We start from the raw sequence: 52,144 nt of genomic DNA on the forward strand, positions 1-52,144 counted from the left end.
AAACATGCTGTGCGCTTCATCAAAAGTAATGAGCAGATGGTGAGGGCAAATTCTATGGCCGGAAAGTTTCAGCAGAATCATTTGTATGAATTCTGGAAGGAAGTCAAGGTCATATATTTGCCGACTCAGCTGAAAACTGTCAGAAATCGAACCCAAAGTCTTATTATTATTATTATAAGCATTGTCCACGTTAAGCGTTTTAGAATGTCCCATTGGCAACACATGGCTCAAGAAGCCAACAAATAGCGTGAACGGAATTCCCTCTGCTTAGAATCACTCACTTTGACTTTTGTTGAACTTCAGTTGACATAAAGCCCTGCAAAAGTCAGCAAAAGTTCCTCACATCATAGAGTTTAGCAAATCAAGCAAAACAATGACTACATTGTTTTTTAGGGTAACCAGTTTCACAGCCTGATTATGAAACTCTCTGCTTCTGGGGGAATTTCTGAGTCTCAAAGTTCTGCCAAATTCTGTTTTGAGTGCGGCGTATTTGGAGTTTGAAAACAGTTTCCCATCTTTTTGGTTTGGCACAAAGGCAGCGTCAAACTTGATTGTGAAAATCAAAATTTGCGAGGGGCCCGCTGGCCATGAGTTTGACACGTGTTGTAGGGAGATGCAGGAAAACCCTGTGTCCCCCTTCTAGCCCCGCCCCTGCATTTAGGCAGTCCTTCCAGAAATTTTTTTTTTGTGATTGTTGTGGGCAAAAATCCTTCTTAATGCGGACGTTTTCCTAAAAAATGCGATGGAATATGCAAGATATTAATGCAATTTTATGTGATGAAATTGTGGGAACTTTGATGAAAAAGAGACGCAAACTTTTTCAATTTCCTGCTTAGATATATGTGACTTTTTTGCAACAAAAATGCGGGGATTATAGAGTCATGCAAGCCCCGCTTATCTTCCACGGAAATCTGCAGTGAAAGTGCCCCCCCCCCCCCCGCATAAAAATGCAGACTTTGGCTGTTTATGCATTGAATTATGTGATCGCATAATCACGTTTTTCTGGAGGGACTGATTAGCTCAGGATGTCATCAAGTGTGACTGCTCAAGGTGGATAGTTCCAGAAAATACAAGAAAGAGCAATATAGGAAATATTGCAGAACTTTTATTTTGTTTTTTCACTGTAAAAAAAAAAAAAAAGAACATGTCCTTTGGATGCGTCACTTAACATTTTGTTTAAAGAGTTGGATTTCAATTACTCAAATACTCAAATGGCATTCCCTTTATTCCATTCCTATTACATCATGGTGTACCTGTTTCAACAAGTGACATCAGGGTGAGTACTACAGAGCTGCTGAATGACAAAAGCGAAATGAAAAATATTCCAAAACATTGTCAATGCTTGGAATTGTAGAGTTACGGTTCTTTTTTTAATCATTAAAAAAACACACACCTTTGGTCTTTTATTGTACATGTAGTTGTTACACTCACAGCTTCTGATACATGTAAGTATGATACGTCTGAATAAGTGCGATATTGTCAGACACAGAGCTGATTTTGTTTGAGATTATTAAGTATTGGCACTTTTTTATCAGAACTCTTCTGATCATATATTATGTCGAATTGACAAAACAGACAAAAATGGTCCTTTAACATTTAAAAGATGAATACTGATCGAATTAGGCTCTCTTCATCGTCATAGTACTCGTTCCTTATTAAAATGTCCTTAAATTTGTAAGATTCTCTGCGAGATTATCTTACTATGAAATAGTCATAGTTCTTTTTGTCATGAGTAAATCAATAAAATATGAATGTTTGAAAACCAGCTCCTACAAAATCCTTCCTCAATAAAACCAACACTGTGTAAAAAACATTTTCTTTAAAGGGTAACTACTGTTTTTTTTAACCCTATTTTCCTATGTTTCCTAAGTGACTGATGGGAACAACAGTCTTGACATTGGTCCGGCATTAAGAGAGATGGCTGCAGAAAGGATTTCTAAGGAGGTCGACCTTTCTGTTAAAGAGTAAAATCCTTTTTTTTTTTAAATAAAAACCTGTGAAATCTGTGAAATTGCATTTGCTAAACCCACCAGACTCCATGTAAATAAACAGTAATTTAAGCGACTTAAAACACACTTGATTTAAAATCGACAGAAACCAAGTCTATTTCATCTCATTTATTTGGACAATGCACATTAATGAACATTCCTGTAAATGCGCCAGTGTTATACAATTGGTTATTTTTCAACTGTAGTCCTAGGATGCATGTCTTTATGGTGGGAAGAAACAGGAGCACCCAGAGGAAACCCACGCAAACACGGGGAGGACATACAAACTCCACACAGAGAGGCCCAGAACGACCTGGATTCGAACCAAGTACCTTCTTGCTGTGAGGAAGGGGTGCTAACCATTTAGCCACCATGCTGCCTATTATCTAGTCACAATAATTATCCAGTTCTGCTTGAAATAAACACATAGTTTGCTGTTTTACATGTAAAAATATGTTGGCTCTACACACGCTAAAATTACTGTTTTTTACATGGAGTCTGGTGCGTTTAGAACTAGCGACCTCAGAGCTGTTTCTGGTTGAACAGAAAGGTCTCGGAGAGGTTTTAAAGGTTTATCTCTGAAGGGATCCTTTTCATAATGTTATCAGACAATTAGAATATTAATCGGAGCCTGTTTGTGGCAAAATAAAGAACATTTAGTGGACCAAATTGACGATGAACATTTGCCCGGTCTGTGTCTGCTGGTTACGGCGTTCACACTTACTACTGGACCAATTTCAAAGATTGTTCCTATCAGTCACTTTCACACAAAAACATAGGAAAATAGGTTGAAAAAATAACTTTAACATGAGCTACATGACTAAATAGAGCGGTGTCTGACATAGAAATGTGGTTTGTCCCAGTGGCTAGGATCTCCTTAATACAGTATAAATATTAACACACAGTAAAATATTACATAGAAAACTCACTGCAACTACGCAGCATAAGCATGTATGTCTACTCTAACAAGGTAACAGCAAGACAGCAGATTTATCGAGTGTACATTATTATTTTTCCTATTGCATAACTGAACACATTTTATTCATTGTGAAAACTATCTCTAGCTGGCTATTTATAATAATATAGTGTCACGGCTACATAAATATAACGTGGGTTGTGTCGAGCTAAAATACAGTCACTGTGGATCAAACATAAAACAAGTAATCTCTTCAAAATATGTTTTCCATTTAACATAAACTAGACTACATTAAAAAAAAGTACTGGGATGGGATATAACTGCCAGTACAGTACTTCATCTGTACAGCATATGTCAGACAGGCAGACACCTTTCTTCATCACAGAGATCTACAGTAACATCTGTTATATGTAACTGTTACTTTCCATATAGCGTTTTTGCAATATGGTGTTAGGGCAATCACCACATTTATAAAAACAATAACATAATCAGATTTTATAGAGCACTTTTCAAACTCCATGTTAACCCTTGTGTTGACTTCCCGTCAAAATTGATAATCAACACTTTTGTTGTCAATGGGTTTTTTTTTAAATCTTTTTCTTAAATTCTTTTGTTATTCTTTTTTTTTCAACATCTTTGACACTTTTGTTCAATGTTAGTTGCTTTTTTGACGTTTTCAACACTGCATAACACGTACTTATTAACTTTAGTTTTACGGTTATTTTTGGAATTTATGGTCAATAAACCTCATTTATAGGAAATGGCATCTAATGATTGAGTTGGAAAAGCAGAAATTAGGAATTATTTAGACTAAAAATTAAAGGAAAGGATGTTGATGGATAATCACAGACTGGAATATGTCAACTTTGACTCAATACTATTTGGAAACAACTTCAATTTGTTTTTTCCAATGCTAAAAAAATTGAATAAATTACCCATCAAACTCATCCCAAAGATTACAAATTAGTTAAAAAGAACATTGAAATAGGAAAAAGGGCTCAATTTGACCCGAGGACAACATGAGGTTAAAAAGTGCTTCACAAAACATAAAAAACAAGCCAGTCATGTGTTAAAAAAAAGGGACTTAACAGAGGTCAGTAACAGCTGATCTAATATCCTTGGGGAAATGCTCTGTCCCCTTTAGTTTTCAGCCGGGACTCTGGAACAGACCAAAGACCTCTGCCCCAGGATCTCAAAGTATTACGTAAGTATACAGTACAAGGAGGTCTGAGATGTATGTAGGTGCGAGGCCATGAAGAACCGTAAAAGTGATCTGTAAAATCTATTCTAGCCAAGCAGCCAGTGTAGAGAGGCTAAAAACAGGAGTGATTTCATCAAGTCTCTTGGTTCTGGTTTACAGATTTTTGATTCATACATGTAAAAAAAAGTAAGAAAAGGACCCAGACCCCATTTAAACCCAGTATCAGGTTTACACTGTCACTGAGGGCTGTGTTAGGATACGGTCCTGCTGCATGTATACACCGATTCACAATAACCAGGTTACTACAGTGCCTATGAACGTGTCCTAAGATTTCCTGCTCCGAGTAACCTAGTTACTAAGTATCATATGATCCATAAAAAGCTTAAAAGTGAACCTTGAAATTAGAATGTTTTATCACAGATATTTTAAATACAATGCCATGTGTATGTTGATGGAGTTATGGGGTGTAGTTATTCTCCCTGTTCTGGCTGGGAACAGATCCTTCATTAAGTGACTCCAGTGCAAGAAGGCTACAGCTAATATGAGGCTTTAGCTACATAAGCTAGACAAATTAAATGGGCATCTTCCAAAGTTTAGTTTGAAATTCCCTCTTTGCGTTCCCCATGACATTTCCTTGAGCAGCTGCAGCAGAGGGAGCTTTCCTATTGGATTGTTGACAGGACAAAACCCTGGCAAGAAACCTACACACTAGGATAAACAGGGCCATTTTTTAGCACATTGTTTGTACTGGCAACTGTCAGATTGTCTGTATTTGCCTGATAACTGATAGAGTTAACGAATTGAAAAGTGTTCTACTTAGGCTCGTCCACAGCTCTGTGTCTGTCCCTCTGCTTCGGTTTCACTCACCACTGAGTCTGACCTAAAGGGTAACTACCGTGTTTTTCCAACCTGGACCCTGTTTTTGTGTCTAAGTGACTGATGGGTAACAACAATCTATGACATTGGTCCAGCACTAAGAGAGATCGCAGCGGATTAAACAAACTACAATATAAGTTAATAGGACAGCTTGTATCACAAAAGTGCTTGTTTGCCCCTGACAGGCTCAGATTACTATTATAAGTGTCTGATAACATTATAGAAAGGATCATTTTAGAGATAGACCTTTAAAACCTCTTTGAGACCAGTCAGAGAAGCAGAAACAGCACTACACCCACCAGACTCTATTTAAAAAAGCAATACTTTTAGCGTGTACAGAGCCATCATATCTTCACCTGTAAATCAGTAAACTATGTTTATTTCAACCAAAACTGGTGGTTGGAAAAGGTGAAAGACAACCCAAAACGGCTTTTCATAGTTTTGTTTTGTTTCCTTCGACTTTGAATGAAGTGTGTTTTACGGTAATCACAAGCTTCACAATTGCCCCATTAACTTCCATTGTAGCTTGTTTCTCGGCCGCCGACTGCAACGATCTGGCTTAATACTGGACCAACGTCAACGACTGTTATCCAGGTGGAAAAAAAAGGTAGTTACCCTTCAATGTCCCACCCACAACACTATCTGACTATCTGTTACGGTATGGCGTTATTTTAGTGCCAATCACTCGCTGCTTGTGAATTAATAGTATTTGCTCGTGAAGATATTTCACAGAGCTCTCAACATTTGACACCAAAATAATGCCTTATTACTGTTTATTGTGTTAAACGTTTCAGATTAATTAAATAATGACTTAAAGCATATAAACAAAACGTGTGTGTTGGAGATTAAATTCCAATATCTCAAGTTTGACTTAAAGATTTTCATTTCGGTTTTATTAACTTCTAATAATCGGTATCTAGTATTGGTCAATCCCTAATATCCACGGCTGCCAGGACAAAGACAACCAGTTGATTTGGCTAAGGCCAACATGAGGTCTGCATCAAAAAGCTTACCCCCCCCCCTTATTTATTTCAGTAAGGTGGGAATCACTAGAGGCCTGACGATACAATATCATCACGATACAATATCATCATGATAAGCTATATCACGATAGGATATCATCACGATACGATAGCATCACGATACGATATCATCATGATGAGTTATATCACGAAATGATATCATCACAATGCGATATCATCACGATACGAAATCATCACGATCCAATATCATCATTATAAGCTTTATCACGATCCAATATCACGGTACGGTGTCACGATGCAATATTATCACGATACGATATCATCTCGATGCAATATCATCACGATACGATATCATCACGATACAATATCATCACGATACGATATCATCATGATACGAATCATCACGATACAATGTCATAATACAATATTTTTGCGATTTTAAACCTATTGCAATATCTTGTAATTTGTTCCTTCTAATTTTCTCAATTTCAAATAATGTCCCCAAAAGGAAACTTTGTCAACATCTGTTTTATCTAAAAAGAAACATTTCTGTTTGTTACTCTCACTTCAATGTTATTCAATGGGACAAACTGACCAACACGTATATAATGAAAGATCCATACTTGGCGTCTGTGTATCAATACAGTATTGCCATGGAAAATGTTGCAATACTATGCTGTATCGACCCCCCCCCCCCACCCCCCCATTCCCTACTGCTAACCTCACAATCATTAAGAAGAAGGATCTAATGATTGTCACTTTGATAACACTTGGCACACAGTTTTATAAACCACTGTGCAGTGTTTTGGTGTCTGATAAGGCTTTACGCTGAGTTTCTTTCTTTCCTGGATTTGTTTTATCGTCTGACTGGTACCTGGTACCTGCTTGGTCTAGACCTACTCTATGTGTAAAATGTCCTGAGGTAACTTCTTTTATGATTTGACACTATAAATTGAATTGAAACAATATGCCCCCATAAACCCTGACCTTTTTAACGCAGTTCTGTTTTTATTCTGAATGTATCTCAATGCACAGACCTATTTTGTTTACCCGCAACTAGCAAACGCCCCATCAACGACTAGGTTTTTGTATTTTTTAAGATGCAAAAATGGCACAAATGGGGATGAAGCTGTGTTGGTTTTTTTCAAGATGCAATTATGGCACAAATAGGGTCACCGTACAATGGGGACGCCGTACAGTTTAATAATGGAAAAAGCGAAAGAGAGAAGTTCTCTCCTTGATGCATGAAGGGGTTTTGGTTTCAGAAAAGTGTCAGATGCTGTTCTATCAATGAAACATGCATGTTGTTTGAAGCCTCCAGGCTCCAAAAGCCAAATTTTAGCTTCAGCTGAACTTTGGAGTGTGTTTGTGTACAGAATGTAACGTGTGGATTCAGTCCTTTGTGTTTTACAGTAGAGTGGCATTAGGACGGGATCATGTCGGGACGGCAGGATCGATTACAGCGACCAATAGTTCTGTCAATGAACATCCGCATATCAGAGGGTAGTTTATAGATGATGTCTCCCTCACATACCATTTTTAAAGCCTCAACTTACTTGTAGGCTTTCTACCCTACACAAGTAATGTTTTCAATCACATACCAGCAGGCATTTATAGATTATTCAGATAAAATACACTAAAAATACGAGACTTAGAGTTAAAAAAAAGTCCTTCCTTCAGAAGGTCTGAGACTTTAGCTACGAGTCTTATATGTGGAGACAAACTATGTGTAGCTCCAAACTTTGGTCATTACCTTGTAGATAATAACATATGTGGACTGTTTCATTGGGTTGTCATTAAGTTCTCAAGTTTCTGCTCGAAAAAATCTCTTTTTCTCCATAAAACATAGATTGGTCGAGGATATAGCTGCAACATTTGTAGGACAAGGTTATAACCGTTATGTTTTATAAATTAGGGCCTAGATTTTTTTTTGCCTGGATCCGGGCAGTCCAGGCATCTTTCCATGGTGGCCTTCATGCTTTATGTTGCTATGGGGTAGAGACGGGGTTAGGGGTTTTTTAGGCTGGAGACTTGGCCGGGGACTTAGCTGATGATTTCGAGGGACTGCTCTGACATGGGGTGACCTTAAGATGGATGAAGAGGGAGGAGGGCGAGAGGCTGGAGCCATCCATCTTGAGCAGTCGGACATGACGATATCCTGCAGAGAGAGAGAGAGATAAAGGAAAGAAGGTCAAGAGAGCAAATTAGCATTTATTAGGGGTTGCAGAAAAAATCTTTAAAAAACATCAAAATCGTGAATTTTTGCGACGGTTTTAAAAATCCCTTATTTTCCTTAGAATCAATAGGTTTTATTAATTCATCCTTATCAATGATTCACCTAAATATGTTCTGTTTCTACAGTACGACTACATCACATCCGTTTCCAGCAAAACAGAGTGAAAGCAGAAAATGCAGAAAAAGTTTGGTTCCTCTTAACAAATGAAATACATGTCAGACTGACTAACTGACATGTGCATTCTTTTTTAGAAAACAATCACTTTTTTTGAAATGTCTCATGATATATTGTCTCTAGAAGTGCAATCTGCAACTTTTGTTTTTGTTAAAGAAGGAAATGAAAATCTACAAGCTACAGAGGGAGACATCACACTTCTATACTATCTTTGTTGGGAGCTGCAGATGCTCAGTAGCTAGGTAAGATCTCATCAGCTAGATAACTCGTTCTCCAACTTTGGTCAGTCCAAGGCAGGATCAGCTGGGAGACTAGGGAGGATTATCTGGGAGACCGAGGATAGTGGCGAGAAATATCGACTCAAGTTCGGGTTCGGGCTCGAGCAGAGAATCTAAAATCTACCACACGCACCTGTTCGAAGACTTGTAAAAGGCAGGGTGTATTGTCCTAGGAAGTCATTGCTTGAGGTATAGTCGTGGTCCTCCACTAGGAAGCGAACCAGAGCCAGGTCAGGAACATGGACGGTAAAGTTAAAGCTACAGTCCCATTGTGGGTTAAAGCCTGAAACAAGGAAAGAACACACTCACAGACAGGAAAGAACACACTTACAGACTTATTCCCACCAATTGATGCAGTTTTACTTGATGGACTTGTAGTCGTATGTAGTAGTATGTAGTGTCCCAACTTTACCCCCAACTTTACCCCCACAGCTCTGTCAGATAAACTCAAGTACCCATTTATGAACACTAGGGATGGACTGATTGTGGTTATTCAAGGTCGATACCGATTATTAGTTATTAATCAAAACCGATAATGGATTTTTGGAACCAATTTACCTATACAAAACGTTGTTGAAATGCTTTGAGCAATCATTTAATAAATTGGAAACTATCAACATAATACCCATTAACAGATTATCTTCAAACTGCCAAAGAAAAACTCAATTATCGGCCGGGTCAAAAATCGGTTTATCTCTAATCCACACCACCTGTCATATTTCAAATGTGTTCATTTCAATTGATTTTAAACCGGACGGTATTTAATACTTTACGTCATTTAAAAGTGGATATTGTAACAATGGTTTTTAAATAAAACAACTGTCACTAGCTATGTTTCCATCCACACGTTTTTATCCAAATTAAGTTATATTGAATTAAAAATGCCTTATGGAAACAGTACATTTTGATGGAAATTCATGAATATCAGCTCACAGGAAATACATTCGGTCTCATCGGATTTTACCTTGATCGATCCGCCCAGGACTTCCTCTCTGTCTTTTACACATGGCGAGTGTCAACAAAGACAGATGGAAGTGGACGGACGAGGAGACGAGAGACTTTCTGAATTTAATTGATCAGGAACTCGCAAAGGAAATGGCCGACAAAGGTTAGGACAAGCCGTGGGACGTCCTGCGGAGTCAATGGAAGGCGCTCAAACAGCGAGACATGTCTAAAAAAAAGGGTCTCTCAGCGGTGCTGGAGGGACAATAAAAGGCAAGTTGCATCTCCATCGTCGTAGCGATGTGTTGAGAGCATCGTTGTTTTCTTATTATTGCTTGAATGTTGTGCGATTCAGTGTGAAAATGGATGGAAACACTTTAGAATGTCTCAAATCAATTCCATGTACCAATTTGATATACGTGTGACGTCATTACCACAGGTTTTTATTGGCTTTAAAGCCGTTGGATGGAAACACTTTCACCAGCTTTAGTCACATGAGTTTTTTTACCGTACTTCAGATAATTTGATACATGGATGGAAACTTAGCTACTGTTTAGGTCAGTCTGCATTTCTACGCCTACCACTTGGACTTGCAGAAGCCATTGGACTTTTTTAACCAGGGTCCATCTATAAGGGTTTTTTGGAGCTTCTAACCACATGTCATGGTGCTAATTAGCTACAATATGATCTGTCCAACTATCAAAAGCTGTGGAGACATTTCTACCGAAGCCATTTCATTCGACACAGGGGCTTTGGTCGATAGGGTGGGCATTTACCATTGTTGTCGACATGATGAGTTTTCTTCTTGTAGTTGTCTATGGGGACACCATGTATCTCCACCCACACATGAGGGTCCACAATCGAGCTGGGTTTGTCCCATTCTGGTTTAGGAAGCTGCTGAGCTGAAATAACCTGGAATAAAAATCAAATCAAAGCTTAACCCTGGTGTTGTCTTCCCGTCAAAATTGAAAATCAACACTTTTGTTGAGGCTTTTAATCAGCGTTTTTAATTTTTTATCATGTTTTGTCCCTTTTTTCAACAATTTTGATGCTTTTTTTCTAGTTTGCCACTCTTTTGACGTTTTCAACACTACGTAACACTAACTTATTAACTTTAGTTTGACAGTTATTGTAGGAAATGTATGGTCAATAAACCTCATTTATAGGAAATTATACCTAATGTTTGAGTTAGAAAAGCAGAAATTAGGAATTATTTAGACTAAAATTAAAGGAATGGATGTTGATGAATAATCACAGACTGGAATATGTCAACTTTGACTCAATACTATTTCAAAACCACTTCAATGTTTTTGCCCAAATACTATAAAATTGAATAAGACACCCCAAAATTAATGAAAGTAGAGATTTGTACCTATGGAAAACGGGTCAATTGACCCAAGGACAACATGAGGAGCGAGAAGAGCTTATCTAGCAACAGTTCAGCCACTCTTGTCTTCTCTCTTAGGATAGATTTCCTCAATGGGTCGGTGGACTTTGGGGGTGAAGTTGCATCATTGTTGCATTTTTCATTTCATAACACTTAGTTAAACGCACAAAACACTGTAACACGATCGAGACGGTCACTTGTTAATTGGACAGAATATCCAAAACTCGACGACACTACTGGTCTCAGAAATAACGCTAATGGAGCAACAGCAAATCTGTAACGTCTTGGGGGGCGTGCACAGACATTTGAAGGGGCCATTGCTCTAAACTGGAAAAAGATAGTAGGGCTGTCTCTCTCTTTCATGTGCAGTAAGAAACAGATTAAATGATATGATTTAATGTAATTTAACATTAATCGTGATGGGTTTATGTTACTGATGCAGCCAGCGCAGAAAAAAGAAGTTTATTTAGGCTCTTTCTCTAGAGAGGCGGCTAAGCCAATCAGGGCAAACGGGCTGTTTCCCGGGCAACGATAGCCCAAACCTGCGCGCGTCCCTTGGGTTTTCTGGTTCTGCTTTAATATTTCTAATATTTTAGAAGAAGGCAAACAATGTGAGCAGCTGATAGACAGTGAATGGAGAGAGAGAGAGAGAGAGATGATGATGTCACACAGACTGTTGATGTCATACAGACAACCAGCGATAGGTGCTCACAGTTTATGGATCCAATCCAATCCACGTTATTTATATAGTACGATTTTAACAAACAAGGTTTCCAAAGTGCTGCACAAAAAGATAATATAGAATGAATAGATAACACAATTAAAGCACAATAAAAAATATAGAGTACAATAAAATAAATACAATGAAATGGACTGCCAGCATACAGTAAACGTATACACATAAGATCAACACTCTACCTGGTGTTAAAAGCCAATGAAATGGATCTGAAAGTTATCATCCTTTAAATCATGTAGAAGTCCGTAAATTGTGTGCAAGGTTGAAATCGCAGGCTAGTTAATGCTATGTATATTTGGTTCACTTCCTGTGTTTGGGACGGATCAAAGCAAAACCGGGACCCCCGAGTTCAGATGCGCTTCCACACCAGCCCAAACCAACTGGACTATCCAACAAACCGCTCCAGGGTTCGTTTTAAAGGGACCATGTGAGGTAGATGCAACCTAAGAATCTTTCCACTGCATATTGACAGTGGTAAAAATATTTTTTGTTAAGGTATTTTTGGGGGGGCATTTTAGACCTTTATTTATATAGGACTGAAGACACCCTGGAACCTGCAGTTTCACCTATTTTGCTACTTGCTTCTCATTTAGGGCAAGTTTGGCAACATCTTACCCGAACAGTGAGCAGGACAGGTCTGTGGCCAGGACCTCCACCAACGTTTTCCGGGTTGAAGGTGGTGTCAGGCTGGCACATGAAGGGAGGCTTCAACGTGTACCCACAGTGACCATTCTGCAGAAACCTGCCTTCGTTTAGGTCCATCTGTTCACCAGGTGTCTGAAAATTCAAAGCAACTGAAGAAAACACAACTGTGTTAGCAACCTAGGCCTACCACAGTGTTCTTTGGATACAACCACTGGGGGGATGTTGGGGGATGTTGGGGGATGGGTAGAACACAATCAGAGCCCAAACTGGAAGATAAGGACTAGAAATATACTAGATACTAGATAGAAAGTCTGGTGCCTGGGTAAAACTCCTGTTTACTCTGTCTGCTTGGATTGTGATTAGAATAAACTAAAAATAAGCTCTCACCAATTTGACAGCCTCCGTTCCACATCTCCTGAGGGTTGTAGTTGGACGACTGGAGGCGCTGGCCTGAGGGGTAAATCCTGCTGAGCTGGTGGGTGTTATGACGAACAAAATACGTCCCTGGAGGGACAGGACAAGTCCAATTAGTCCAATGATCAACAGAAGAAAGACTCATTTTGCTTTTGTCCTTGTGTTACCTGAACAAGGTAGAATCAACAGGTAACTGTATAAAACCACATCTTACTCATATGTGGGAGGCATGCAAACTATTTACCTCTACCTTTAGAAAGTAAGTTAAGTCTATAGACTGTAAAAATAATGGACGTGAAATCTGTGTACGATCAGCAAACTTTCCCTGCTAACGCTAGCAAGCTAGCTTGGTTGTTATTCAATCTAATTTTATTTAGAGTATCAAATCATAACAAGAGTTATCTCGAGATACTTTACAGATTGAGTAGGGTTTAGACCACACTCTATAATTTACAAAGTCTCAACAATTCTAGTAATTCCCCCAAGAGCAAGCAACTGGTGCGTGCGACAGCGGCGAGGACGAACTCCCTTTTAGGGAGAAACCTGGGATGGTGCCTTGCTCAAGAGCACCTGGCAGTGCCCAGGAGGTGAACTGGCATCTCTCCAGCTACTTGTCCACACTCCGTACTTTGGTCCGCATGGGGTCTTAGACCAGCAACCCTCCGCTTCCCAACCCAACTCCCTACGGGCTGAGCTACAGCCACCCCAAATTTAATACTATAAGTAAAATTGAGTTGAAATCAAGTGAGAAGTAGGGTCATTTCCCCATGGACTTCTATTGAAACAGACTTCTTTCTGCAACTATTGGAGTCACCCCCTGCTGGAAATTAAATAGAATGCAGCTTTAAGGAACTTCTACATTGGCTTTACTTTTCGTACCTGGAAACTTTGTCCATTATTATTACAGTCTACGGTTAAGTCACATGCACACATTGAACAGTACCTGAGTCCTTCACGAGTCTTAGTGCTTCACTTTCAGAGAAAGAGGACATGTAAGTTGCGGGGGCTTTGGCTGCTTGTTCAAAGCTTTTAAAGGGAACACTGCGGGTGTAGACGACCAGCGCTGACAGCTCTGGACTCAGCTTAGACACACCTGGCTGAGAAGACACACACACACCAGGAGCCCATCACATTACACCATGAGTTGGTGAGAGCCGCTGCTGTGGGGACAAAGGCGAGCTGACCCACCTTCTGGTCCTCTTTCTTACTGCCGGGTCTGGCTTCGGCGCTGCTGACCTCCTCGTCTGAGCAGCTGAGGTCTGAAGAGCTGGACGAGGACTCCGCCACCACGTGCTCTTTCTTCCCCTTCACCAGGATTTTACCCTTAAGATCCTGCACACACAACAAACACATTCCACACACACATTAACAAGTTGTTGGAAAATTATACTAAACTTTAAATTATTTCGGAATGATTAAAAAGACCAAAAAAGCTACAGCCACTGACTGCTATGATCTCCACTTTTACGACACTAATTTAACTACTACCACTAGTACTGCTTACATTGTTAAATGTCCCATATTGAATGAAACTGAGTATTATAAAGCAGGTCGAGGTTAAGTATCAAAACCCTCAATCCACAGAGAAGTGCACATATTTCAAAAACTGTGCCTTTAAACGAGTCGTCAGGACTTCTGTACTTCTTTAACTATACTATACAGTACGTAGGTAGAAAGTGCAGCTACAGTGTCGTTACAGTCATTCCCCGGTTACAGTGACGGTGCAGAGAACGCAGATGAGGAGGACCCGGGAACACTGACCAATCAGAGCAGAGCGGGCTTCTTCAGGAGGGGGGCTTAAAGAGATAAGCGCTATAAGGGGTGTTTCAGATAAAAGGTGAATACAGGTATATTCCGACAGACAGTATGCTAAAAAAATAACGTGTTTTGTTAACATTGAAGCACGGATGTTCAAGTAGAAACCCAGAATACAAGTATGAACCTGAAAAAAGGTAGAATGTGGGACCTTTAAGACCACTATCAAGGACATTTACTGAAGTACTGGACCTGGACCATAGCACACCCCTTAGCACTGCACTGCTAACACTAACCCACAAGTACTAGGCTTCAATGGTATTTACCTTAACCTCCTAACCCTTTACCAAGCTCCATGCTTATGTAGTAGTAACCCAAGCCTTCACCCCCCCCCGTGCTTCATTTAAGACACTCGCACCTGCTTGCCCTTTCCATCACTATCCCCGCCCACATACTCACACTTTGCCAGATTGTCATTGTTGAGTGACGCTTGTCTTATGGTTTTGGTTTTTATCCTGTTTCTTTGTTCTGTTTTCTGTTATTTCTCCGTGTTTCCTCCCTGTTCTCTGGTGGTGTTGTTCCGGTCTTGTGTTCCCTTGTGAGTGTCTGTATGTTCAGTTTCCTGTTTTATTTTGAAGTCTGGGTCTCGGTCTCATCTTGTCTTTAGTTTTACTTCCTGTGTATGCTTGCTCTTGTGATTACCTGATGTTTTCCACCTGTTTCCCAGCCCTATTTTCACCTGCCTCTCGTTATCTCGTTACCCTGTGTATTCAGCGTCTGTGCTCCCCCTCGTCTATTGTCAGATCGTTTTGTGCATTGCTGTGTGTGTTCCTGACTGAGTTTTACACGTTTGTTCCTGTGGCCAGTTTTTCCCTGCCTATGTACTCTGTTTTTGTCTTGCCTTTTGCCCTGGACCTGTTTTAGATTTTTGACTTTGTTTTTGCCATTTGGATTTTTTCTTTGTTAATAAATCTTCAACCAAACCCTCTCCTGTCTGCCTCCTCTCTGCGTTTAGGTCCTCATTTCATTGTACTGTAACAGCTTGCTGTTTGTTTGGACTGCCATCCTGTTGCCAACCTGTATCAACCCTTCCTGTAAGCCTTTGAATCTTCACATCATCAATTCATCTCTAAAGTGGCTCCTGCATTTGGGTCGCCTCGCACTCACACTTGTGACACTTTTATCATGACTGCTTGTAATATGGTAATGTATGACAATGGATGGATACAATAAAACAGTAGCCTACTGTATGGGAGTGTAAAATCCTCAAAGTAAATAATAGAACATCATCAGTGTAATTGCAGTCACCGGTTGAGGTGCCTCGAGGGAGTGTGATTACTGCAGAGATGGGAAGTAATGTGATACAAATTTGTTCGTTCATGTTTATTGTCCCCACGGGGAAATGATGTTGATACTTTGTTACTGTACTCAAGTAGAGTTTTCAGATATTTTTACTTTTACCCCTTACATTTTAACACAAATATCCGTACTTTCTACTCCTTACATTTTACATAATTGGCTCGTTACTTTAGATTTGTACAAGAGGAGTGTACTATCAGGAGTGATTGGGAGTGCGTGTTGGAGAATAGCGCGGACACGCGCCTCGCATCGCGAGCGGGCGTGCACGCCGCACGGAGAAACAAGTGGGAGAAAAGAAAAAGACAAGCTGTCTGGAGGATAATCAGCTGAGATTGTGTGTGTGTGTGTGTGTGTGTGTGTGTGTGTGTGTGTGTGCGTGCACACGTCTTTGGGAACTGTAAGTCTTATAACTGATGTCAGTTCATTTAAGTCATACGGGTCTATAGTTCTGGCAAATGTAAAGTAAGTTAGCTAGTGATGTTGTTGCTTGTGTTCTTCACCTGTTACCTAGGTTACACCTGGCTGTTGACTCATAATGGTGATTGTTGAACGCCCTCGCTCCCGTTTGAATTTTAGGTGCATTATGTACATGCTACAGAAAACTGCATTAAGAGAATGTAATTAATAGTGGGTTTATTGTTATTATTTACTAGCATATATATCATTCCTATGCATTGTGTATGTAGCCTTTACAATGTTATTTATTTCTTTTATTACCACACACACAGCCATAGCAGAGCTACCCACACCCCCCCCCCCCCATGTTTATACTGATGCTTGAATGTAATAAAGCATTAACAGAGAGAAGTTGTCTCCGTCCGTGTTTTGACAGACACGCCTGGGGCCAAGTTGGAAACCAGAGTCGGCTTTAAATCCAGTCCTAATCTAATTTCAAATCATTTGACTGGAGTTCCCGTTATTTGAGCGTCAATACCAAATTTAATCTAATTGGATGGTAATATACAGATTTATCTCAGAATCACAATTGAATTCATATCTTGCTGCTCAGTCAGACTCTTATTAACCTGGAGTCCCTGTCTCTGTGTTGGCAGACATCCATTTAAAATATAGCCAATGGCATATAAAGAGCCTTTTTTCATGTCCACTGAGTGCACGCACAGACCCTGATTATGTGGAAATGTCGAATAATTGGGACACAGAAGATCAGAGAACCCAGAACCCATCCTTGCATAGGAGTCTGACTGAGAGCCAGTCGTTGGCTATTTTCTAACGTCATCCAAATTCAACTGAAAAGTAGCAACTACACACCAAATATCTATCTGCATATCTTTTCAGGCAACTGCAAAACTGTGTGGCTCCAGTGCATGCAGGCTACTAATTCTACTTGATAGGTTGAATATTCCTTCTGAATGTATCCAAATGTCTTTTCATATTTTTATATCTTCTCTAAAGTATCGTAAATCATGCATGAGAGAGACCTGTCTTTTGGAAACTGAAGGTTACTGGTCAGGGGCCCTGTGGTTGAGAAATGGTCAAGATCCAGATGTGAAGCGGGTCAAATCATAACAGGATGGGGCCCTGAAAGAGTCACGTGTTCATCGTGTATGAGTCTCACCCTTCATCACTACTATGTCTCATTCAAAGACACTATTTGTTGCAATAATATAGTAGTTCCCATGGGGATAGAACTTTAATGCGTCTCCTAACCTCTGGTGAAGGCAGGCTGTTAGGATCCAGATCATTGAGGGGTTTGGTGAGGAGTTTGTCTCCCAGGATGGATCGCAGGTGTTGCGCCATCACTGTCTGCTGTTCCACGGAGCAGTGGTTCTCCAGGGACAGGATCAGAGGGAAAGGAGATGCCTTGGAGAGAGGGACAATGGTGCAAAGTTAGGGAGAAAAGGCTTTCATTTGTCCACACAAATGAAATTAGAAAGCATGTGTCTAAACTTTTAATACTCATCTGTACAGTAGAATTCTGAATTTGACCATTGGCCATACTCACTTTAAAAGCATATTCGTTGATCGTCTCAATGACTTCGACAAAGAGCACTTTGGAGGTGAGTGTGTGACCGTGATAGATGACTGGCTCTCCTTTATCTCCGTCCCAACAGTCCAGCTCCACACAGCGGCAGCCATGATTCAGCGCTCTAAGAGAAAAGTCATCATTAGGAATCTCTGAAACAGAGATGACATAGTGAGTTTGTGACTAGCTTTCTGTTGGCGGCTAGCAAAGATTACAACAACATCCAGAGACCAGCTGTCAAAATGCACCAAGGTCTAATTGGCATGTTTTACATATTTAATGAAGGATTTTGTATTTTTGTCTCATGTCACTTCCTTTGTGAGCCCCTTTCAACTCTCCTGTGCCCCCCCATGGGGCGGCGCACCTCACAGTTGGAAAACCTTTGTTATAAAGGGAGGCTTCCATTTCAGATCAGTCCACAACAGCTGACTTCTTGCACAGCAAAAGGGCAGCAGTTCTAGTCCAAGCTCCTTCCAGATGTCTAAGACCAGCCACCCTTCAAAGGAAACTCATTTTCTATCCATGAGTCCAGTACAATGCCTGCATCGATCCACCTGTCCAGTTCCACCCCCAACTCGGGGTGATGTGCTGATCCTCATCACCGCCACTTCACACTCAGCTGCAAACTGTCCCAGTGACAGACGCAGACACCGGAGGTCATGGGTCGATGAGGCCAGCAGAACCACATCATCTGCAAAGAGCAGAGATGCAATCCTAAAGCCACCAAACCTAATCCGCATTGCTCTTCCACTGGTTCAACCTCGCATGAGCTTTCCTAGGCAAGCTGACACCCCTAGACTTAGACGTCTCTTTATTACTCCTTTTGGGATGACTCCTGCAAGGAAATTGAAATTTCCAGCAGCAGTTTTCAGCAAGAAGAACACAGTATTTTGAGAAAAAGGCATTATAAAGATAACAATAATAACAGTAATAATAATAATAACAATAAAAACCTTTGGCTATAAAAAAGACATTTACCATAAATTATCAATCAGGTGTCAGTGTCAAGTCAAGTGTTCAAGTGTCCAAGTATTTATGTGAGTCCAGGTGTGTGTGTGTGTGTGTGTGTGTATATGTACTGTCCTCTTTACCATATTTGTAACTAACGCAAATCCACTGATCTCCTTATTTCAAATGGTACCCACCACTGTCTGTCTGCTAGAACACACTGTTCCCAAGCTCCACAAGCTCCCCCTCCCACCCCCCCAGTGCATATGTACAGGTATGTGTATGAAATGCAATTGATAGAGTTTTCATAAAAAAAATTGTCAAAATAACTTAAGCTGAATTGAGGATTACATTGTTACTTTGCATATCATCGCTGTTGGGCAGAATCCCTGTATCTCCATATTTCGTCTTTTTTTTATATATATATCATTGCCATTGGTCACTTTTTATGTCTGTTGTTTTCAAAATATTTAATCAGAGAGGGAATTTCATCTGACTTTGTCAAAGGTTTTGGACTTACTGTACATGGTTTTCACCCTACAGCGACAATATTTCAATACGCATGTTCAAATTGAGTGGCAAAATTGCAAATTGGATTGACATTAGAATAAAGAGACCAAAAAAACGTCCATATACAGTATGCGGGTGTCCTACCGGATGTATGGCTCTGTGCTGCTGGCCCCAGTCAGCTGGTCCTTAGTGAGGTAGGTGTTGTGGGAGGAGGAGATGAAGTAGTGTGCCAGTGGGTACTTCATGTCTTGGTAAACCCTAGCATGTTCCGGGTTCAACACACAGTTCTCCTTAGACAGCATGTACATGGTGAAACCATTGGGGGTCATGAACTGGTTCTTCTGGGCTGTACTGGGCAAAATGCACAAACACAAATCATTAAAGTAGGGGAATTATCATATAGCGAGCAAAGTGGCATTCAGTGTGCAGCTTGTTGTAAATTCCATGAGATATTTAACAATTTTAATGCTATCATTTGTCTTTTGGTCATACATAAAGCTGATGGATTTTGAATTTTTCCAAGAATTTTTTTGAGACAAGCATCTAGATGGAGTTTAGAGAGTAGTATGTAAGGGGAAAATTCCTTGTAGGGAAGTTGTTGTGGATGGGTCAAACACAGGACTTTCACCCAGGAGAGTGGGGTCTGTGTCCTCTGTGTATCCTTAAACGTCCTGTTATTGCCGCTTGTCAGGAAAGTCACTTTCTTCTTTAACAGTCCCGTTATTCCCGTAAACCCACCCAGGACCTCTCCGAAAACCCAACCGTCCCGTTCTTTTCCTTAACCTAACAGCCTCAAAACAGACGGCAATAGTCCTGACCAAGCGCATTTAGGTAAAGCGTGTTCTATGACGTTAAAGGAAACGACCTAGCGTGTTATATGACAATAAAGGAGACAACCAAGCGTGTTATATGACACTAAAGGAGACGACCAAGCGTGTTATATGATGCTAAAGGAGACGACCAAGCATGTTGTATGACGCTAAAGGAGACGACCAAGCATGTTATATGACGCTAAAGGAGACAACCAAGCGTGTTATATGACGCTAAAGGAGACGACCAAGCATGTTATATGACGCTAAAGGAGACGACCAAGAGTGTTATATGACGTTAAAGGAGACAACCAAGCGTGTTATATGACGCTAAATGAGACGACCAAGAGTGTTATATGACGTTAAAGGAGACAACCAAGCATGTTATATGACGCTAAAGGAGACGACCAAGCGTGTTATATGACGCTAAAGGAGACGACCAAGAGTGTTATATGACGTTAAAGGAGACAACCAAGCGTGTTGTATGACGCTAAAGGAGACGACCAAGCGCGTGTTATATGACGCTAAAGGAGACAACCAAGCGTGTTGTATGACGCTAAAGGAGACAACCAAGCGTGTTATATGACACCAAAGGAGACGACCAAGCGTGTTACATGTTGATGAAGGAGACGACCAAGCATGTTATTGACACTAAAGAAGACGACCAAGCATGTGTTATATGACGCTAAAGGAGACAACCAAGGGTGTTATATGATGCTAAAGGAGACAACCAAGGGTGTTAAATGATGCTAAAGGAGACAACCAAGGCTGTTATATGACGCTAAAGGAGACAACCAAGGGTGTTATATGATGCTAAAGGAGACAACCAAGGGTGTTATATGACGCTAAAGGAGACGACCAAGGGTGTTATATGATGCTAAAGGAGACGACCAAGCGTGTTATATGACACTAAAGGAGACAACCAAGCATGTTATATGACGCTAAAGGAGACAACCAAGCATGTTATATGACGCTAAAGGAGACGACCAAGAGTGTTATATGACGTTAAAGGAGACAACCAAGCGTGTTATATGACGCTAAATGAGACGACCAAGAGTGTTATATGACGTTAAAGGAGACAACCAAGCATGTTATATGACGCTAAAGGAGACGACCAAGCGTGTTATTGACGCTAAAGGAGACGACCAAGCATGTTATATGACGCTAAAGGAGACGACCAAGCGTGTTATATGACGCTAAAGGAGACGACCAAGAGTGTTATATGACGTTAAAGGAGACAACCAAGCGTGTTGTATGACGCTAAAGGAGACGACCAAGCGTGTGTTATATGACGCTAAAGGAGACAACCAAGCGTGTTGTATGACGCTAAAGGAGACAACCAAGCGTGTTATATGCACCAAAGGAGACGACCAAGCGTGTTACATGTTGATGAAGGAGACGACCAAGCATGTTTATGACACTAAGAAGACGACACAAGCATGTTATATGACGCTAAAGGAGACAACCAAGGGTGTTATATGATGCTAAAGGAGACAACCAAGGGTGTTAATGATGCTAAAGGAGACAACCAAGGCTGTTATATGACGCTAAAGGAGACAACCAAGGGTGTTATGATGCTAAAGGAGACAACCAAGGGTGTTATATGACGCTAAAGGAGACAACCAAGCATGTTATATGACGCTAAAGGAGACAACCAAGCATGTTATATGACGCTAAAGGAGACGACCAGAGTGTTATATGACGTAAAGGAGACAACCAAGCGTGTTATATGACGCTAAATGAGACGACCAAGCGCGTGTTATATGACGCTAAAGGAGACAACCAAGCATGTTATATGACGCTAAAGGAGACAACCAAGCATGTTATATGACGCTAAAGGAGACGACCAAGAGTGTTATATGACATTAAAGGAGACAACCAAGCGTGTTATATGATGCTAAAGGAGACGACCAAGCGTGTTATATGACACTAAAGGAGACGACCAAGCGTGTTATATGACGTTAAAGGAGACGACCAAGAGTGTTATATGACATTAAAGGAGACAACCAAGCGTGTTATATGACGCTAAAGGAGACGACCAAGAGTGTTATATGACATTAAAGGAGACAACCAAGCGTGTTATATGACGCTAAAGGAGACGACCAAGCATGTTGTATGACGCTAAAGGAGACGACCAAGCGTGTTATATGACGCTAAAGGAGACAACCAAGCATGTTATATGACGCTAAAGGAGACAACCAAGCATGTTATATGACGCTAAAGGAGACGACCAAGAGTGTTATATGACGTTAAAGGAGACAACCAAGCGTGTTATATGACGCTAAATGAGACGACCAAGCGCGTGTTATATGACGCTAAAGGAGACGACCAAGGGTGTTATATGATTCTAAAGGAGACGACCAAGCGTGTTATATGATGCTAAAGGAGACGACCAAGAGTGTTATATGACGTTAAAGGAGACAACCAAGCGTGTTATATGACGCTAAAGGAGACGACCAAGAGTGTTATATGACGTTAAAGGAGACAACCAAGCATGTGACAACATTAAAAAAATATATATAAAGGAAAGAATTATGCACAGCAGTTCCTTAACTCAACTTTTGTGGTTCTCTAGGCTACATTAGACTCTTAAAGGCAAGACGTTTTTGATTCTGCTTCTGAACATTATAGCCAAACCATCTATCTTTTTTGGCAACCTGACTTGTTTAAATCCAATATTCACTGTACTTTTCTGGTCTATATTAACTCTTGAGAAAAGATGGCGAGCTGCCAGCCGCTCTGTGTTGAACATATAGTTGCTAACTGTGCTGGTCTCCCATTTGGTGCTGGGCGAGTCGCATCACCCTTTTTCTGAACACCAGATAAATGTTGGTACTTAGCACCGTACCCCACTCGTTAAGTTCATAGGTGAGGATCAGGCTTTGGGCGTGGGTGACTGAAGCGTCCTCCCCCTGGTCCTTCAAGAAATCCCTCAGGTCCACAGTGGAAAGTACACAGCCATTTGCAGAGTAGCGGATAAACACAGCATCCAGCTCTGGTCTCCGTAACAACTCCCTGCAGAACACTTCGATCTCTCCGTGGTCCAGACGACCGTCGGCTGACTGGTCACATTTCTATCACGGAGACAGAGTGAGATACACGTGATCAATCTTTGTTTCATCATTTAAGCTTGTCTCATTTCATCCAACAAGACAGTCATCGGAGGTCTGTCATTAGTCAAGTCGACTTTCAATTACTGATTACAAATCACAGAGGAGGAGGGGAGATTCCAGGATTTTTTAGGTGGGGTTGCACAGGGGGGGATCAATAATCATGGAGGGTTGGGGCATTTTTTATCAAAATACAGCGCAGAACATTTGTGTAGAAATATAGAAAATATTGGCAAGGATAAAACCCACAATACAATTCTGCTAAAAAAAACAAAAACAAAAACATTCATTATTAGTTTTCCTTGTTTTTAATTTAGACAAATTGTATATCCAAATACAATACACATTTTCAATAGGCTCAGTCTGCCACCTTTTTTTTAAAGTGCTGGTTCCATAGTATCAGAATTTTGGGTTGTGTCATGGAAACATTAATGGGTTATGTGACGAGGGCTGGTGGAAGACTGGCAGAACACGGAGCCAAGTGACAGTACTCTGATCCAATGGAAGTCACAATGGTCCGATTGACAGCACTCTAGCCCAATGGAATGGGGGGGGTGGTACCATCCCCTGAATGTGAGCTATTGGGCCAATGTTTTTAAGCGTGTATTTGTGTATCCTGTTACCTGGAAGAGGCTACGGGCGTACTGCTCATTCAGGTCAATGTTGATCATCCGCAGCAGTGTCTGGACTTCGTCATAACTCATCTTATCATCGTGGTTCTGGTCGGCCCGACTCAGGTAAGCATGAATCCAGGTGACACACAAACATAGTCAAGGAAGCAGCGAGAGAAGACAACGGATAGTGTATGGTGGCGTTTCACCAATTTGGAGTTTTGTAACACAGCAGTAATAGTAATACTTCATTATAATTACTCTACCTATGACACTTTCCTTCAATGAAAAAAGTGAAAGATGGCAGAAGTAGCAACATATATTTTCTGTACATACTTGTTACACTGTTGGCATTTTGGTTTGGGACTCTTAAAGGTCTTTGAAGGGGGTTTATGGGGCCTCCAAATGTAATTATTTAAAAATGATTACAAATGTATTAGAATTACAAGTATATAACGGTATATGATGTATGACTATTCTTGTGATAATGCCAAGAATACATCTCTGCATACACAGTGCAGACAGTTCCAACTCAATGTAACTTAATTAATGTAACTATTTCTCCGCTCTTGGCTCATGGATGACATAGCGCTGCATTACAATTAGTCAGCAGCTAGCAGACATTTAGCTAGCAGCTTTATCCCAACAAAACACCACGGTGAAATTCAGCCTGCATGCACGTTAAAAAAACAACAACCAAATATTCCACTCCCAAAAGTGAAAATCAAATACCTACCCACGGAACGAATATTTGAATATTCGGATCCAGCCCTAGTATCCACACTGACAGACTCAAAAATTCAGTAAAATCAACTTCCTTTTCTGGAAGATTAAAATGAAATGCAAATATTAGGCCCTTTGCACCCTTAAAATAATCTAACAAAAATTCCAAATGTACAGAAATTAGGATATTGGTCAAGTTTCTCCTTCTGGGTCATGTTTTCCACCCGGCCCTGCAGGGTTCGGATGCCGCGGGCCCAATGCTGAGCCTCCTCCTGGCTCTGGCAGAGGAGATCCAGGCTCTTGCGGGGCCCTTTGAAGACCACCGTCAAACACCGTTGCTCGGGTACTGAGCCGACCATCTGCCGCAACGTCTCTGACTGGCACCCCTCCCGAACGCACTCCACTTCCATGACAGAGACTGAGGATGTGTGAGGGAAACAGACAGAAAGAGGAAGAAATACACAAGTATAAATAGGTGAAAGAATTATCTATCCTGTTATCAAGTGATATTCTTGACATTTTATTTACATTTTAATAAATACTATTTGAATACTATTTAACCCTCATGTTGTCCCCGGGTCAAATTGACCCGTTTTCCTATATCAATGTTCATTTTAACTACCCAAAATGACATGATTGATTCCACACAACACTCTTTGGCAAGTTCAAATCTCTACTTTCATTAATTTTGGGGTGTCTTATTCAATTTTAGCATTTGTAAATAAAATTGAAGTGGTTTTGAAATAGTATTGAGTAAAAGTTGACATATCCATCAAGATTATCCATCAACATACTGTACATTCCTTTAAATTCAGTCTAAATTATTCCTAATTTCTGCTTTTCTAACTTAAACATTAGGTATAATTTCCTATAAATTAGGTTAATTGACCATAAATTCCAAAAATAACTGTAAAACTAAAGTTAATAAGTTAGTGTTACGTAGTGTTGAAAACGTCAAAAACAGTGACAAACATTGAAAAAAAGCGTCAAACGTGTTGAAAAAAGGGACAAAACTCAAGAAAAAGTTAAAAACATCGATAAAAAGCATCAACAAAAATGTCGATTTTAAATTTTGACGGGAGGAAATAGTTTTATTCCCAACTTGTATACGTTCCAAATCGTACATTCTTTCCTTTGTATTTTTATCTTTTGAATATTTGTGCTTGACCTTCCTCCACAGCGCTGCAAAGGAGGGTCTGGCTAGTCCGCACAGCCTTCTGGGATGGGAGAAAAACGTGCTCTGATTTATTGGCATTTCTTTAAACCAATCACAATCGTCTTGGGCGGTGCTGAGCGCCGGACGGAGCCACGGTCCCGCTGCTAAATAGCCTTAGGAAGGAACTTGTTTTGGTGGAACGTGTGTACGTCCAAAAGTTGTTTGAGTTGTGCGAGAGAAGACTCAGATTGGACGGATAGTCTAGCTAGCTGTGTGGATTTACCCTGCAGAGATCTGAGGACCAGGTAACCATAGTCCTCAGATTGGACAGATAGTCTAGCTAGCTGTGTGGATTTACCCTGCAGAGATCTGAGGACCAGGTAACCATAGTCCTCAGATTGGACAGATAGTCTAGCTAGCTGTCTGGATTTACCCTGCAGAGATCTGAGGACCAGGTAACCATAGTCCTCAGATTGGACAGATAGTCTAGCTAGCTGTCTGGATTTACCCTGCAGAGATCTGAGGAACAGGTAACCATAGTCCTCAGACTGGACAGATAGTCTAGCTAGCTGTCTGGATTTACCCTGCAGAGATCTGAGGACCAGGTAACCATAGTCCTCAGATTGGACAGATAGTCTAGCTAGCTGTGTGGATTTACCCTGCAGAGATCTGAGGACCAGGTAACCATAGTCCTCAGATTGGACAGATAGTCTAGCTAGCTGTCTGGATTTACCCTGCAGAGATCTGAGGACCAGGTAACCATAGTCCTCAGATTGGACAGATAGTCTAGCTAGCTGTCTGGATTTACCCTACAGAGATAGTTATGTAAAGATTAAAAAAAGAGATCTAGAGAGAGAAGTTAAGCTAAGCTAGCTAAGATGCCTACCAGTGGCAACCTGAAATGGATGAGAATGTCAGATTGTCAATTTTGGAAAGTTACAAAAATTCTGTTGTTCTGACGGAATATACTGGCACCTTTATGCCACTTCACCTCCTGGGCACTGCCAGGTGCCCTTGAGCAAGGCACCGTACCCCCCCGACCGCTCAGGGCGCTGGTTCAGCTGGCAGCCCACTCACTCTGACATCTCTCCATGTATAGTGCATGTATAGGTCCTGAGCGTGTGTGTGTATTTCAGGCCTGTGTGTGAGTACTAACAAAAAGTGTGTACACAGAGTGCAGTACAGTAATTTCCCCATTGGGGACTAATAAACAAATTATCTTATCTTATCTTATGATCTTCATTTTATGCTTTTTCATACTTTCATACATCCACACCCACTCCATGCAGGGATTGGCCAGCTGTGTGCAGGAGAGAAAGAAAAGTGTGGCTGTTTAAAACAGCTTAAACACTTTACCCTTCTGACCTAAAATAGTTTTTATTGTAGCCGAACCCCAGCCTAACATCACTGGAGGAGAAATAGTGAGAGAAAGGAGAACCTTTGTCTCGCTCCAGTGCCTCTCCATGCTCAAATTACACAATCACAGCGGAGGCTTTTGATCTTTCTCTTTGTGACATTCCCTTACAAACTCACATTTTGTAACACACATTCACAGCCTACCCACAGTTCCCGTCTCTCATTCTCTGCATCATCAATAAACAGTACTTTAGTAGTACTAGTAAAGTACAATATGAGACAAATAGTAATGTTATTTATCAATTTTACTCATTTTGCACATGTACTCCCTTGACTCTTTCATGCCATTATTCTCTACCTAGGCCTCTGTGCAGTGTCTTTTTTAAGGTGGTCATTCATTCTGAGTCACTTAAATACACAAAGATTGAAATTTGAATGCACGTCGGCAAACACACACAAAACAATATGTTCATTTATTTATTTTTTATGTGGCTTATCGTGCCTATTGCTTGCTTATCGTGGCTTAATAGGTTGCAATCCCACAGTTTTTCTGGGTATCTACGTACGGCTAGTATTTGTCACACAACTTTTCTAAAGTATAATGTTTCTTGTAAAAAAACCTGAATGGAGGTGTTCCAATATTAATACCAATTAGAGTGCGGATCGGGCCGGATTTTTCTGTCCGAGCCCGGCCCGCGTCCGACAGAGCAGTAACCGAACCCGACCCGAGCCCGACAGGCATTAAGATATTTATGTCCGAGCCCGACCCGAGCCCGACACAGTTAAAATCGCATTTGTTTCTCATACTAACGACACATGTACGTTTGTTTGTGTGGAAAGCCCGCTTTTATTAAGCAATTGTAGGAAGGCATTCGGAAATGTCAACAGATGAGCGCATCAATGCACACGGGGCAACAAGCGCCATCACCTACCTAATAAGCTGTTTTAAATTCAAAATGTTCAACGCCTTATCGCGCTGATGTGACCGTGCCCGACCCGAACCCGAACATCCTTTCTAAAAATCTGTCCGAACCCGGCCCGGCCCGTCGGGTACCGTCGGGTCCCGTCGGGCTCGGGTCGGGTATCCATCCTCTAATACCAATATCGATACTGCCTCCGATACTGCCTAAAACGCTGGTATTGGTATTGGGAAGTATTGGAGTTTATGCACCGATCCCATATCATGTAATAAAGCCCTAAAGGTAAGATAATACTTTATTCATCCCACAATGGGTAAATTCCCTTGTTACAGCAGCATTTTTCTACAGTAAAGAACAACAACAACAACAACAGGCAAGTGTAAAGTGGCATTATATGAAAGATATTTTAAGTAAAGTTAGATGGCCATAGTACAAAAATTTTGCAATGTAAGTGAATAAGTGACTTGAAATGAAATTGAATAATATGTAATTATATAGCAAGTAAGTCCCCATAGTATTGATGTTATTGAGTTTAACCATAGTATACTGTACATAAGCACTCAGAATGGAAAAATTTAAATACAGATAATAAAAATATACCTAGAGCCGTGGTGAGTAGTAGTGGTGCAGGTGTTGTAGAGAAAGAAAGAAAAGAAAGAAAATCTACGTTAAAGTAGTTTATTTATGTTCTTTTTCCCTTTATAACTGACTGTCAAACTGGATGATAAAAGAAAGTTCTGTGGCGTTCAATGTCTGTTTGTTCAAGAGTTTTACCTGAGCCATTCGACAAAAAATCACATCCATACATGGATAGTAGAATACTATTGTTAAAACATAATAAAATATATGACACACTGGTATTGGATCAGTAGTCGGTATCGGCCGATACGCAAGTTTAGGTATTGGGAAGCAAAAAATGGTATCGTATCATCTCTACATTCAAGAATGTTGAAAAACCAGCTTGTACCGGATATTATGTGTGGCTATTACTGGATATTATATTATGTGAGACATGGGCAACACTCATGACAGTGCTGCACTGATTTTAATTCTTACTCAACTTGGACACAAACAACTTCAGGGGAGAGGTACGCTGTTTTTCCACACACACAAACCAAGGTTTCCCCACGTATTTATTCTCAAACCTTTTTTGTTTGTTCGCCCGGCACACCCTAATGCTCATTTCCATATGCTCGTGTTCATTTATGTAGCCTACTTTAACCTTCATGTTGTCCTTGGGTCAAATTTGACCCGTTTTCAGTTAATTGTTGTTTTTTTCACAAACAATTGGCCGTCGAAATTAGAGTTACATCAAAACTATCAAAAACTTAGGAAAAAATCCCACCAACATAAAAAAAGCACCCACAACATTGAAAAAGTGAGAAAAAATGTCGGAAAAAGGGATAATAATGTTGAAAAAAGTGAGCAAAAAAGATTTTTGTCTTATGGTTGGCGGGAAGAAAACACAAGGGATATCAGAAATGTGACAAAAGTGACAAATGTAAAAAAGATTAACAAAGAAAATACAGAAAAATGCATTTTTTTGACAAAGTGACAAAAAATGGTTGCCGAAAACAAAAAAAACATCAAAAAAAGGGACAAAAGAATTGGAATAAATTTACAAAAAAAATGTCGAGAAACGTGTGGAAAAAGAACAACAAAATGTTGAAATTTCAAACCAGAAGCACACAAAGATGCAGGTCGACGGGAAGACAACACAGGGGTTAACAATCACATCTCCCTCTGATGGATTTGAATAAACCAAATGAGACATAACTATTGACTTAACGTCTATTTGCCTGTGGTTTGGAACAGAAACTACACACAGCCTGAGAGCAAAGCCTTGTGCACTGTGTTTACCTGACACACACACACAGCAGAGGAAGAGAGAGAGAGAGAGAGAGAGAGAGAGAGAGAGGTAAATTCTGCACTGCTGTTCCTAAGGAACGTGTTCGGAGAGTATACAGCACATGCACCATGATCTCCACAACTCTAATAAAAGAGTCTTTGCTCCCCCGACATTTTTAACGGTTCAGTTCTAGATGTTCTAGATGTCCCTCAGGCTTCAAACATTTCCACAAGAATCCCATTAGAGGCAGAGATGGGAAGTAGCCTACAAATACTTTGTTACTGTACTTAAGTAGATTTTTTTGTGACAACTTTTTACTTTTACTCCTTACATTTTAACACGAAAATCTGTACTTTCTACTCCTTACATTTTACAAAAATTGGCAGACATCCATTTAAAATGTAGCTAATTGCATAGAAATATACAGTAGATGTCATACAATTGTTCCTCAGCGTGCTCTCTAGTAAGTAAGTAGTAATGTGTCTGGTCCAGGTAGCTTTGTCATTCGCAAGGCTACTTTTAATTTTTATACTTTAAGTAAATTTCAAAGCCTGTACTTTGTTACTTTTACTTGAGTAAAGAAGTTAAATCAGTACTTCTACTTTTACCACTCATAAGTGTACGTGGTACCAGAGCACCCTAGGCCGAAGGTCAATGATCGATTTTATAATTGTGTCACCTGATCTGAGGCCGTATGTTTTGGACACCCGGGTGAAGAGAGGGGCGGAGGGGTGGTGAGTTGGGTCAGGGGGGGGGGGGGTCCATGCACCGGGCACTTGGTTCAAAAGGGTTGTACCTATGTACTTTTGGTGTGTTCTGGCCATAACACATAAGCAGAATTTTGACATTTCGAGACATTTGCTGTGTTCCCCCAACCACTTGGGGAACACAACATGAGCACATATGGATTTTAAATTACATTGTAACGATTTATGTAACAATTTGCCTTTATGAACTCCAATCCCCCCCTCTCTGCAAACTCGACGTATGGCGTAGCATGAAATAAACCAGAGTGAATCAGAGTGTCATCACCCATTCCCTTTCAAAGCCAGGCGCGTTTGTACCTTGGTGCATTGCTATTGTGATGGCCGATCTGTACCGTAATATTTTTATATGTGATCTTTTGCACGTGTGTGTGCTGCTGCGCTGCCCTGTGTGTGTGTAACAAGCATTGTGTGCGTGCTGTGCATAAGCCTGGGCACTGTTGACTAATGCGCTGCTAAAATAACAACGAAATGCTGCGTTATTGACTTTAGACCAGGTTTTAGTTGGTCAATGGTGCGATCACTTTGCGCTGCCTCAAGATAGCGATACGCCCAGGATTCACTTGAACACACCTCCCTGTAAGACCACACACCATGGGCGCACAGATGGACGCAGGTGCATTTGCTATTTAAACGGGAAATTAACAACTGGGTTTGCCTTAAAATAGCAAAGACACTTAGGCCCGAAGTATCAAAAGTGGTCATTCTGCAGTAAAATGTCCCCTGCGACTGTTCTAAATGATATAATGAGTTAATCATACGGATGCATCAATGGTGGAGCTAGTTTTAAATACTTTAGTTTAGCCAATGGTCTCCATTAATGGGAGAGGAAAGAAGAAATAAAAATTCTGCTCCATCATTTTGTTCTAGTTATTTATTTTACTTTCCTCTAATCTTTCTATTTTTTTGTAAAGTATTGAATGGAACTGAAATATTAAATGAAAGAGGGGGGATTTGTTTTTGGTTAAACTGCTAAAAAGCTTTGATATGGCGCTCTAACTACTGGTTTAATCTTGAATAATGCAGCTAATCGTGGGATTTTTTTATGTTAAATTATAATCTGCAAAGTGACTTAAACTGTAAAATACATGTTGTAAATAAATGTGCTGTAAAATTTACCTCTGAAATGTGGACATAGTCATATAAAGTAGCATAAAATGGCAATAATTTATTGCAGCTGTAATGATTAGGAGAAATCATTATATATAGTTCTTTGAAACTGAATACCTGGGTTGTAGATAGTGCCTTTTAAGACTTGACATTTATTACTTATTGTCATTGTTTTCTACATTAGTGCCACGTTCATGTCATGTGAGTTATCATAAATATTAGTTTCTGACCTGCAAATACAGTTTAATTTAAGGCATAATTATGTCTTGGACTTGACTTATTGACAACTGCGAAACTACAATAATCTCTATTTTTCCTGTCAAATACTTGGTGCTTTAAGGCTAAATGTTGGCCAAATTAAGTGTCACTCCTGAACCTATCCCCTTGTCAAGACACTCTTGAGTTTTTAAAGGGATTAGAAACTAAAAAACTGTTTTTGTTAATACTCCGCCTCTCCAGAAAAACCCTAATCCTAACCCTATGTCACTGATTAAAGGCAGAAGAATCAGATAGAAGTTAGAGAAGAGACACATATCTGGAATGATCCAAGGTTTCATGAGATGCATGACACAGACACACAACACACACATGCATACACACACACACGCACGCACGCACGCAGGCAGGCAGGCAGACACACACACACACAGACACACACACACACACACACCACACACACACACACAAGGGTGTAACTCTGGTTTGAGAAGTGGGAGGAACACGCAACAGAGGGTCTGGGGGTCTTCCGCAAAAACATTTTTTCATTTGAATCCCATTCAGAAAACACGACACACACACACACACACACACACACACACACACACACACACACACACACCAACCATACACACACACACACACACACACACCCACACACACAACACAGGGCCACATCACATGCACATCTACTCTTGTGGTAATTAAAGACCTTGTAGTGTATTTAGGAGGCTAACGTAGTGCTTGAGTCGTATGGTAACTGTATAGCACCAAACCACAGGATCCAGGGCAGACTCCCACCATATAATGTCCTATAATCTTACTGTTTGAAGTATGGCAGGGTCGGCCGCCATTACAGGCCGAAAATAGTTGAGCTCTGTAATCAAGGCACCGTGTGTGACCCTCAGATAGTGGAAAAAGAAAGGGAGTAGCTTTGTGAGCAAGTCTATGTCTGTACAGAGTAGTAAGTAGCATTTACAGTGAACAAAAATAGACACTGTATATCCATGTTTCACCTTACACGCCCAGTCAGAGCACCGAGCTGCTTGTTACTAATCATCACTTGGAGATGTTTCTCAACCTCTGTTCGTTCGGTCACGTTGATCGTCCCCATGGGGAAATTATGTAGCAGCAGAAATCCCATCACATGGTATTCAAAATCTTTTTAAAATAAATAAATAAAACCAAAACCGAAGATACCTTATTAACGTACGGACCTTCATTTTTAAAGAGTTTGATAGCCTGTGGAACATAAGACAACTTGGATCTGTTTTTTGAAAACAGAGGACCCTCAGGTCATCGTCCTGAGGGTAGCAGGTCAAATGAGGAGGAAAGGGGGTGCTTCTGATTACCCACAATGCTGTTTGCCTTTCTTAGTATTCTGTTTTTCTATATACTTTCCATACTTGGAGATGGAATACCTGATGGTTTACACTTTCAACAAAAGCACAATCAAATGTTTGAAGTATACTGCTGCTGACATTAAAGGACAAGTTTCCTTAAGAAGAACATGCTTGTTGGGACTTGGTATTAAATCTGTCAGTCCAACTGTCCCATTTAAGTTTGTGGTCGAGCACCATGCCGAGGTACTTCTACTGGTAAGTATCTAAGGGAGCCCCTTTTATAAAAGTGGGTTTAGGTGACTGTGCTTTCCTAAAATCAATTGACATCTCCTTTGTTTTGGAGGTATTTAAGATAAGGTTGGACTTCTCACACCAGTCAAACAAGTCAAGAACTGGCCCATGCTCCTCTTCCGGGTCATATAGGAGACTAACGAGGGCGGTATCATCTGCATATACAATAAAGCGCCTGTTGGGAAAAGTGTTGATCCAAGAGTTTGTGTACAGGATGAACATCAGAGAAGATAAAACACATCCCTGTGGTCATTTCGTCAGAGAATGACGTACCAACTCTGACTCTATTCTGTATTCTACTGCTAAGAAACTCAACAATCCATGAGACCACGTCATCTTCAAGTAAACCTCCTTCTGTTCAAACATTTGCTAAAATACTGGGCTTAATAGTATTAAAAGCAGAAGAAAAATCTGCAAAAATGATTTTGACATGAGCCTTTGGCTTCTCTAAATCAACGTGCAGAAGATGCACTATAGTACTTTTATACTACCAGTATTTATTTATGCTGCAGGAGACTGAATAAGGCATAGACTATTTTAGTCTTACTTAATGTCCAGTAACTTTGTTTTTTTATTTTACTGTAAGAACAATACTTCTTTGTTTGACACTTGTTTACGCTACTTGTACACTTATCTATCTCTGCTCTTGTCTTTGCTGTTGCAAACCGCAATTTCCCCACTTACCTTATCTTATGCATTAGAGCTGCAACAGCATCTTCAACTTCTCTGGACGCTTAATACGCAAATTGCTTAGGATCTAGAAGATGCTGCATATGTCGATAATGTAGCTCTTAACTAGGCACTCAAAGCACTTCATTACCAGGGAAGTTAATGCAACAGGCCTGAAGTCATTAGGCTCTTTAGGCCTGGGGATGTTTGGCACTGGTACAATTGTGGATGTTTTCCAGAGAGTGGGGACTTTTTTCATGTTGAGAGAGGACTTCAAAATTCCTCCGCACAATATTTACGAACATCTCCTCCAATATAATCAGGGCCAGGGCTTTTTCTAATATTACAGCCTTTACATAATTGGAGTACTTCTGTCTCTTCTATGCTTATGCTAGAAGGAATAGGAGTCAAGGTGAAAGCCGCAGCACTCATGCTGCTCTCAAAACGGCAGTAGAAGGAATTAAGTTGGTTTGCCATTTCCTTTCCATCATTAGCATTCAGGGTAAAGGAGGGCTTTCCCCTACCCTTGTATGGAATGCAGGTCATGTTTGAATTCCTTTCCAGGGCTCTCTGGAGTTGCCAGAGACCAAAGAGGCTTCTAACTTCTGTTTATAAATGAGCTGTAGTTTCCATTTTATTTCTGTCTGTCTGTCCCTCCTTGCAGACTCACCCTGATTTTGATAAGCTTTTTTTCTTTTTAAATTGCCAGATACCCAAGGCTTATCGTTCCAATATACCTTGTATGTCTTTGTGGGTAGTCTACGCACAGACACAGCCATGACTTGTTCATTAATATCCTGAGCATCAAATACTTCCCATAGTGTGCACTCCAAACATCCTTGCAAGGCCAAAAATGCTGTCATTACTTCACTTTGCAGTCCTTACTTGAGGTTTTTCCCTCTCCTATAGTCTCTTATTGACAGGGCGGAGGTATATTACATTGTGGTCAGATGCTCCCAGTGGAGGAAGCAGGGAGGCAGTAGATGCGTCCTTAACAGTTCCATAGCACATATCCACAGTCTGGTTCTTCCTTGTGTGGCAGCCAACATACTGATAAAATGGATCACCTATTAAAATCATTAAAAGAATGAATTTGGGAGCATCTGGAGAGAGAGACTCAAGTTTCTGTGGTGGTATTAAATTTAATTTCAGTGGCTTTTTTTTAGGGTGTATATAGACCACAGTAAAAAAGATTTGAGGAAACTACCTTGGGAGATGGTAGGGTCGGAGAGAACATTTCTATGACTCCGCCCCCCCGGATTTTCGCTGTGATGTCCGGGTCTCTGTCGGTTCTAAACGCCAAGGAACCCGTGGGCTCCATTGCACTGGACTAAATATTCCGTCCAGCCAAGTCTCGGTGATTGCTAAGACACAGGCGCTCCTGTACTCGTGCAGGTATCGGGCGTTGGCTGACAGCTCGTCTGTCTTTGCTCTCAGGGGATTGTGCGTTGATTGCCGCCCTTGGATCCACGTTTTCCATTTTTTAATGCGGTCTTCTGCTAGAGTTCTTTTTAAGATAGTTTGATATTAACTCACCAACATCTGAAAAATTGTAAGTATGTGGTAAGTGATTACGCAGCAGCAGAGTTTCTCTGCTGTAGTGAAACTCAATGTGAGTGGGTGTGGGTGGGGTAGCTTAGACAGTCATGTGTATGTGTGTATGTGTATGTATCACTAGAATTCTCCTTTAATGATAAATTCCTAAAATGGCACCTCATAGATATACAAAGTCTTCGCAAATCTTTCCCTTCTATAAATTGTCTTCCACTGTTAATCTGTTGGTGTCATGACGTTGTCCACTTGTTATATGTAAAATGTCCTCCGTCTTGTACCCTGCACATAGTCCTTCTTTGGTCGTATGTTTTTCAATCACGGACATTGCAGAGCTCAACAGATAAAGGATTTTTAAGGCTGATACCGATACAAATATTTGGTTATTTAAAAATCCAATATGCCAGTATATTGGCCGGTATATATATTTTTAAAAGACATCCAGAAACGCGTTACAAAACATAAACACATTTCCCTAACATTAGTTATTTGTAGTTATTTATGAGTTCTCACTAAAATAATATGATAATAAAACAGAACAGAGGAAAATCCAAATATATTAACAATCTGATGATTAAAATGTATAAAAATACAAATTTAGGATATGAAACTTAAAGTCCTTTAAACAAAAACACATTAACAAAAAAATCAGTGTTGTCAACAGGGACGTTGTAGAGCGTCCTCTAGTGGACAGATTATGCAACACCATCACTAACAGGGACGTTGTAGAGCGTCCTCTGGTGGACAGACTATGCAACGCCATTACTAACAGGGACGTTGTAGACCGTCTTCTGGTGGACAGACTATACAACACCATCACTAACAGGGACGTTGTAGAGCGTCCTCTGGTGGACAGACTATACAACCCCATCACTAACAGGGAGTTGTAGAGCGTCCTCTGGTGGACAGATTATGCAACACCATCACTAACAGGGACGTTGTACAGCGTCCTCTGGTGGACAGACTATGCAACGCCATCACTAACAGGGACGTTGTAGAGCGTCCTCTGGTGGAAAGACTATGCAACGCCATCACTAACAGGGACGTTGTAGAGCGTCCTCTGGTGGACAGACTATGCAATGCCATCACTAACAGTGACGTTGTAGAGTGTCCTCTGGTGGACAGACTATACAACGCCATCACTAACAGGGACGTTGTAGAGCGTCCTCTGGTGGACAGACTATGCAACGCAAACACTCATGGTCGACAGTCCGTTTTTATTTTTTAAATATCAATTTATCAGAATCATTTAATTGTCATTATAAATTATTCTTATAAATAAATATTTAAAAAAAAAATTATAATTTAATTTAATTTTTTTATAAAATAAGCTGATTATATTGGCCCGCCGATATATCGGTCGAGGGATGTCAAATTCCTATGCATCATTAAATTTATACTGATTTATATAAAGAACGCGCACACACACACGCACGCACGCACACACACACTTACAGGATTGTTGCTCCTTGGCCCAGCTGGAGGTTTTGTGGGACTGACACCACACAGTGACGCCGTCTCCCATCAGCTTCAGAGTTCGTCTCTTCTGCCAGCGAGGCGACCGGACCTTTACATGTGAAATGAATCCATGAAATCTCATTGTTAGATGGGTAACAGGATACTGGAAGTTTCAACAGTGCACCTTATCAGACCTGTTCCATAGACAGAGAGTTAAGAAAGCAAATGCTATTCGCTCTGACTGTTCCCACCCCTTGATCTCTGAATTGCAGTTCTTGCCCTGGGGCACCCGTCTTAGATGTCCCCCTGTCAGGAGTAACAGGTACAAGTACTCCATTTCCCTCTTAACCCTCATGTTGTCCTCGGGTCAAATTGACCCGTTTTCCTATATCAATGTTCATTTTAACTACCCAAAATAACATGATTGATTCCACACAACGCTCTTTGGCAAATACAAATCTCTACTTTCATTAATTCTGGGGTGTCTTATTCAATTATATAGCATTTAAAAAACACTGAAGTGGTTTCCAAATAGTATTGAGTAAAAGTTGACATATTCCAGTCTGTGATTATCTATCAACATACTGTACATTCCTTTAATTTTAGTCTAAATGATTCCTAATTTCTGCTTTTCTAACTCAATCACTAGGTATGATTTCCAATAAATGAGGTTTATTTAGCATAAATTCCAAAAATAACTGTAAAACTAAAGTTAATAAGTTAGTGTTACGTAGTGTTGAAATGTCAAAAAAGTGGCAAACCTTAAATAAAAGCGTCCAAAATGTTCAAAAAAGAGACAAAAACGTAACAAAAAGTTAATTTTCAATTTTGACGGGAAGAAAACACAAAGGGTCAACTACGGGTCAGGGGAGGAGCCATACTTAAACTTGGTGGCTACTTTATTTATTTCTTTATTTCTTGATCATGTTCAGGCTTACTCTAGTTCCAATTTACACCCAATCACCCCTCTGGGACACTAAGTCTGGGACACTAAGGCTGAATCCCATTCCTTCCCCTTACCCCTACCCCTTACCCCTACCCCTAGCTTTTGCGCGTTCACGCGGGACCTAGTGCTGTCCCAATACCTATTAGGACCGAGGGGTAGGGGATAGACCAAGGGCTGTATAGCCCTTGAAACCTAGTGTGGACGCGACCCTGAACACTCAATCTGGGACCAAGACACTATTAAACTCGGCATAATGGTTGCCGTCTGTTTTGTGGTCTATGCAGTCCTGTACATGTATACTTGCAACCATGTTCCTAACTGAAACTTTTTAAAAATCGCTAGCTTGCAATGCTAACGCTAACGCTAATCGCTAACGCTAACGTTGAACAGTCCCACATATTTCTGCCTTGAATGGACTGTATACATCGCATAGATTGTATAGCTATATATATTTTAATATTAACGGTCTACGATACATCGCTACGTGCTTCACATATACCGCCCTGTATCACACAGGAGGACACAGCAGCTGGTCCAGTTTGGGGCTGAAAACGCAGACGTTTCCTAAATCCTGTGTTCATGTTGTACCCATTCATTATTGCATTGGTACTGTATTATTGTAATCATTTGTAATTAATTCCTGTTCATTGTTCATGCACTTGTATATTGTTGTTGGTTTTGATATGGGACACTGATAAAATATATGAGGGGGGGTTACTGGCCAACAGGCTTCAGACTGGTCTGGAATATCAGAACAGCTGTAGTTAATTTGTTTATTTGTGGTCTTGTTTGTATTTTTTAGTTTTACACATTTGAAGCCTTTTTATGTGTGCGACATGTTAGTTATGGTTCTGTAACATAATTTTATGTAACGTTTTTGCCTGTTATGTTCAATTTATCACCAATAAAGACAGATTTTTGTCAACAAAATGTTTTTGTGAACATCAATGACATTCAAAACGGTGATAACTGAAACAGATATACACACACCATGTATACATGGTGTATACTGTATGTATGTATACACCATGTATACAGGGTGTATATGTATGTATACATGATACATGTGTATACACATATGTATTGCAAACAGACCTAAGTACTACACAGATAAGAACATCTGCCTCTGCACCACCAAAGTGAACCTAAAATATATAAATATTTAAATCCATATGACACTGTTGTCCAAACCCACACAATCAACAGACAGAGACGGCATCTTGGAGGTTTGGGATCAATACTGCATGGTGATGTCACCAAGTGGTGTCCCATTTCATAGGGATATGTTTTCACCCCTACCACTTACCCCTTGGTTTCAAGGGCCAAGGGGTAGGGGTAAGGGCCAAGGGGTAGGGGTAAGATGGAGAAATGGGATTCAGCCTAAGTCCCAGACTTAATGTCCCTTAGTGAAGTTGAAGTCATTGACCGATCCCTATCAATGAACAACTACTAGTTTAGAATTAGTAATGCCTTTACCTTAACCATACTGGAGCCCTGCAACATCCGCTTCACATCCTCGTCCTCCTGCACTGCTAGAAAGCAAGCAGACAAAAAGATGGTTGAAGAAAGACAGATATGATGTCATAAAAATAAAAACATTACATGATTGTGTACGTGATGTCAAGGACCCCTAGTCACCACACTTTGCATTAACCAACATCCCTGACTATACATATGCCCATCCCAAATATGACATATTATTTGCATGTTTTTTTTCTTATGCAACAGTTGTTGTTTTTTATATATATTTGTCTCTGCATTTATTATTTCATGTAAAAATGTTGAATATCTTTGTTTAAGTTTGCATCATTCACCAAGGCAAATTCCACATATTTGTAACTTATTGTGGCAATAGTCGCTTTTTTGATTCAGATTCTGAGGATGGGAGTAAGTATGCACAGGACCACGATAGCTCAGTAGCACTGAAAGAAGGCAGGGTAAAGACAGAGAAGGGAGGATGAAAATAGAAGAGCATAGTCAGAATTAGACGTTATAAGTGTATACATCAGTTGGACCACAGCGGCTCATGTGGGAGCTCTGTAATTCTGAGATGTCGGTGCTGAACCAGCAGTCGGGTGTGGCTAGAGATGAGAAGGTACGGACACCCACGGAGACGTAAAGAAAGACAGAAGGACTTGATATTGCGAAGAGAAAAGTAGAGAGAAGATGAGGAGTGAGAGATATGATATTCCCTTCAGCTGAATGTGTCTGAAAATCAGCCCGAGGAGATTTTGGGATACACTCATTTCCACGCAATAGCCTATGTGAAGTGAACCAGTTTAACCCTCATGTTGTCCTCGGGTCAAATTGACCCGTTTTCCTATATCAAAGTTCTTTTTAATTCCCCAAAATAACATGACTGATTCCGCACAACGCTCTTTGGCAAGTACAAATCTCTACTTTCATTCATTTTGGGGTGTCTTATTCAATTTTTAATTTGGTTTTAGAAATAGTGTTGAGTAAAAGTTGACATATTCCAGTCTGTGATTATCCATCGACATCCATTCCTTTAATTTTAGTCTAAACAATACCTAATTTCTGCTTTTTCTAACTCAAACATAAGGTATAATTTCCTATAAATGAGGTTTATGGTTTAAGTAGTGTTGAAAATGTCAAAAAAGTGACAAACATTGAAAAAAAAGCGTCAAAAGTGTTGAAAAATGTGACAAAAATGTAAGAAAAAGTTAAAAACGTTGATAAAAAGTGTCAACAAAAGGGTTGATTTTCAATTACGACGGGAAGACGACACAAGGGTTTAAGTGCAGTAACGTCATGCACTTATATTTTTCTTTGGGATTAGTTTATATATTTTTTTCATACACATTATACATTTATTGCAAACATGTATTTAGTTCCAAATGACTCACAGGACACCATTAGTTACTTCTGGATTTTCATTCTGTTGTATAACTATTTGTTTTTGAGATTACCAGTGTTGGAGTCCACACCTGGGAGGGACCCAGGAAGTCTGCTGGCTTAAAGGGGGGGGGGGGCAGCTTTATAGGGGAGGTGGCCTAATTGGACACTACCACTGCTTGTTATGTCCGGGGGGGGGGACAGCTTGTTCGCTCCTTAGATAGCTTGGGGTTTACATTTATATTATCTTGAGTATTTTTGTGGAGTTAAGGTTAATTGAGTTATATTTCTTTTGTTTTTAGGTAGGTTTTGCTGTAATTTGAAGTTTCTGTAGAGACTGTTAGTCTCCCCCCTGTGTGTCAAAATTGGTCTGATCAGCCAATATATAAGTCCCCTTTGTTTCTTTGGTAGTAGGTCAGTTGTATTTTTTTTTTTTTTGAGTCTCTTCTATTCAGAGCTTTAGTTACTGTCTGTTTATGTGATCATTTACGGGCCCAACACTCTATCTATATTTTGTTGTAATGATTATTTGGGAAATAAAAACCCTTACTTTTGAACTTTTGTTCTTTCTGGACCCTCTCGTATCCCTCGGGTCCAATTAAATTGACCCGAGACTTATTTGGGGTTTTAAAAGCAATTCTGGAAAAAAAATGTACTTCAGAATCTATTAACAAATATTGTCTTTGAACATTGAACATATTTCTCCAGGGAATGCAATCCGTCTCTACTAGAACACAATTAAAAATGGAAGTGAGATTCGTTGATTTTCAGGTAGAAAAAATGTAACTTATGTAACATTTTTCTTCTTGTAAAAATTTGAAACGGGTCAATTTCAGAGGGTTAAAAAAGTATTCTATATCAGAAATTTGGTTTTCTTTTCATTATACTGTCCAAAAACATAACACAGATGGTTGCATATACAACTGTTACTCTTTACAAGTAAAATACATTATCTGTTCTCTATTTTCATTGAATTTGGGTCTTGGATTTAATTATATAGCATTTGGAAAAGAAAAAAAACACGTCACAACAAAAAGTGCCAAAACATCGACAATAACATCAAAACATTTGCGACAAAGAAAATTGAAAAAAGGGACAAAATCTTTATGAAAAAAAGTCACCAAACTAACAATTTTAAGTTGAAATTTGGAAAGGAAATATAAGTTGCGTGGTCGATAGGAAGACAACACAAGGGTTAAACGGGTCAAATTTAACCCGAGGACCACAAGGAGGGTTAATCTCTGCATTTTTGGGTCCGCCATTTCTCTAAATCCTGACAACCTTTAATTAGAAAATATCAAGATACTGCTATAGCCTATTAATGTTCTGAATAATATAAGTACAGCCTCTCTTTTACTAATGATACTTTCCCTTTTGTGCAAGATAGTTTGCGCCAGGTTGCCTTCAATCTTCAGTAGTTTGCAACCCTGAATCCACCGAGCCGACAGAATAATAATACCAAGTTAGAATTTATTATACCCTTTTGCACCTGTGTTAAAATTGGTCTGAATTAAAAAGTGCAATGGTTGTCTTTTTCTTTAAATGAATGCACTGCGCCTTGTTTGTGTTGTATGTCGTCTAATGGACTTTGGGTCCAACAATAAAGATTGAACTCAACTAAATCCATTTTCTAGAAAAAGGGCTATTTCCACTGCGAAAAGGAAACTACGGAGCTGGTGTTGACATCGCTTTTAATTTCTCATCCACAAATACTGCTGAGTCTGAAGCTGAGTAAGCACGACTCAGCAGCCGAAACAGAAGTCTCACTGTGTTTAAGGAAAGGGCTGGGTCACAACACGCACAAAGGCTTCTTGATACTGGGAAAACACACACACACACACACACACACACACACACACACACACACACACACACACACACACCACACACACACACACACACATTGCGCTACTGTAAATGAGCATGGTTGCAGCAGTGGGGGGAATTCAGTTTTTTGTGTGTTTGTGTGTGAGGAGGAAGTGTCATTGACTCTTTAAAGTGATTGACCTCAAAACAACATGTACACTACCCCCCCCCCCCCCACCACAGAACAGTGTTAATCAGCCAGCTGAATGAAAGTGTCTGTGTGTGTGTGTCTGACTAATGTTACACACACACACTGCTGCATTCAACACAATAGTAACTGCAACAACAACTGCTGTACATGTCTACAAAGTGGTGATATTTACTCTGTCGACAGAGTTAAGATAAAGGCCAGACACACACACGCACGCACACGCACACACGCACACACACACACACACACACACAGAGGGAGAGGTGATAAGTGCTCGGCCAGTGCCTTCATTAATTTTCTGACACTTCAATAACTTTCCCATATATAAAAAGTCATTGGCAAGTAGAGCTGCAAAAACAGAAAATTATACAAAAAAATGATATATTTGCAAATATTGTTACAATTCATATGTTCATTTCTACTATTGTGCTACACATGCATTTCCATATCTGTCCCTTAGTATTGTTGTATGAGTCCATAATGTAATGCCATGGCTGGATTTTGAATCAACAGTTTAACGTTTGGGGGAAATTTACATCTTCCTTTTCTTACCTCCAGTTAGATGAGGAATGGATATCTCTCTTTGAATCTTGTCAGTCAGCACTTTGATGAACTGGTTGGGTTGCCAAACATATTAATAGCAGAGACCCGGTTTAGGCTAACACCTTTGTTAATTGAGGAATCTCTATAAAGCTGTTTGTAGAGGATTTAAGTCTGTACCAATCCACAGCGGATTACACAATTTATACACAGCTGGCTGTAACCACCCAGAACTAGTGCGTGAATAAGAACCACAATGAAGAAACACACACACAACACACACACACACACACACACACACACACACACACACACACCTGTGTCTGTACAGTACACCTAGATGAGAGCCCTGTGACCGCCCGCACCTTTCCGTTTTTCAAATTGCAATGCACTTGTGACTAATGATTAATAGTTCATTAACTAGTCGAGCAATCAACAGAAATTGCCAAACTAGAACTGTGATTGCTTTTGTAGTTCGGAACAGTGAATTATTTATTACGAATAAACTCAGTGTTTCCTCTATGTGGATTTCGTAGTGGCAGACGCACAATGTATTCGTTGGTTGCCACACAACGCTCTTCGGAAAGTACAGATCTCTACTTTCATTCATTTGGAGGTGTCTTATTCAATTTTATAGCATTTGAAATAGTAATTTTATAACGTTTTGAAAAAAAAAACTGAAGTGTTTTTGAAATAGTATTGAGTCAAAGTTGACATATTCCAGTCGTTGATTATCCATCAACATCCGTTCCTTTAATTTTAATCAAAATAATTCCCAATTTCTGCTTTTCTAACTCAAACATTAGCTATAATTCCCCATAAATGAGGTTTATTGAACATAAATTCCAAAAATCACTGTAAAACTTAAGTTAATAAGTTAGTGTTATGTAGTGTTGAAAACCTCAAAAAAGTGACCAACATTGAAAAAAAAATTTTAAATCGATAAAAAGCCTCAACAAAAGTGTTGATTTTCAATTTTGACAGGAAGCCAACACAAGGGTTAAATGAACAGCTGGCAGTGGGTCAGTGGAATATTACGTTAATTGGAAATAGTCATTTGGGTTTTTGTTTCCTTATGAAGAATTTCTTGTGAAATTCATTTTGTAGACCTGTTGCAGATGTTAAGTATCCATACTGAAAACATTTGGATTGTTTGACTATTGCCAAAATTTGACTGATTAATGCACACAAAATGCACATACCATGCTTTAGATACAAAAGTCAGCAACTTCTACACATCAACCACTCCATTCGGTCATGGGTGTTCATCATAAGAAGGCCAATACAAAAGAAAATAGGATTCATTCTCAACTTCTCTCAATTCACATAGTTCGCACAACCGGTTATCTCCTGGGATTTTTTTATAGACTATGCATTGATCACTGTAATCAAGAACAATAATCGGTAGATTCATTGTATGGTATTAAATGCTATCAGCTGATGTGGTAAACAGACAGCTCAGTAACAGGTGATCTATAGTGGTAGATGTGGCTGCTCTACATGGCAATATAGAAACAGTCTGAGTATTAACAGGCTTCTGTCTGACATTCAGGTATTGTGTAGGGGTGGGGGTGGGGGTGGGGGGGGAAAATCGATAAAACATAGTATCGCAATATTTTCCGTAGCAATACTGTATTGATACACAGACGCCACGTATGGATCTTTTATTATATATGTATTGGTCAGTTTGTCCCTGTCATGGGGCTAGCCCATGCCTTCATGTAAATCTGGGGTAGCATGTGGTATCATGCTAAGCTAACCTTTGTATGTCCAGTAAATGGGAACGGTTAGTGTGAGCAGTAGCATGTGGGTTTGTCATTTTATTTCAGTACTTGTCAAACGACTAGGAATCATGTTTGGATAAAAGCAACACATACATAATTCAGTTCAAGTTATTTATTTTAGTTTCATTCACCTGTTCTCATTGCAAGCAGGGGTCGAATTGACAAACAGGAAGTGATAAATTCTGGAGTAATTTATAGAGGGGAAGATCTGGAATGGCCCAAGTGTTGCCCAGTCCAGAGGGGTGTACAGAGTGTCTAGAGTTTTGTTGTGAGAACTTGTTCAGCATGTAACATTTCATTTTTGATGTTATTGTTGATATAGCGTGTAGTCGTGAAGCCATAAAGGTTTGGGAATGCTGAATTAACACAATGGTGTTTGATTGATTTCCAATTAACTTTGGTTTGTCTTGTAGGAGGGGCTTCTTCTATAAAGGAAAGAGGTCGAGGCTCCTCTGGGGGAGAACGACTTTGGCCAGGACGAGTGCAGTTGCTAGAGCCCCAACAGTCCGGGCCTGATTTAGCCTTTTTATTATTTTGTTTGATATTAGTTGGTGATAGTAATTTCAATAGTTAGTATTTAGTTTTCATGTTTTGTTTATTTTTTTTAAATTATTTTTCAATAAGTCATTCTGACAATTCTGCAATTCCTTGTGACTGCTGAAGAAATAAATCAAGACACCAGGTGAAGAACTCCAGAGTCCAGTCCTCCTTCTTCCACTATGGGGCTAAACATTACAGTCCCATCTTGCAGCAATAAAACTGAAGTGATATAAAAAAAAAAAACAGAGAAATGTGTCTTTTTTTAGATGAAACAGATGTTGACAAAGTTTCCTTTTGGGGACGTCATTTGAAACTGGGAAAAATTTGAAGTTGGGAAAAAAAAGGATACAAATTGAAATTTACAGAATACTGCAATATATTTAAAATTGCAATCGTGGGTTGTGGGAGTAATAGAGGCTACATTAACAAAAAAATAGTCCCGATCAAACAACAAAATGACACGCAAAGATTAAGTTGAGACATGAACTAAAAAAAACACAAAATCAATCTCTGACTAGTTTATGGAAAGCACAATCGTAATTATGGGCAGATCTTGTTCCTGACTGATGGGGAAGTGATACTGATAAGTGTTCCTTCCTGTTTTAGGAAGCAGCGGCTGTATTGCGTTTTGCCTTTTAAAAACCGTGTGTCATAATCATGTAGAATTATTATAGTTTCCTCTTCTTATGTAAAATATGCGGCTCTGGTAGATGATTGTGATAGGTCGTCGCTAGATTGGGATACCCTGGGTTTTATGTTCAGGTGTATTCAACAGGGGGACCGTGACCGTGGTGGGGGTCCTCAGAGTTAAAGCAGAGGGGCCCAATTATGTCTAAAAATTGTTTGTTTTTTAAGGTTTCCTTTTTCTAAAATGAAAATGTCGGAACATATACATCAATATGAATCCAACGTATTGATAGCTAAGTTGAATTGGCTCATTTGTGAAAATAAAACATTTATTTACACATTGAAAAGGAGATTTTTTTTTTTTTAACACATTTATAGAAAATATCTGAGATTTAATTTCATTTTATGATCGGAAGTGGCTCATTCCAGCTACCGGGTTATCCTGGGGTATGGTGTAATCCTGGGCTGCAAATCATCATGTAGCCCATAGGCGACTGCACATTTGAACCAATCCTTTTCACATCAAGGACCCCTAAACTAACCCAAATTAGACAACGGGCCCCCATTTGGTAAGATTTTCCCCCAGGGATTTTGGATTTTAGGTGTTTTATTACAGAAAGTGTGAAAACCATGATCAAAATGGTCATACATTTTGTCATTGCATAACTTATGGATGGAATTATAGTGAGAATGAATTATCTTTGCTGGGGACCCCCTGGAACCCCTTTAAGGACCCCTGGGGCTCCCCAGACCATTGCCATACACTTCTATAAAAATACTGTGGAAGTAAGGTCTGGAAAAATGATTATCTTCATAAATGATAAATATGTTAATTATCATCAACAATCCGTAGATATTACATTTACAATAATATAGAACAGAGAAAAAGTGCAAAATCTTCAAATTGGAAAAGCTGAACAGTGGTTATTTAGCCTTTTGTTTGTTTTATAAATGACTAAAACAAGCAATAAAATGATTTATTTTTTATAAAAAATTTAAAATTAATTAAACTCATTAGCACTAGAGGTGATAGAGTTTTTAAAAATATACATGTGGAAGGCCTAAAATGAACTGTAAGCTTATTTTTAATGTGTAAATGAAAAGTTGTGTTTTTCCACAAATAGGCCATATAGATGTATATTTTCATTTTGAAAAAGGAAACATTGAAAAAAATATTTGACCTTACTTCCATAGAAGTGTATGGCAATGGTTTCCAAAATGGGGTCTGGGGAGCCCCAGGGGTCCTTAAAGGGGTTCCAGGGGGTCCCCAAGAAAAATAATTATTAATCTCACTATAATTCAAACCATAAGTAACACAATGACAGAATGTATGACTATTTTGATCTATGACTATATTTTTGAAGAAAATCTTACCAAATTCACTTCAACTTCATTTTAACATTTTAGGTCAATTCACAGTGTATGACATATTAATAACATGGCTATGACTATGGCTATTTTAGAGTTGACTGTTGAATGTATCTATCAGGTTAAATGTATTATTCTATATCAATCTATGAACTGTACATCTCCACAGTGAGAGGGGGCGGCGGAGATCATTTATTCTCACTATAATTCCATCCATAAGTAAAACAATAACTGAATATATGACTATTTAAATAATGTTTTTTTGTAGCACTACCCCGCCCTGGGTAACCTGGCAGCTGGATTGATGTGTCCCCTTCCCATCATAAACTTAAATCTCAGTCATTTTCTACAAATGTGTTATAAAAAGGCTGAGTAAATTCACTTGAAACTACTTTTTTTGCAGAATAATTTTAGGTTAATTCATAATGGGCTATATGACAAATAAATGGCATGGCTATGGAAAAAGGAAAAGGTAGGACTACTTATTTTAGTGTTGACCATCAGGTTCAAATGTATCCCTCCGTCCAGTGAGAGGGGGCGGGGAGGGGGACTGTGTCAGGGGGAGATCCGATTGCTGGAGACATCCAGATTTTAGGAGCTGTGACCCAAACACTCACCCAGATTCCTGAGGGGATCGATGGCCTTGGACTCGGACGTCCCGGCTCCATTCTTCGCCGCCGCGGCTTTCTTTCTGTTGCCCAACATACCACAAGGAAGCTGCGATATATCTCGCTCTGGCTCCCCCCCCCCCAACCCTCCCCGTTTCTGTGCTTCTCCCGAGTCCGGATCCTGTGCTGGTTCCAAGCCTTAGAGGTAAGCAGTCTAGTCTAGATCCTGGAGGAAAACACAAGGAGGTCGCGAGGCGCGGCGCTCCTTCTCCGCAGCATGCGCCTCATGCTTTTATCCTGGAGGAGGGACGCTGAAAGTGGATTTATGAACATGGGGGGGGTGGGGGGACCGCAACAGACAAAGGCTTCCTGGTGGTGACTTTCAAAATAAAAGCCGTGGATGCCGTGGTAACTTTGTAATTACCAATCGGGGCTGGGTATAACTTTAAACATGTTCGATACCGGTACCGATACCCATACCAATATCGTGGCTTCGATACTAGTTCCTAAACGATACTTTTTTCCGATATCAATTTTATAGAACTAAACTAAATGACAACATGATCACAACATTACACATTACGGCACAACGCTTTATATTTATTTTTAGCTCCTACTACAGTCTCTGTGTAATGTCGAGTTTTTTCTGTGTGTGTTAGAATGATGAGGCATTTTTAGAGGCTTGCTACTTTAGAGGCAATTTGGTTGGTGCCTATTATCAAAAATGGACAATTAAGGCAGGCACCTGGTTTGCTCACCTTATTTATATAGGCTATATATTTGTTTAGGCTACTCCTCGACACAGCCATTCCCCCTCTCTCTCCCCTTTCCAGTCTAAGCTGTCTATAAAGGCTTAAATATGGCCAAATAATAATAATAATAATAAAAACATATCACTCACAGATAGGTATATAGGCTATGCATGTTTAGGCTACTCCTCAACGCAGCCATTCCCCCTCTCTCTTCCCTTTCCAATCTAAACTGTCCTATAAAGGCCTAAAAATTGCCAAATAATAATTATAATAATAATATATGTCACTCACAGATAAGTTATCGTCTTACTTATTGTGGACAAAACACAAAAATCTTTCAGCTAGAAGCCATCATTTCTTACTAAATAGGAAGATTACTACTTGGTTACAAGGACAAGTTACAGGTTACTAGGTTACATGGATAGATAGATAGATAGATAGATAGATAGATAGATAGATCGATAGATCGATAGATAGATAGATCGATAGATTGATAGATCGATAGATAGATAGATATTGATCCCAAAAATTGGAAATTATAGTGTTACAGCAGCATTATCAGTCACACAGCACAGAATATAAATACTAGGATACAATATACATACATACAATATACATGAAATATACATGAAATAATAATAACAATAGGAATAATATATAAGAATAAAATGTTTGAATATATACAGGATGGGAATACAAAAATGTGCAACTGCTTAAATAGTAAGAGACCTCTCCATTAAATAAGATACATTATATTACTAGATTAAAATGGATTATTTCCCTAATGATTTATTTTCATCTACAGTTTTAATTCAATATATTTGTTCTGCTGTGTCAATAAAATGAAACAACACAGCAAACAACCGAAATGCTTTTGGTTTGAAGGCAAACTCAACATTCCCGGGTTTTTCATTGTGTGTTGCTGGCACCTTGACAACCAACGGAATTATTAACGGATTATAGACCGGGAGTCTCTCGGTGTCTGCCTTCCTCTTCTCGGTCTAATCTCTCTTTTTATCCAAATCACAGCCTACAGATGAACTGACTGATCTAGTTTATCTTCTGTAGGCTACGACCGCCTGCTGGAATCAGGGCAATGGTACCCACGACTTATGATTTATGCATAAATCGGTCGACTGTAGGCTGTTTGACATCTTAAAGTAGCCTACTTTGCAGATTAAAATTTTGCATACAAACCAAGTAGGCCTAGGCTTTTATTATTCTCATAAATTGAAGTATGACTGTTTATGGGTTGAGAAAAATCTCTTAGGTTCAGAGGTAAATATTCTGCTTAAAGGTCCCATGGTAGTGATGGCAAATGAATCTTTGGTGAACCACTTAGAGGAATGGGTTTGGAAATGGGTTCATTACTAGAAGCTTCAGTAACAGTGACCTCGCCTGGTGAAGGGCCAAGACTGTATCTTAATTATCCTGAAAGATAGTGGACAGGACCCAGCTAACAATTTTTGGTTCCCAGAACGTCCTGGAAACGTTTGTTTTTGGTTGCGGGAACTTTCCCTGAAGGTTAGGTTTGGTTGCATTTTGGTTGGTTAACACACGTTGCAACCTTTTGCGAACGTTCTCCTAACGTTACCTTAACGTTGCAACCTTTAGCGAACGTTCCCCTAACGTTACCTTAACGTTGCAACCTTTAGAGAACGTTCCCCTAACATTATCCTAACGTTGCAACCTTTTGCGAACGTTCCCCTAACGTTACCTTAACGTTGCAACCTTTAGAGAATGTTCCCCTAACGTTATCCTAATGTTGCAACCTTTAGAGAACGTTCCCCTAACGTTATCCTAACGTTGCAACCTTTAGAGAACGTTCCCCTAACATTATCCTAACGTTGCAACCTTTGGAGAACGTTCCCCTAACTTTATCCTAACGTTGCAAGCTTTAGAGAACGTTCCCCTAACGTTATCCTAACGTTGCAACCTTTAGCGAACGTTCCCCTAACGTTACCTTAACGTTGCAACCTTTAGAGAACGTTCCCCTAACGTTATCCTAATGTTGCAACCTTTAGAGAACGTTCCCCTAAAGTTATCCTAACGTTTCAACCTTTAAAAAATGTTCCCCTAAAGTTATCCTAACGTTGCAACCTTTAGAGAACGTTCCCCTAACATTATCGTAACATTGCAACCTTTAGAGAACGTTCCCCTAACATTATCCTAACGTTGCAACCTTTAGAGAACGTTCCCCTAACTTTATCCTAACGTTGCAACCTTTAGAGAACGTTCCCCTAACATTATCCTAACGTTGCAACCTTTAGCGAACGTTCCCCTAACGTTACAACCTTTAGAGAACGTTCCCCAATGTTATCCTAACGTTGCAACCTTTAGAGAACGTTCCCCTAACGTTATCTTAACGTTGCAACCTTTAGAGAACGTTCCCCTAATGTTATTCTAACGTTGCACCCTTTAGAGAAAGTTCCCCTAACGTTATCCTAACGTTGCAACCTTTAGAGAAAGTTCCCCTAACGTTATCCTAACGTTGCAACCTTTAGAGAACGTTCCCCTAACGTTATGTTAACGTTGCAACCTTTAGAGAACGTTTCCCTAACATTATCCTAACGTTGCAACCAAACTGTTACAACCATGATACCAATTGTATTACTTTAAACTTAGCAGAAATGAACGAAGAGGCAAACTTGATGGGATTTAAAATTTTAATATACAGTATAAAAAAATTACAAAACATACAATAATCACAATCAGTTTTATTGGCAATATAGACACAATAGTGCAAATTCAGCGTGCAAGATGCATATTGAAATGATAAAGGCTTTAGACTAGTGACACACACGCGTACTAACAATGGGATATCATTTTTTTTTAAAT

General features: G+C 39.8%; 1 protein-coding gene across 2 annotated transcripts; it reads right to left on the reverse strand.

The window, feature by feature from the left end:
- Window positions 1–5,010: 5,010 nt before the first annotated feature.
- Window positions 5,011–48,863, reverse strand: LOC116671514 (1-phosphatidylinositol 4,5-bisphosphate phosphodiesterase delta-3-A). Of its 2 annotated transcripts, none has more exons than XM_032502865.1 (16): window positions 48,564–48,863; window positions 39,691–39,743; window positions 37,266–37,377; window positions 24,775–25,003; window positions 23,875–24,004; window positions 22,990–23,215; window positions 19,477–19,678; window positions 17,854–17,998; window positions 17,559–17,711; window positions 13,965–14,108; window positions 13,720–13,873; window positions 12,750–12,866; window positions 12,333–12,511; window positions 10,371–10,506; window positions 8,786–8,935; window positions 5,011–8,122 (listed from the first exon to the last, which is right to left on the reverse strand). In XM_032502865.1, the coding sequence occupies exons 1-16, from the start codon at window positions 48,649–48,651 to the stop codon at window positions 7,983–7,985; spliced, it is 2,358 nt and encodes a 785-aa protein (XP_032358756.1). In that variant the 5' UTR covers window positions 48,652–48,863; the 3' UTR covers window positions 5,011–7,982. The 2 variants fall into 2 exon arrangements, with proteins under 2 accessions (XP_032358756.1, XP_032358755.1); XM_032502864.1 differs by having other exon boundaries at window positions 39,691–39,746; window positions 48,564–48,862.
- Between the last annotated feature and the right edge of the window lie 3,281 nt (window positions 48,864–52,144).

The sequence above is a fragment of the Etheostoma spectabile genome, chromosome 21 (genome assembly GCF_008692095.1).
Source record: "Etheostoma spectabile isolate EspeVRDwgs_2016 chromosome 21, UIUC_Espe_1.0, whole genome shotgun sequence".
Classification (NCBI taxonomy): domain Eukaryota; kingdom Metazoa; phylum Chordata; class Actinopteri; order Perciformes; family Percidae; genus Etheostoma; species Etheostoma spectabile.

What these genes read in the sequence shown, in the direction of transcription:
- LOC116671514 (XM_032502864.1), bottom strand. Translation starts at nt 48,651, where the DNA reads ATGTTGGGCAACAGAAAGAAAGCCGCGGCGGCGAAGAATGGAGCCGGG. An exon ending in ACGCCCGTAGCCTCTTCCAG is followed by an intron (nt 23,216 to 23,874) that starts GTAACAGGATAC and finishes TCTCCGTGATAG; the next exon opens with AAATGTGACCAGTCAGCCGA. An exon ending in TTTTACAAGTCTTCGAACAG is followed by an intron (nt 8,123 to 8,785) that starts GTGCGTGTGGTA and finishes CTCTCTCTGCAG; the next exon opens with GATATCGTCATGTCCGACTG.